We start from the raw sequence: 72,089 nt of genomic DNA, 5'->3' as shown, positions 1-72,089 counted from the left end.
CAGCCGAGATCTTGTAATGTGTTGACCACCGTGGAAAGATGAACTCGAAGAATCTGCGCCGACCGGGCATGGATAAGACTGAGATTCCCTGGACACGAAGATGGGCCGCCACGACTGCCAAAAGTTTTGTGAAGACTCTTGGTGCTGCCGACAATCCGAATGGAAGGGCTTGAAACTGGAAATGCTGGACAGTTGAACCCCGAGGAATCGCCACTCTCAGGAAACGTTGATGAGACGGATGGATGGGAACGTGGAAATATGCATCCTTTAGGTCTAATGAAGCCATGAAGTCGTTGAGGCATAAGGTGTCGAGGGTGGATCTTACGGTTTCCATCCTGAACCTGATGAACTGGAGGTGACTGTTCAAAAAACGCAAGTCTATGATTAAGCGAAGACCACCCGGTCTCTTGGGGACCAGAAAAACCGGAGAATAAACCCCTTGGCCCAATTCTGGCCAGGGGACAGGAACCAGGACTCTGAGGCCTGACAACTGCTGAATGGTGGATAACAGGACCGACCGCCTTGCCTGGTCTGGAGGAAGGTGGGAGATCAAAAAACGGTCTGAAGGTCTGGTCCGGAATTGAAGTTGATAGCCGTGCGATACAATGGCTCTCACCCAGGGGTCTCGGGTGAGTGAGAACCAACTGTCGGTGAAAAAACGGAGCCTTCCTCCCACCGGAATGGAGGAGGCGTCATGCAGCGTTCTTGGGGTCTTGAAACGCTTTGGGGAAGGCGATCCTGTCAAATCTCCCCCTTCCACGAGGGAATCTGCCTCGAAAGTTTTGTTCTCTAGACGAGGGGTTGAATCTAGAACTATGGCCTCTAGATTGTCCCGGGAAAAAGGGCCGAAAGGACTGCCGTCTTTTCGAAGGAGGCTTTCGTTGAGGCATCCAATGCTTGTCCCCTGTGGTCTTCTCCAAAAGGGACTCCAGCTCTTCCCCAAATAAAGTCTTGCCCTTAAAAGGGATATTAAGAAGCTTGTTCTTAGAGGCATTATCCGCCGCCCAGGCCTTAAGCCACAAGGCTCTTCTAGCTGCCACCAAAAGCGCCGAAGCTCTGGCCGTCATTCTGATGTTTTCAATTGAGGCATCACAGAGAAAATCCACGGCCAATCTCACGGCAGCAACATTCTTGAGGATAGTCTCCCTGGAGGTTTTGGCAGCAATATCCTCCTCGATCTGGGAGAGCCAAATCTTGACAGCTCTGGAAACTGAGGCAGAAGCAATTCCAGGTTTAAAGGTCGAAGCTGAAGCCTCGAAAGATTTCTTAACTGCAGCTTCGGCTTTCTTTTCCATATGGTCAGAAAAATGAGAGCCATCCTCAACCGGCAGAGTAGTCTTCCTGGAGACCTTCATAACAGCAGTATCCACCAGCGGGGTAGCACAAAATCAGCAAAGTTCTCATCAAAGGGAAACATGCGTTTAACCCGTCTGGACAGGTTAACCCTCCTTTCCGGGTGGTTCCATTCCTGCTTGATAATGTCAGAAAGCGCAGGATGAACAGGAAACGAGGCAGACTGCTTGGAGAAGCTGGCACCAAAGAAAAAGTCATTTTTCTGGGTGACCTCACAGCAGAAATTAAAGTCTCAATTTCCTCCACCGGGAACAAAAAAGAACTTTCCTCCCGGATCTCTCCTTCCTCTGAGGAACCTTCCTCTACCTCAGGATAATCAAACTCAGAGTCTGAGAACAAAGGCTGACGCCCCAGGAGAGCAGGGTCTTGTACCGCGGGAAGGTGATGATAGGCAGAAACAGGAACCGTCTGACGGAAGGCAGAGAAGGTAGACTGCATCTCCTCTTTAAGCCAGATCAAAAATTCCCTACACCCAGACGGCTCAGAATCCGCTACAGATCTCAGGCAAGCGGAGCAGAGTTTCTTCCTTGAATCCTGCAAAGCCTTGTGACACCCGGAGCATTGGGCATGTTTAGACTTCATAACAGCTTTCTTAGGCTTGTCCTCAACAGAGGGCGGCTCAGAATTATCAGGGGCCGACATGATGAAAGATGCAACAGCACCTGACCAAAAGAAAACAGCAGGAACACACAAGGCATCCCAATCACTTACCTTCTATATATACAGTGAAAAGGAGCTGAAATTAGGCTGGAATCTGCAACAGCAGAGAGTTTGGCGCCAAAATTTTAAATTCTGACCAAAACGAGGCTTGGAACGCACAACCAGAAGTGCAGAAGCCCGAACCGGAAGACATCAGACGCCATATTGGCCGAAGCCAGTAAGCCGCAACAGCGGCATCTGGCCGCTGAATAGCCAGACCGGCAGGCGTCCCCGGCTATAGGAGGTGCCGGCAACCCGCCGGCATCTCCGTAAACACGGCCGGTGGAGCTGCCGCGCTAACCGCCAGGACGGCGGCCACGATCACCGCCGGGACGCCGGTGGCGGTGCAGCCAAAACCCGGCCGGGACGACGGTGCCACGGCGGCCGCGATCACCGTCAGGACGACGGTGCCGCCGCGATCACCGCCGGGACGACGGCGCCACCGCAGCCGCAAACACCGCCGCGACCGGGACAAGCGTTGGGCGACGCAGCACCAGCCATCAGGCTGAGGTGCAAGGTATCCCCCAGGAATGGGGGCTTAGCCCGGGGAAACGGCTCAACCTAGAGCCTAGAAAAATAATAAAAGGTAGACGAGTCCCCTACCTGGTAGGGCAGGAAAAAAACACTGGTGTTAGTAGGAGGGGAGGGCCCTTTTAAAGTTTTGAGTCCTGCCCTATCAGGTACGGAGGAGGAGTCTATCCTTAGTGTCACCTGGGATGGCAGGGAAAATGGTTTTGAAATAACAGCATAAAACATTGGGCATTTCTAAACTCAGGACAAATAGTAGAATTTTTTTTGCATTTTTTGTTTGTTAGCTTTTGCAGATGTTTTTCAAGTAAAAAAAAAAGTAGTCCTTTTTTTGCAATTTTTACCATATTTTATACTTTTTATGGTAAATTATGTGATACTATCAAACTAATGGTATCTACAGAAAACCCTTCTTGTCCTAAAATAAACAAAAAGCAATATATAACTTGTGAGGGTACAGGAAATGAGAAATTATAAAATTATAGCTTTATTTGAATTACATTTATTCTCATTGCCATGCATGTCTCAGTATGTTATTTGCATTGAAACACCTAAAATCAAATACACAAATAGTTAACCTGGAAGCAGATAAGGGAAGTGCAGTAGGTATCCAAAAACAGGAACTACTATTGTAAAGAGTATTGCATCCTAAAAGATTCTACCACCTATAAAGTACTCCCCAAAGAGCCACCATTGATTTTTCAATCCATTTTAGAGGATCTTTTAAAGGATGCACATAGGGAGGACATAATAAAGATGAGTTTTTCATACCTCACCAAAAGTCTCCATCATGTACCATCTTCCAAATGTTCATAAAAGTCTGATTGACCCCCCTAGGATGCCCAATAACATCAGGAATAGGTTCCCTGACCAGTAACCGCTCTGCATACATTGACGATTTTCTGCAACCTTTAATGGTAAGAGTGCCCTCATATATTAGGATACCATGCAAATTTTGCAGTCTTTTACTTGATAAGAAATGGGAAGAGGGATGTTGTGGTTGAGTTTAGATGCTGCGAACATCTATATGAACATTTATACGAACATCTGGCATGATTCTGGACTAGAATGAATTAAACGTTCATCTGGCAGTAGGACAACAGGATTTTATGTTAAGGAGCATCCAAGATGTTTGTCAGGACTCGGGTAATCAGGTCGGGTAGGAGCCCATGTGCAGGGGATACTTGAGGTTTGGTCTGTAACCCACGATGCATGATTATACAAACAAAGACACCACAAGCAGAAATCTAGGTAATGCAATGTATTGTATGTATATGACAGGACAAGCAAATAAGGGTTATACAGTCTGTAAGCAAGAAACCGGATGTACGGCAGGATAAATAAATACCAGTAATAAGTCTTTTGGCAGGGAGCCCACTCGGAGGGGCACAAAAGGGAGAGAGCCCACTCGGAAGGGCACGAAACCAACTTGATCAGGACACAAAGCAGGTAACCAGGAATGGTACAGGTACAGAGCCACGGCAGAAAGGTCTACAGACTTCAATACAAAGGCCCTGACTGAAGGGCAGAGCTAGATGAAGTAGCCAGTATTGAATCCTGGAAACAAGGCACAACTAGATGTATTGATTAGGGCTCAACTCAGGTAATAAGGTACACCTGATCCTGGTAATTGAGTTCTGAGTGCTCCAGAGGGTGGCCACTAGTGGTAGCAGATTTATGTATCACAGGTATGAAAAAGTCATGGTTCAGGCAGCGAAAAAGTGGACCCTGACAATGTTCTTGAACACAACTATTTCCTCTTTTGTGGTACGTTATCTATTATAACCAAATAAGAGGTTAAGTCATCAAATAAGCTGGTCAAGTCAATACATTTTATAAAAAGAAGACCCGCTGAGTACATCAACTGTATTTGCTGTGTATATATATATATATATAATATATATAGTGAGGCTGTAAACCCCAGTGAGATGATTCGTTAAGCAGTTGGGTACAGGTGCTATGCAGATCATAGATATGGGTCCCTGGGGTGGAGCAACTGGAGAGCAGGGTGGGCCAATGCTCCGTTCCCCCGTTCTGTGGAAAATCCATGCCGGCTTTTCCAAGAGGTTACAGGTCTGCAGGATTCGGTCGCATCAGATGCAGGTGCTGCACATTAAAAAAAAAAAACTGGAGCCTGATGATCAGAGAGACTGTTGGGGGAAGTGGAAACTCCCAGGGCAAGGAGAGGCCCTAAAAAAGAAACTTTAGAGGTTTCCAACTTTAGGAGATGATCCCAGCTTTTGCTAGACTTTCTTGGGCGCCCTGAAGCATTAAGTGGATATAGAGGCAAAAGGTGATAATTGTTGACCTTATTTGCATGTGCCTACCCGGAATCCCTTGTGGTTGTAGCAGCACCATGAGATTTCTTCTGGCTTGTCTGGTGTCTATAGATGAGTGTTTAATAATGCTTCTACATACCCCTAAATTTTAGTGGAAGGGTTTTCCATCATCTTTACCCACCATAATTTATGTAATGGTATTTCTTGGTTACCCCAAGCCTAAAGTATTAAGCCAGCATCACAACCTCATGCTCACAAGTCCCATTAAGGACGAAACAGCTGTCCATGAGTGATGATCTGGCTACTGTACCTCTTCCCGAGTTTGTCTAAAGGCTGTCCTGTACAGCGGGCAGTTACTTTCAAGGGATCCATGTATAAAGTGGATATAGAGGCAAAAGGTGATATTGTTCACCTTATTTGCATGTGCCTTCCCAGAATCCCTTGTGGTTGTGGCAGCACCATGAGAATTTTGAGGGAACAACAAGCCTTCTGGCTTGTCTGGTGTCTGTAGATGAGTGTTTGATAATGCTTCTGCATACCCCTAAATTTTTGTGGAAGGGTTTTCCATCACCTTTACCTAGCATAACTTATGTAATGGTATTTCTGAAGCATTCTTCACATCAATAGAGCCTCTCTCCTTGAAGTTCTTGATGAGCCGATAAATGATTGATTTAGGTGCAATCTTACTAGCAGCAATATCCTTGACTGTGAAGCCATTTTGTGCAAAGGAAGAAGAATAATTTCAAGCCCCACTCTGCTTTTAAAGCTTCCAGTCTGTTATTCTAACTCAATCAGCATAACAGAGTGATCGCCAGCCTTGTCCATGTCAACACTCTCCCCTGTGTTAACAAGAGAATCATTGACATGATGTCCTTTTGGGGCAGGGCTCAAATGCAGTGGAATTTTTTTGGGGGATAAAGTTCCTTTTCATGTGAGTTGTCATCTAAACTGAGGCAGCCGACTTTGTGAAAAATAATATTTGTGTCATTCTCAAAACTTTTGGCCACAACTGTGTATGTGTGTGTATATATATATATATATATATATATATATATACGCACACACAGAAACACGATGTAAAAAAACAGCATATTGCAGTATGTTGTGATACCTTTTTTTTATTGGACTAACATAATATTTAAAAGAAAAGCTTTTGAGAGTTATCCTTTCTTCATCAGATCTGAAGCAATACTAACCCCCGACAAAGCCCGTATATTAAGATGAATGTTCATATGAAGTTCTGGTAGTGTGTTAGGAAACCAGAACTCACATTATGTCCCTCTTTTATGGTTAAAATACATTATCATTTCCATCTCAAATGTTTTCCTTTCCGATGAGTCTTTAAAATTCCCTTTAAGTACTTTAATTTTCAGGTTTTGGATGGAGTGATTATTCTGGATAAAGTGATGTCCTACAGGGGTTTTGAGCTTTTGTGCAGGTTCATTCTGAGATGCAGCCCCAGCACATTCCTCAAGACTCCACCTTGACCATAGCCAGAGCAGGTCGAAACCCTGGTATCGGAGAAGACCCTTTCAGTGTCTGAAGGCAAAACCAACCAGTGGACCTAAACGTATTCTAACAAGACAGTTTAATGCAGTCATCCGTAACAGCAATAAAGGAAGACCATTTTTTTTAAGAAGAATTTAGCCCCCACTTCTCTATGCATGGCGGCGTCAAACCAATCCATATGAAAGGAAAGGGGGAACTTAGCCCAGGTTTTAAATAAGTTGTCAACTTGCTGGAGGAGTGGAGGGATGTTCAGCATTAAGAACCGCTGAAGCCTTGTGAAACAGAGTAAAAGTGTCCATAAGTGAAGGAATAGATTGTTTGGGATCGGAGAGAAAAAAAAAAAGATCATCAGCAAAAGCGACCACCTTCAACTCAGCCCCACCCACAGGGATACCCGTCAACCGACCAGAGCGAACAATCAAACGGAGCAACGGCTCTATAGCCAAGTTAAATAATAACGGGGACAACCCTGATGGGTGCCCCCCCCAACAGAAACCACAGCGAGTTCAACCCGTTAATTAAAAGTTAAGTCAAAAGGGAGCTGTACAATGCCTGAAATAAGTGAATAAAGCGGATGCCAAAGTGATGGAATTAAAAAAAGACATCAAATATTGCCATGAAATGCTTTGTCAGCATCACAATTGAGGATTATGGCAGATTTATTTTTGACCAATTTAGTGGAGAGAATGGCCGAGATCATGCTTCTAACATTCTGGGTAGAGTGTATTCCTCGAAGGAAACCTTCTGGGACGGCTCTATCAACTTTGCCAGGATAGGTTGAAGGCGTGAAGCCATCACCGCAGTCAGAATTTTAAAATGCTGATTAAGAAGGGAGATCGGACAATAGGAAGCCATCAATTCAGGGTCACGATTAGGTTTAGCAATAAGCACAGTCCTAGAGAGATTAAAGTCCCTCGGGGGGATCTCACCTGCCAGAAGATGATTATTATTATAATTCACGAAGATGAGACAACAGATGGGGTGCTAACATTTTATAATACTCCGCACTGAGGCCATCAGGACCCGGTGTCTTATGAGTCGGCAAGGATTTGATAATTGACCGAATCTCCTGCAAAGATATAGGCGCTTTTAGTAAATTTCTATCCTGCTGGGTGAGTTTAGGAATTTGTGCCTGGTGAAAGGTCTCAATCACTGCATCAATAGCAATAGGTTCAGTGGCATAGAAATTACAAAAGTAGTCCACAAATAATTGAGTTTGATTATCATCCTTCAAGTGGGTAATAGACTGCCACTTGTATTTACAAAGATTGACCAAATTAGCCAAGAGTTTCCCTGCTCTGTTTCCCCAAGTAAAATACCTATTCCGCAGATAATCACAGGAAATCTGTGGTTTCTCAGTGGCCCAAGCGTCATACAACGCCTTAGCCTCCTTATAGACTTTTGCAGACTCAGCACAATATGTGTGCAGAATAAGATCGCAAAAGATCCTGACCCAAGCGCAGGAGTCACTCCTCAGCTTCCCTCCTACGACCCACAACATAACTAATAATGTGCCCCGTAACACAGGTTTGGATGCTTCCCAGAAGTTAATATTGTCAACACGGGCTAGATAATCATCAACATAGTTAAGCCATTCCTGTTCAAGAAAAGACCGGAAATTGTTGGAGTGGAAGAGATTGGAAGGGAATCTCCAATTGTATGAAAAAGGGCGGGGGGTGGCAAGCATGAGGTCTAACCCTATCGGAGCATGATCAGCGATAGCGATATAGGGAGAATTTGCGTATTTTTGACCCTGTAAGAGGTTCTGGGAGAAAGAAATAATCCAGCCTAGAAAAGGAGTCACGAGGATGTGAGTAAAATGTAAATTGTCTGTCTACAGGATGGGCATGTAGTCAGACATCTACGAGATGAAAATTATCCAATAGGGGCACTGAAAGGAGTTGAGCAGGGTGAGAGCCCAGGCGCGAGGTGAGGTGTCTAGACCTGAGTCAGCTGTAATGTTAAAGTCTCCCCTATTTGCCATTCCTTTTAACCCCCTATATGCCACTCTGCCTCCCTGATATTCCTTTTAACCCCCTATATGCCACTGCCTCCCTGATATTCCTTTTAACCCCCTATATGCCACTCTGCCTCCCTGCTATTCCTTTTAACCCCCTATATGCCACTCTGCCTCCAGAAAGCTCTTATACCCCCCATATGCAACTCTTACCCTCCCCCAACTTACCAGTGCTTCCCTAGACTTCCCCCCGTGCTTCAGATTCCTTGATGTCTAGCGGGGCAGCCGGTGAAGGTCTGCGCGATGCACGCAGACAACCTCCGCCAGGACTTCTATGGTGGAGCACCGGAAGGTTACGTGACGCCGGTGCTCCATCCGAAGAGGATCCAGGTCCCCTGCAGCGCTATGGGGGATGTGGATCTTAGTCTTGTAGTTAGACCTCTATTTGAGGTCTGATTAGAACCTTGTTAAGCTTGTTAAGCTGATAAGACAGCTTGTTAAAGTTCAAACCGAGCATCAGAATGGGGAAGAAACGGGATTTAAGTGACTTTGAATGTGGCATGGTTGTTGGTGCCAGATGGGCTGGTCTTAGTATTTCAGAAACTGCTGATCAACTGGGATTTTCATGCACAACCACCTCTAGGGTTTACAGAGAATGGTCTGAAAAAGAGAAAATGAGCGGCAGATGTGTGAATGAAAATGCCTTGTTGATGTCAGAGGTCAGAGGAGAATGGGCAGATGACAGAAAGGCAACAGTAACTTAAAAAACTACTCGTTACAACCAAGGTATGCACAACACATGTCGAACCTTAAAGCAGATGGGCGACAACAGCAGAAGACCACACCAGGTCCCTCTCCTGTCAACTAAGAACAGGAAACTGAGGCTACAATTTGCACAGGCTCAGAAAAGTTGGACAATGGAAGACTGGAAGAACGTTGCTTGGTCTGATGAGACTCCATTTCAGCTGCGAGATTCAGATGGCAAGGTCCGACTTTGGTGTAAACATGAAAGCATGGATCTATCCTGCCTTGTATCAATGGTCCAGGCTGGTGGTGGTGGTGTAATGGTGTGGGAGACCTTTTCTTGGCACACTTTGGGCCCCTTAGTACTAATTGAGCATCATTTAAACGTGACAGCCTACCTGAGTATTGTTGCTGACCATGTCCATCCCTTTATGACCACAGTGTACCCATCTTCTGATGGCTACTTCCAGCAGGAAAATGCACCATGTCACAAAGCTCACATCATCCCAAACTGGTTTCCTAAACATGACAATTTGTTCACTGTCCTCGAATGGCCTCTACAGTCACCAGAACTCAATCCAATAGAGCACCTTTGGGATGTGGTGGAACGGGAGATTCGCATGATGGATGTGCAGCCGACAAACCTGCAGCAAGCGCGTGATGCCCTCACGTCCACATGGACCAAATCACCATGTAGAAAGTATTCCATGAAGAATGAAGGCAGTTCTGAAGGCAAAAGGGGGTTCAACCTGGTACTAGCAGGGTGTACTTAATAAAGTGGCCAGTGAATGTATATTTGTGTCCGCATGGATGTGTAAGTGGGTGTTTGGTGTGTGAGAATGAATATGTACGTGTGTTAGTAAGTGTGTGTAATTTGCATACCTAGGAACTCTCCAGGTGTGCACTACTCCTCCGGTTCTCCGAGTCAAGACCCGAATCCTCCGGGTCGTGGGGTCTTGACACGCCCCGCCCCTGCCCATTTTTCCATTAAATGGGGGTGTTTCCCGCTGCTGTCAGCGGAAACTCCCCCGACGTCAGCGGGACCCCCTACCAACTTCAGCTGATGTCAGTGTGCAGTCCTGGCCGTGTCCCGCAAGGGAAGGCTCCGGGTATCAGGAGCCGAGAAGTTTGCAGGTATGGTAATTTGTATAAGTGTGTTTACATATGTGTGCCAGTGTATGTTGGAAGGGATGGGTCAAACAAGGCACAGACAAGTTGTGAAGTTGGGAGGCCGAGGGCAATTTTCACACAAGGGCCCTGTGGCTTCTAGTTACACCCCTGTCAGTTACTCAGGTCTGTCTTACTATATATTTTATCCCAATTACCAACAAAAGAATATTCAAAGAATATTAAAACACAATTTTTATTTTGTCCTTATAAAAAATATTGGCCAACATAGACTAAAGAAGCTAAAATATTGAACTGTGGATAAGGAGCATCAAAATGTGACCAATGAGGCTTCTATTCAAAGAAAAGTCACCCATCGGAGCCAGCCTAAAACTAAAAATGTAACTTGGGCAATACTTACTGCCATATACCCAAGCGTGAAGCACTATGAAGAAGTAATAAGGAAATATGGAAGAAAAAAATTGCGCAACACATATATACCGGCATTTCCCTTATATACCTCACACCACAGACCTCGGTACACAGCAAAACCGCCAACTAACACCCAGTCACACGGCGGTCGTATGGCTCTTAGGCGCCGCCTCGTCTATGGAGCCAAATACCCATAGCAACAAAACGCTCAGTCATGTGATCGATCTCTCGCGAGAGTTCTGCAAATCCCGGTTCTGGGAATGTTGCTTCGGAGGGTTTTGTGTAAAGTGACAGCGCGGCGGGCAGCAAGGAAGGAAATGATGTGATCGTTGAACGAGGTCTTGTAGTCTGGACACGGTAACTGTCTCTTTTCTCTCCCGAATATGACATGTGTAAACGACAGACTGAGAATAACCTGTGTATGTGTAAATATATGAGGACCCCTATCTCTAGTTACACTTTGAGTCTCTAATGTTCCCTATGTGAAAGTATGTATGTGACTTATCCGTATAATATAAGGGACCGGGCGTGCTGTGTGTGTGTCGGGAACTGCCTCATTTCCGTGCAGTGTATGATTTATCTTCGGGTGTTAGAGCAGCACCTCTGCCTGGACAGGACATCGCGTTCCTCAGTGCAGTATATGGTGGTTCTCTTCGCTTTGGTGAGTGCTAAGGTAGGAGAGGTTACCCCTCTAGTTGTGGTTGAGTTAGACACTGCATTAAATAACGATAACAAGTTGCATAGGTTGTCCGGTGTCAAATGGGACCTGGTCTCCGGTCTCAAAATCAGGGCATGGTTCCCTACCTCCTTGTCTGGGACATTAACATGGAATGTATTCTGCTTGCACTTCTTTACATCCCTCTTACCTCTCTGTAGGCCCTGTCCTGTTTGTATTCTTTGCCCCCTGCATACAGTATGTTTGACTTTCCACTTGGCATATACTCATCAATTCTCTCTGTAGGATAGACCCTTTCTTTAAGGGGCTTGAGCAGCAAAATCAGAGTTTGCCAGAGCTGTTGCCATTCCTGGTGATTTTTATTGTTACAATAATTATTGATTTTCTTATTCTGTTATAAGTTGTCCTGTTCTAATATATACAGTATTTTTTTAGGGTGATATATTTGGTGCATAATTAACATCTTAAAGCACCAAATTTTTTGAACAAAGATTTATTACACAAACATAATGTCGTTGTGTTATTGACCGCACTGGGTACGTTATTGGGGACATGGAAACAATGCTAAAATATAACAAAGTTTATTTGTAAATATTTAATTGTAAATAGAAATTCAGATGCAGCCACTATAGGCAGTACTTGTATGATCCTGCTGATTGCTTCACTTTAAAGACTTTGCACGTTTTATCAAACTTGGCTTTTATACCCAGCTTATACAACGTTTTGAAAGCTTAATTTGTTTAAATAATTGTCAACCACATCTTTAAATCTCAGTAACGCAGTAAAGGTTTCCCATAAAAAGTTACAAACTTACTAGGCTGTATCTAAAATACTTGTTTATTATTTATTTGTTTATGCCTGTTAGATTTTCATGTAAGTTTTTATGTGAGTAGAACAGTTCATGCTATTTATACTATTTTTAGTGAATGGGTGTTGATGCTTAAGTGGAGATAGCATAATAAAATCTATTGACATAAACCTTAACGATCTAAAAATCTTATTTTTGTTCAGATGGCCGTGAAGCTACTGGTTGTAATTTCCACTAAACGGCAAGAAACTGTATATACATGGCAACCACAGGATAAAGAAAAAATGCTGTCTGCTTTAAAAAAAAAATAATAATAAATTAAAAGGGATTTTGGTTAATCCCTTGACATACTTCAATACGTATATGTTCATATATATATATATATATATATATATACTGTATTTGCTCGATTATAAGACAAGGTTTTTTTCAGAGCAAATGCTCTGAAAAACACCCCTCGTTTTATAATCGAGGTCGTATTCTAATCTCAAAAAAATGTCCGCTGGGGCCATGCTGCTTACCGGTGCTTTGGTCGCGAGCAGCGTCTCTTCTACTAGCAGCAGGAGAACAGGAAGCTAGCAGAGTGTCACATAACTCTGCCTCCCCCTCCTTCCTCTGGGGGCGGGGCCAGAGAAGTTGCTCGCACAGCCGGGCCTCTGCAGAAGTCTTCGAGTGAGAGATCTGCAGTTCAGGTAAGGGGATGGGGGAGGGTTTTTGAGCAAGTATGTGTGATTAATGGAATGAATGAGTATTTAAATGTTTGTGAATTAGTGTGTGTGTGTGAGTGATAGCATGGGTGTGTAAGGGGGGTGGTGGTGGTAGCATGGCATAGGGAGGCTGTACTCACACTCCTATCATCCCCAGATTCCAGCATGTACTGGCTGCCTTGGCTTAATAGGAGTGTGATTGCTGTTAGCAGTTATATATATATATAGCATCCAAAAATAGTTACCGGCACTCCAGGGACTGCAGTTTTCTAATCAACGTTTCAGTCTATTTATTAGACTTTCATCTGGAGTGATTATTTAAAGAAGTCCCTGGAGTGCCGGTAACTATTTTTGGATGTTTTATGATTTGCTGTTGCAGCTACTTGGCACCGGGCTAAAAAGGTGTTGATTGGTGTGCAATTGTTAATTTTGGACATTATATATATATATATATATATATATATATATATATATATATATATATATACCGCCAGAAATGCCTTTTAACCCCCTATATGCCACTCTGCCCCATGATATGCCTTTTAACCCCTATATGCCAGGGGGTATAAGGCATTTCTGGGGGCAGAGTGGCAACCCTCGGGAAGATGTGCATAACTGGGGGGGCAGGTTGGCAAATAAAAGGAAATAAAAATATATATATTTTTCTCAATCATAGCTTTTATTAAATATGAAATTTTTTTTACATGAATTAATATTTACTAGTAAAACTTTTTTTTCCTATAGGGTAGGCTTATATTCAGGCTTTTTGTTTTTTTCCTAAATTAATGTTTAGATTTTGGGGGGTCGTCTTATAATCGAGCAAATACGGTGTGTGTGTGTGTGTGTGTGTGTGTGTATATATATATATATATATATATATATATATATATATAATGTGTAATATACAAAAAAATATATATTAGTAATATGTATGACATTCTCTCAGCAAATGAAGTATATGCCTGGTTGTCTTAAGGCACATGATTTAATCAAACACAAAGGAAAAGAAAAACAGGGATCTTTAAATCCATTAAGAACCTTTTTTTAATATTGATCAATGTTTCTGTTCAGTTTACTGACATTTTTTAAGATCTTGATATACATTAACCAATATATAGATATCAGAATAGGTGATCTACCTACACACTACATACGATATTTTTTAAATGCTTCTGATTCATTGTCTGACTGTTTTGGGAATATGATCACGTTGGTATATATACTTTGCACACAACCTATATCATTTGAGTTTTCACAGTGACTGCAGCCTCTGTTCTGAGTTCCAAAAGTCATGACAAAAAAAAAGTAACATTGCTTAGTCAGAAGTGATCCTTTTGATGATTATCTTTGGAAGCTATTAGTAATCCATGCAACTTGAAGTGTTATTTAGCACCAAAAAAAGTAATACCTTCCTAATGTTAAGATTAGCAGTAATGAAGGGCTTAGCTGCCACACTGTAAGGCATCGATGGCTATGTGCTCTTTTTACATAGGGTTTAGCTTTATAACAAAGAGTAATTCATAGTTATCAAAACAACACTATTCAATGATGGAAATGCAGTTCCTCTTTAGTCACATTCCAGATCAACGTGACCTTAAAACACAGTCATATGGCTAATAGGGAAGTCCTTACTAATGCTACCTTGACTAAAAGTTTTAAAAGATTATTGGCAATATACCCTTCATAAATGTGTTTTTCTTAGATAACAAGTAAGCTGCTCTGCAGCTTATGATGCTTTCCTTTTTAAAATGAAAACATATACTTAGTACTGCATCTCACCTCCCTGGCTGGCATCCATGTGGTTAGTTATACATGCAAACATGGAGTTATGAAGGATATAACGACTAAGGATAGGTTACCGCCGGCACTTAAGTGTCATATAAATCTTCTAAACTGGCTGAGGTTAAAGGGAGTTGTAGTCCATGGCAGCAAGATTGCTAGGGTTTGCTTTTCTTTGCAAGCAAAACAGGAAGAAAAACAACAAAAAAACGAGCGTCACATGCTATTAAAATGTAAAGATACTTTCATCAATATAAGATGATTTACTATCCTGTCAGCATATTGCCTACCACAAGCGACGTTTGCATCTACATACTTTAATCTTGAAGTGCGCTAAGGTGGACTTATCATAAATGTAGTTAGAAAGTGCAAATAATGTGTTCTTGGATAGCATATAATTGCCTAGAAAATCTTTATTGTTAATATGAAAATACAGCTACTAAGTTGTGAGCCCAATAGGACAGTGACCTCCCCTGCATGTCTTTAAATCATTTTTATTTATAAATCACATACATATGGAATAGTAAAAATGTAAACGCATGTTTTATGTTATCGCTCCATAACTCCTCATTGGTATGCCCTTTATTTTGCTTCAGTCTTGCATTGCTGACCTTAATTAATCGTTAATTTACAAAAAAAAATGGTTACTGTAAAAAAAAAATAAAAAAAAAAATTGGATATTGTTAATTGTATAGCTTGTGTGCTAGTGATTGGACTTAAAAGGTTAGATTGTAGGTTGCAAAACACCACTGTAAGGATACAATGCACTTTCCCTACATGTAAACATCATACAAATATATAAAAACCTAAGGGATATTTATTGAAATATTTTAAGATTAAGTAACATTTCCCAAATAGCACTTGGGTACCTAACGTGTTTTCTAATGACTCCTGACATCAACGCTATGTTTAGAATGGCTGTCCGAAAGCTCGTGCCCTTGGTAGGGCATGTTTCTTATGTTTCCTTGAAAAAGCAAGATACTTTAAATACAGAGGTGATTTCTTTTAAGACTACTTACATTTAAAACATCTTGATATATAACCTTTTGTATGAGATGCTTTAGACTGTTCTGTTGCACATAGTGATGCTATTTATTTGAATTAAAAATGTTGCATTAGCATTTATGAACTCTTTATTTTTACTATGGTTACAAAAATGCCTATTGCCTTGAATTATTCATATCTCTGTTCGTGACAGCAGGTACAATACTGCTTTGAGAAGGGTGGAGCTCCTTTTTTTTTTTTAATCAAAACATCGTTAATGGAGCAACATATACACGTCAAAGAGGTGTTTGCTACACAGTGTCAGTGTTTTCCAGGTGATTGTCTGGCATGACACGTTCACTGCAAAATCAAATTAGTGAGTAAATCTGTCATTACTGATAACATCAGACGCCTTAACATGTTTCTCTTAAGAGGCACCTTCAACATATAAAGACTGGGGTTGGAACCTTAGTGCCATCGTTAAGACAAGTAGGAGAATTATCAAATAAGGAACTTCTCGGAAAATACTTTTTAGCATCAAATAAACAGTTCTTTTACAAAATATCAGTCAGCTTTCTATAGAATATCTAAGTTTAGACTTATTTTTTTTTTTATTAGTGACGTGAAGACAAAAGCAGGATGGAAGCAGACATCAAGGCTCAGCTGGTTATTGTCCTGGTGGAGGGAATGACTTGCAATTCTTGCGTTCAAACAATTGAGCAAAAAATCAGAGCATTTAATGGAGTTCACAGTATTCAGGTGCGTGATGACATATGAGGGAAAATATCGTTGAGTAAACATTCAGTGGGTAATTATAATTATTTATGTGGATTTGAAAAGGGAAAAAATATTTAAATAAAAACCTGTACAATGTTTTATTTATCTGCTAGATGTTCTGGTTTGAACTGAACCTGTTTCACAAATGTATCCTCTTAATACACAATACTAGGAATACCCTAAAATAAATATATAACTACCTTAATGAGTAAAGTAAATTTTATTAACCCCCTGCTACTGTATATATATATCGGTTTATTGATGCATTTTTAGTATGTCGATACCCCTATCTATCACGGCACACCCAACCTCTCTTTTTAGTGTACATAACCATGCATTCATTGTAGAGATCTATCACCATGGAGTTTGCTGAAATGTATAGACTGTGTATGAATTTAGTTGTTATATGCATCTGTCATTGTCCCGTTGAATGGCAAAATCAGTGCTTTTCCAATGTCAGGTGATCTAAATTTTTATTGAAGGTATGTTTCCTCTTGACATAAGAGGGGAAAACAGACTTCAGTACAAAGCCCATCTCAGTTAAAAAATGCTAATTATGTTGTGGTAATGGGGCTTAAGCAAGTATTTCCCATGTGTGTATCCTCCATGCAGTGTGCTCAAAAACACAAATGAGACAGTTCCCCTGATGCTTGAGAACCATCTCATTACACATCTTCCTCATAGTGGGATTACATATTATTATAATGGCACAGTAGTTATATCACTGGGTTCAAAGTAGATCCACCCAAGATTATTACAAACACTTTAAGCTTGTTCTTGCATCCTTGTGTGACTCTTAACTAATTCTTGCCGACAAAAGCTGTTACAGAAAATTATTGCTCAGTCCTGTCAAGTTAAGACCCATGTAGGAATGTAGCTGGTGTTGGACTAGAGTTGAACGCTGATGGAGGATTAATGAGATACAGTCCTGCACCATCTTAAAGGCTGCATTCAATGCATTGTGGGGAAATCTTGAGTAATTGTTTCGACAGCCTATCGCTAGTAAAAGAAACACCCTGAAGAAAAATATTGTTGTATAACTACAGTCTATTCATTGTCCAGATCACTTTTTTAAAATGCTCAACTAGTCCTCTTGCAGTACTAACAGCTCTCTGAATTCCAGAGTGCTTTTATGAAGCATTGATCACCAGCTGTAATGTGTGGCCAGTGCAGCGGATACTGGCCCACCCATGCTTGTCCTCTAGGATGTTTACAGCAGCCACAATATTTGCACCACTGTCATGTACAATGGCAATTATTTTTTTATCTGGAATCTCAAACTTTGCGGCGACCTCCTCTATCCATTCTGCGATGTTTGCGGCTGTATGTCTGTCTTCCGGAGGCATTGTAGTGAGACAGAGAGAAGACCGCTTCCAGTCATCCCCTATGTAGTGGCATGTAATGCCAAGGTAAGCCTCAGTAGCTACACTTGTCCATATGTCTGTTGTAAAAGCAATTCTGCAGTCATTAGCGCTGATGTCATGCTTCACATTCTGAAATGCCTCTTTGTACTTCCTCTCCACTAGTTTGGTGAAATGAGTTCTTGAGGGAAGAGTATATCCGGGGTTTAGTACACTGACCATGCTTTTGAATCCTTGGTTTTCAACCATGGATAGCGGCCGCATGTCAGTGACCAGCATTTTCAGAATGGAATCAGTTATAAGCGTTGCTTGCTGTGGAGTGCACTGGGGATTTCGCTGCACAAATTCTGTCATGGTACGCTGTTTCTTCCTGAAAGTAAAAAAAAAATATATATATATTAATAGACTTGCAGATTATGATTTAGGGCTGCAACTAACGATTATTTTAATAATCGATTAGTTGACCGATTATTTTTCGATTAATCGATTGGATTTTTAAATTTAAAATAATTTAATAAAAAAACGTACAATTTACACTTTCATCTCTTTATCGCAATGGCATCTCTCTATTCACCTTCTTATTTTACTGACATAATAATAAAAGCTGCAAGAACCCAAACAGTGTTTCTCAAACTAGGTTTTAACCCCTTAACGTCCATTGCCGGACACGTCATCAGACTTAAACAAGCTTAGAAAGTGATCAATGATCACTTTCTAAGCTCAAACGATGTCGAGGCATTCAGCAACACCGAGATCGGCATGATGGGCCATGTCTGGCCCCTCCCCGGGGCGTCAACAGCCGCCATACATTGTACGCCCGTTTTAAAAGCGTTTAGGAGGCGATCAACGATCACCTCCTAAACTTCAATGGTGTCGCTGGAATGCCTCGATCAGGAGGCATCCAGCGACACCAAACACTTACCTCTTGATGGACTCCGGAGAGCGGTCACAGCCGCAGCTGCACGCAGCCTTCACCATCCGCAAGATGGCGGCGGCCCGGGAAAAAAAATAATAAAGTTGAAAAAGTTCGCTAGACGGTCTCCTGACCTTCTAGAGAACTCTGGCTCCACTTGCTGGTTGAATACAGGTACTGCATTCAACCATACAAGTCAATGGAGGCCAGCTTTCTAATCACTATGTGATTAGTAAAATATTTAAAAAAAAAAAAAAAAAGAAAAAGCTTAAAAAAAACATGGTAACATTTAAAAATTATTATGCTTTAGAGGAACTATCCAGTTCCAGCAAAATGTAAAAAAAAAGTCCAAAAAGAGTAAAATAAATAAAATAAAAAAATAAAGTTTATTATTATGAGCAAGTGCTAAAATTAGCGCTGTATCTTCCCAAAAATCCTGACGTGGAAAAATTTAAATAAAAGCATTTCAAATACCCAAGGGGTGTCTAATTTAAAAAAATGAATGGTTTGATGGGGTAAATTGGAGTGGCCGGGCTCAAAGATAGGGCATAGGCACAGACTGACCGAAATGGGGAAAAAAAAAAGCGCACTTCCAAAATGTGGCATTTTAACCTCAAACACCAGACAAACCCATACATGTGGGGTATGAATGAACTCGGGAGATGTTCCTGAACACATATTAGGGTGTTGTTTGATAGTGACGTATACCTGGAGCTATAAATTTATACCCAAAGTACAATTTGTGTGAAAAAAAAAATAAAAAATAAATACTACCACAAAGTGTGGCAAAGGCTGGTGGTAGAATCTGATGCATGGAAAGGGTTAAATACTACCATTTTAAGTACCTTGGGGTGTCTAGTTTTCAAAAACATATGGTTTTATGAGGTAAATTGTAGTGGCCAGGCTCAAAGATAGGGCATAGGCACAGACTGACCAAAATAGGGGAAAAAAAGCGCACTTCCCAAATGTGGCCTTTTAACCCCAAACAGCAGTCAAACCCATGCATGGGTGGTATCACTGTACTCGAGAGATGTTATTGAACACATATTAGGGTGTTGTTTGATAGTGACGTATACCTGGAGCTATAAATGTATACCCAAAGTACAATTTGTGTAAAAAAAAAATACCAAAAAAATACTAACACAAAGTGTGGCAAAGGCTGGTGGTAGAATCTCATGCATGGAAAGGGTTAAAATACTAGCATTTGAAATACCTTGGGGTGTCTAGTTTTCAAAAATATATGATTTGATGGGGTAAATTGCATTGCCGGCTTCAAAGATACCCGAAATGGCACATGGGGGGAAGAATTACCAGATTTGGAAAAAATGGTTTTGAAATAGCAAAACGCTACCTGTACTTAATGCTCCATAACGTGCAGAAAAAAGCAAAAAAACATAAAAACATTGGGTATTTCTAAACTCAGGACAAATAGTAGAATATATTTAGTAGGTTTTTTCATTAGCTTTTTTGGATGAGTAAAAGATTTTTGGGGTAAAAGTCAGAAAATGTGTTTTTTTTTTTTACATTTTTCATCATATTTTTTTTTATGGGAAATTAGATAATATGATTAAAACAATGGTATCTGAAGAAAGCCCTTCTTGTCCTGAAAAAAACAACATATAATTTGTGTGGGTTCACTAAATGAGTGAAGAGAAAATTACATCTAAACACGAACACCGCAAAAGTATTAAAACAGCCTCGGTCCCAATGGTACAATAGGTAAAACACAGCCTGGTCCTTAAGGGGTTAATACAAAGTTATTAGTAAATATTAATTCATGTTAACTATTTTTCATATTTAACCCCTTAACGACAATTGCCGGTCCTGGCACGACACAGAAAAGCATGTGCTTTACGACAATTGACGTGCCAGGACCGGCACGTCTTTAAACGGGTGCAGAAAGCGATCTGTTTTCGCTTTCTGCACCCAAAAAACGTTGCTGAATGCCTCGACCTCGAGGCATTCAGCAACACCGCTATCGGAACGAAGGGGCCATCTCTGGCCCCTCCACGGGGCGTCAACATCCGCCATACTTTGTATGGCGGCGGACGCCCGTATTAAAAGCGTTTAAACTTAAATGGTGTCGCTGGAATGCCTCGATCAGGAGGCATCCAGCGACACCAAACACTTACCTTTCGATGGGCTGTGACCGCTCCGGAGAGCGGTCACAGCCGCAGCTGCCGATGATCTTCGCCATCAAGCAAGATGGCCGCTGCCCTGTAACAGGAACAAACAAATTTTAAAAGTTCGCTAGACGGTCCAGACCATCTAGAGAACTTTGGCTCCACTTGCAGGTTGAATACAGGTACTGCATTCACCATGCAAGTCAATGGAAGCCAGCTTTCTAATCACAGTGTGATTAGTAAAAATAAATTAAAAAATAAAATAAAATTTATAATAATTAGAAAAAAAATAGTAAAAAACTAGTAAAATGTAAAAATCATTTCCCACTGATGTCACTATCAGGGGAACCTCCAAGTTGAAAAAAAATGTTAAAATTTTTTTTTTAAAAAGACAAAAAAAAAATATATATATATAAAAAATATATTTTTGTGAGCAAGTCCTAAAATTAGCATATTAGCTTAAAACAATTCTCGCATGGAAAGAGTTAAAATACTGGCATATTAAATGCCCGTGGGGTGTCTACTTTTAAAAAAGGTATGATTTGATGGGGTAAATTGAATTGGCCAGGTTCAACAACGTCCCAATTAACACCGGGGGAAGGATGGCCACACACCTAATTTCCAATTAGAAAAATGCACACGTACCAAATGTGGCCTTTTAGTTCCCACAAAAATGACACACCCATGCATGTGGGATATCACTGCACTCAGGAGATGTTGCTGAACACATTATGGGGTGTCGTGTGACAGCGGCATATACCAGGAGCTGTAAATTCATACATAAAGTAGGTGTGTGTGGGAAAAATACACACACAAAAATACTACTGCAAACTTTGAAAACATGCTGGTGGTAAAATGTGTGCATGCAAAGAGTTAAAATACCAGCATTTAAAATACCCTGTGGTGTCTAGTTTTGAAAAATATATGGTTTTGTTGGGCACACTGAAATGGCCCGGCTCAAAGATGTACCAAATAGGGCATGGGCAGTGGATCCCCAAATGCCAAAGTTCAACATTGAAAAATGCGCATGCCCCAAATGTGGCCCTTTTGCCCCCAAACAGCCAGGCAAAATCATTCATGTGAGGTATCGCTGTACTCAGGAGATGTTGCTGAACACATATTGGGGTGTTTTGTGAACCTTTTAATTCATACCTGAAGTAAAATGTGTGTGACAAAACAAATGCAAAAAAATGACTACCACAAAGTTTGACAAAAACTGGTGGTAGATATGGTGCATGGAAAGAGTTAAAATACTAGCATTTGGAATACCCTGGACTGTCTAGTTTTCAAAAATATATGATTTGATGGGGTAAATTGCATTGGCCGGGTTCAAAGATACCCGAAATGGCACATGAGGGGAAGAATTACCAGATTTGGAAAAAATGGCTTTGAAATAGCAAAACGCTACCTGTACTTATTGCCCCATAATGGGTAGAAAAAAGCAAAAAAACATAAAAACATTGGGTATTTCTAAACTCAGGACAAATAGTAGAATCCATTTAGCAGGTTTTTTCATTACCTTTTATAGATGAGTAAAAGATTTTTCAACTAAAAGTTAGAAACAGTCATTTTTTTCTAAATTTTTCACCATATTTTATACTTTTTTTAGTAGTAAATAATATGATACAATCAAAACAATGTCATCTAAAGAAAGCCCTTCTTGTCCTGAAAAAAACAATATCTAATGTGTGTGGGTTCAGTAAACGGGAAAGAATAAAATTACAACTAAACACGAGCAGCGCAGAAATGTTAAAACGGCCATTGTCACGAAGGGTACAAAAAGTAAAATCAGCCTTTGTCACGAAGGGGTTAATAAAAACTATAAGAAAAAAGCCTTGTTTATATTTTCTTTTATTTACCAAACTGCCCCCAGTTATGCACATCTGACCCCCAGCTTGCCGCTCTGCCTTATACCTCCTATATGCCAGAGATTCCACTGTGCCCCCTGATATGCCACTGTGCCCTTAATATGCCTTATACTCCTTATATGCCAGTGATATGCAACTGAGCCCCCTGATATACCTTTTACCCCCAGATATGTCTTATGCCCCCCTGATATGCCTAATATCGATATGCCTTGTGCCCCCTGATATGCCTTATAACTTCCAATATGCCACTCGCCCTAATTTATGCCTTATACCTCCCTATATGCCACTTTGTACCCTGATATGCCACTCTGCCCCCATAAATGCCCTGCACCACCCTGAAATGCATTATACCCCGATTCACCACTCTGCCTCCCCCAGATATGCCACTCTGAAATTCATTATACCCCCATACACCACTCTAACTCCCCCAGATATGCCATTCTGCCTCCCTGAAATTCATTACACCCCCATACACCACTCTGCTACCCTGAAATTCATTATACCCCCCCATACACCACTATAACTCACCCATACACCGCTCTGGCTCCTCCCCCTCCCATACACCACTCTGGCTCCTCCCCTCCCATACACCACTTTGCCTCCTCCCCCCTCCCATACACCACTCTGCCCCCTGTCAGCAACGGAGGTTCACAAGACACCAGGGAGCCGGGTAGAGAGGCAGAGTGGTGTATGGGAGGGTGGCTCCCATACACCCCTCTGACTCCTCCCATACGCCTGGTGTTTTGTGAACCTCCGTTGCTGACAGGCACTTTTACTGCAGCTCCATAGAAGCCTCAGCGTAAGTGAACGGAGGCTGTCTGTGCGCATCGCGCAAACCCCCACCAGCTGACAGAGAGGATGATCCTCTGCAGGAGACCTCGATTCTCTGTCAGCCAGTGGGGGTCTGCACGATGTGCACAGACAGCCTCCGTTACTCACCTTCACTTACGCTGGGGCTTCTACATCATGTGATGCTGCCACTGCATCGTAGGAGCGGAAGTGGAGGGGAGAGGCAGTAGTTGTCTGTGCGCATCGCACAGACACCCACCGGCTGACAGTGAGGGGAATCCAGGTCCCCTGCAGCGTTGCGGGGGATCTGGATTCTAGTGTTATAATCCGATTTCTGTTTGAGGTCGGATTATATAAGGAGAGGAGTTTTTCAGAGCATTTGCTCTGGAAAAAAAACTCTTTTTATAATCGATAAAAATCGATTCGACTAATCGATATTGAAAATCGATGTCAACGATTGTTATTAACGATTTTATTGATTAGTTGTTTCAGCCCTAGTTTACAGTGGTACAAACTCCTACACTATATACTGAGCCAAACATTAACAGTAGTACAGCGTAATTCCTATCACTACATAGCGAGCCAGGTCAATGTCTGGCTCAGTGTATAGTCATAGGCGTTATGTTGTACCACCGTTAATGTCTGGCTCAGTATATAGTGATAGGTATTATGCTGTACCATACCTGTTCAGTAAATTTATAAGTCAGTTATTTATTTTATTCAGATTTCATTCACCGTTTACAAATCTGTGCAACACATCTTGTTACCAACATTATTTTTTGTGGGTCTCTTTACATTTTAAAGTGGAGTAGGGGTGCCACATACAGGATCCGCCTGGGGTGCCAAATACTCTAGGTATGACCCTGATTGGAGGTAATGGAGAAGGCCTAGTAGTGTGGAAGGCCTAACTGTGCATGAGTCTGTTGCTAGCCTGGAGCAGGAACTATTAAGGACTTTTGCTGTCTGTCAGACCTTAGTGATATTTTGTAGTCCTGTATAATGCTGTAATCAATTTCACCTTGTTACTGGTGGTGTAGGTTTAATGTGTTTGTCCAGATGGATTAATAAATGTTGGTGTTTTCCTACGGTCTGGTTTTATTGCTGATTAAAGTTCTTGATTTGGCCTTAATTGACTAAATGTCAGCCTTCCGAGCAATGCATTTCCAATAATGACAGTAAAATTCAGAGCTCTAGGCTATTTAGGAAGCATGACGTGGGCAAATGGAACCATTTGTTGTCTAAATTAGGTTTATCAAGATGTTAACTTGTACAGACAATTAAATGTTCTGTTTTGTTCTAAAGCATAGAAAACATGCCCTTAGGGCAGTACATAATGCATAGTAACCCAGTTCAAACCTTTATCCAACTGTAAAGCAGAATTATTGCTTTGAATTTATACTTTAATTGCAATGTTAATTTTGTAGATTTTGAGTAAAATTGATAGTTGCATTTGAAAACTAAATTAAGGTATAATTTTAAATCTGATTTTAATTATGAATATAATTTGAGGGTACATATAATGGTGCAAGGATAGTTTTTAAACCATTGTACTGATTCACATAGTTTAAAATAAAAAAAGTACAGAAGGGCACAGGCAGTGGCGGAACTACCGGGGTCGCAGGGGTCGCGACTGCGACCGGGCCACGGCGGCAGGGGGGCCCGAGCCAAGGGGCCGCCCGAAATCTTTTTTACGTTTTTTGTTTTTTTTTAAATAAGCCTGCAGGGGCGTCCAACATGCGGCCCGCGGGCCAATTGCGGCCCGCGAGACCTCGAGGTGCGGCCCGCGTAAGATCGGCAGCCAGGGCAACCGATCTTACACGAGCCGCACCTCAAGCCCTGCTACTTACTTGTGGGAGGGTCTTCTGGACAGCACAGAGGAAGCGGAGTTCACGTGACATCCTACTTCCTCTGTGCTTTAGCAGAGAAGGCAGAGGGAGGCCACGCCCCCTGCTGAAGTCTGTGAGCGGCATCGAGGAGCTGCAGTGCAGGTAAGGGGGTGGGGAGGGTGTTTGAATGAGTGTGTGTGATTGAGGGAATGAATCTGTGAATGAATGATTATATGAATAAATGAGTGTGTGTGTGTGTGTGTGTGTGTGTGTGTGTGTGTGATAGCATGGATGTGTAAGTGCTGGAACCTAGGCATGATGGGACTGTGATTGCTCTTAGCAATCACACTCCTATCATGCCAAGTCAGCCAGTACATGCTGAAACCTGGCCAGCTGCCCCCCTGGTGTAGTGATGCTGCCAGCAGTATGGGGTCTACACTTACAGCCACCCTGTACCAGCATGTACTGGCTGACTTGGCATGATAGGAGTGTGATTGCTAACAGCAATCACAACGAGCACAGTCCCATCATGCCTAGGTACCAGCATTTACTGGATGGATGTGTAAGTGCTGGAACCTAGGCATGATGGGACTGTGATTGCTGTTAGCAATCACACTCCTATCATGCCAAGTCAGCCAGTACATGCTGAAACCTGGCTAGCTGCCCCCCTTGTGTATTGATGCTGCCAGCAGTATGGGGTCTGCACATCACTTACAGCCACCCTGTACCAGCGTGTATTGGCTGACTTGGCATGATAGGAGTGTGATTGCTAACAGCAATCACAGTCCCATCATGCCTAGGTTCCAGCATTTACTGGATGGATGTGTAAGTGCTGGAACCTAGGCATGATGGGACTGTGACTACTGTTAGCAATCACACTCCTATCATGCAAAGTCAGCCAGTACATGCTGAAACCTAGCTAGCTGCCCCCCTTGTGTAGTGATGCTGCCAGCAGTATGGGGTCTGCACATCACTTACAGCCACCCTGTACCAGCATGTACTGGCTGACTTGGCATGATAGGATTGTGATTGCTAACAGCAATCACAGCGAGCACAGTCCCATCATGCCTAGGTACCAGCATTTACTGGTTGCCTGGGTATGATAGGAGTGTGATTGCTGTTAGCAATCACACTCCTATCATGCCAAGTCATATTTCTAATTTTGTCCAATTGTGTGTTACCTACTTTTATTAAACATGTGAGTTTTTATTATTATTTTTAAAGGTGGGGGTCATTTTCGGTTTTGGCTAAGTGAACCCTGAATGTTTTGGACCAGAATTTTCATTTTAGTTCATCCCTAGAATAAATCTAGGGAATCCTGAATTTGTAGTCGCAAAACTTTCAAGGCCCAGAAATCAGTGAGAGGAAGAGTAAAGGTTTTGTGTTATTTACTTTATTTTAATCTGCATATTTTATTAAAGGCCATATTTTTTGTCACAGTGAAAAATTAGTGCGGCCCTCGCACGGATACAATTCTGATGAAGTGGCCCACTGCAGAAAAAACTTGGACACCCCTGGATTATGCCCTTTGTACATGTGCCCCTTTTTCTTTGATTTTTTTACAGATATGATTCAATATGTAAATTGAATTTGTTGAATTAGTTGAAAAAAAAATTGTTGGGTAAAAATCATGTTTTTGGGGGGGGGGGGGGGGGGGGGGGGCCCTTAACAGATTCTCGCACCCGGGCCCTGAGGCGTCTAGTTACGCCCCTGGGCACAGGCTCTTGCAGCCACTTTTATTAGTGGCTGCAAGAGTTATACAATCAGGAACGGGTTGACAAATTTTGGTTCATATCTAGGGGCCAGCCAAAAATGTAACAACAACCCCCCCTTTAATAACACACATAGTCACACAGACACACACAGTAACATACTAACAAACATTTACACACGTGCACTTTTTGTACCTCTGTATTTGGTGGCTCTTGACGGTGCTTCTGATGCATGCTCCTTTACGGTCCTCACACTATGGCTAGTGTCTAAGCACTGGGAAATTACGTCATCTCTCCACACTCAGCGTGAATGCTGAGGGAGGGTTGAGTGTTGGCTATTTTGGGCAGGGGGCCTCCATTACGCAAAGTACAGTGTTACCTGCAGAACTCTAGACACCAGGAAGCAATTCATGGCGACCTGGTGCCTTGGCTTTGTCGAGCCCTGATCAGAAACGTTCAGGTTTTGCCAACATCCACCTTGGATTTGGCAAAGTGTTTCCTGACATAACTTTTATAACATATAAAAAAATATGTTAAATGTTATAACACAAGCTAAATTATATGAAGTCTAAAAAGAATATAGTGGTTTGAATAGAGTTAACGTTAAATTATCCTTGTGGCCCATCTCGAAAATGGGGCCCTCCAGATCAATATTGTAAAATTGCAGATTAAGTCCAAGTCATCATTGGCATTAGATTAGTAGGTATGCTTTTTCTTCTTTGCACATATTTTAGGTTGTTGGCTCCTCATTAGTCTGGTTGCAGCTTGCTGTCCAGGGGTTAATAGGGAGGAGGTTTAATTGCACCTCCCCCAACACATTAATAAGGTTTTGGTAGCCGTATAAACTGCTTTGTGTGCCCACTATGTAGGAGGTGAGAGTAGGTTCTCACCCTATTGAGAGTGTGCCTTGACGTGGCGGGTGAGCTTAATTATGCTTTGGCCAATTCATATAACCAAAACCTCTCATTTATATTATGTTCCATTTTTATGCCCATAGTTAGGTGGGATGTCTGACAAGCACACATAGGTGTGGTGTCATTTGTCCTCATACTTTTGGTCATATAGTATATTTCCTTTAAACCTCAAAAACACACTGTATTTGTTTATTTGTGTAGTATACCTCTAAGATTTTACTTCCTGATCAGCTTGACAGAAGAACAGTACACAGAGCTGGCACACATGGTCCTGGAAACCTTTTAAATTTACATTTAAAGTTTGGATTGGTATGACATTTCCTGTGTTAGTTCTGGCTTCACTGTATCAAATCTGTTTGTTTTGCAGGTATCATTGCAAGAAAGAAATGCTTCCATTATTTATGACCCCAAGTCACAGACGCCTGAAGCATTGCGGGAAGCTATTGAGGATATGGGATTTGATGCGTCCTTGACTAACACAAACCCACAAACTATACCTACAGACAACATCTTTCTCCAGTTACCAGAAGAGCAATCTGCTGAACAAATCCGCAACAGTCTTCTACAGCTAAAGGGAGTTGTGGATGTGAAGACCTCCCTTGAGGGGAAAGTGGCCAGTGTAACTTTTATACCTACTGCTATAAGCACTGACCTGATGATTCAAAACATCCCAGGGCTGAGTGTAGACACAATGACCACAAAGGTGAAGTCTTCAGGGTCTAATGAAAGTAGACTGTCTCAGGGTGGTGACATTCTGGTGAAAATGAAAATAGAAGGAATGACTTGTCATTCTTGTACCAGTACTATTGAAGGCAAAATTGGCAAATTGAAAGGAATCCAGCGCATTAAAGGTAATATTGCACATGCTATCTATATGCTGTCTCCTTGTGTGTGTGTTTATACACGTGTCTCACATATATTTTTCTTAATACCTCATATGTGATGTATGATCTTGGGGTCCAAGATGTATCATGATGTATAACCGTATGCACTATTTCTGTGAAAAATAGAGGCTTTCTGCTTGTGTAGTCCGGAATCAAGCATGCACAATTTACTTCCATTTTTTTATATTTATGTTGTCCACAAAGAACAACTTTATAGTGCTATAATGTTTGGTGAGCTGATGGGAGCTTATCAACATTTTCAGAGCTTGGATGACACTAAAATCCATCTGTGCATTGTACTAGGTAGCTTTCACATTTATGCATTTATTTGCCTTTTAGTGCTCCATTCTTAGGAATCAAAGCAGTTTATGTCCCAAAGCTATATAAATAAAATATGTAATAATAAATCCTACAGTTCACTGCTCGGCGCTATATACACCCTTATCAAACAGACGTGTTACTTTTAAACTTAATACAGGGCTCGACAAATCCCAGGCGCCAGGTCGCCATGGCGACTCAGAATTTCGTCCTGGCGCCTAGGTGTTTGTCAGCCTGTGTGCACAGCCATTCAGGGCCTGCCCCCGAGCCTGAGATCACTCCCACGGAGTGATTCTGTAGGCTGAAACCGCGATTGCATGAAAAACTTGCAATGGCGTTTTCAGCTGCCACAGGCAGCTTCAGGAAAGGGGGTTGAGTGTTGATTGCCAAGTGTGGGGACCTGACACAACATCCCCATGCTGCCTGATCGCTCCCTGAGACAGTGCAGCTTTAAGCCCTTCAATGCTGCGATCGCGGCATTTAGGGGTTAATTCCCGTTTTGTAAGGGGCTCTGCTGCTGGTGGTCTTCCAGGCAGACCAGCAACAGCAAAAACAAGCCCCCACAAGCCCTTTGATGATTCCTGTAGGCATGGAAGCCTACAGCAGTCATCAGAGACTCCCCCTTGCAATGGCTGGTCTATAGACCAGCAATTGCATCCCGACTGCCAGAGGCAGCTTCAGGGACAGGGGAGAGGGTTCTTTGGTCTCCACATGAGTGTGGAGACCAGCCCCAACACCCCGCTGCTGCCTGATCGCTCGCTGAGAGCGACAGTGCAGCTTTAACCCCTTCAATGTCGCGGCATTTAGGGGTTAATCGCTTCTCGGCCTTTTGGCTAAGATCAAGTGTAGTACCCCTTTTGCCTGGGGGGGGGGGGCACTGATCCTCTGGCCTTAGGGCCGGGAAAGCATGGAGCCCGAGGTGCTTAAATGCCCTGGCAGAGATGCCGGAGTCACCGTGCGCAGTATTGCACGGTGACCGCACGTTCTGCACTGGCACTGACCTGAAAGTCCAGGTTGCTTCCAGGTCAAATGCTGTGAGTTTAGTAAGTAGGCTTCTGATGATGATCAGATCACTCCTAACCAACTGTTAGTTTAAAAGAAAATCCTGGCTCCTAACTTTTTTAGCTGGCGCCTAGATTCACAACAAATTTGTCAAGCCCCGACTTAATATATCCCAAAACTAATATACAGATTGAAACAAATGCAATCTATTGTAGTTTTGATAAAAGTTATAAACATGCAGTTTGGCTGCACTATTTTATATTTGTTTTAGCAAACTTTAGTGGGAATATTATGTAATAGATCCCTATGTTTATCATACATTTCTAAAGATATAAAGCTCAATAAAAAGTTTGTTTACCAAATTAGAAAATATAATCTTATTTCACATAAAACAGTAACTGTTCAATAAAACGTCTACCTCGGAAGCTGGAGCATCGATCTTCTGGCTTTGCCTTATTAAATTAGGATTCAGAAGCCATCTATGATTATATTTTCCATACAGTGTAATATGCGTTGCTTTTTTAGCTTATTGCGAATGTGCCTTGTATGCCTGGATAATAATTTATTCATCTGAGTTCACATCTTGCCTTCTAATTGTTTCTCCAAAACATTTCATGATTTAAAAGTGTTGAAATACATTTATTGTGCAAATATAGTCCATATAGACACTTTTAAACAGATTAACTCTTTAGGGGATGCTTTTGAATATGCCCATTTTTTAAACAAAGCAAATTGAACTCATGGAATTAGACTTCGATTCAGGTGACATAATGAGGCAATTCAGAAGAAAAACTTTTGTATGTAAGTGAAAATTTTGAAAAACTAAGTAATATTTAATCATGCAAAATAAAAAAGGCTTTGGCAAAACAAGTATTAATCATCCCGGTTTCTCTGAATATGATGACTGGGGCTTGGGTGGACCAGAAAACCTGGTTGCTATGATCATATTTCTCCTTGTAAATGAAAGTCTTTTGAATTATTCCTAATTTAGTGCATTTTTCATGTTTTTCTCTTTTACCAGTGTCCCTTGATAATCAAGAAGCCCATATCGTATATAATCCTCACCTCATTACAGCAGGCGAAATCAGGACCCAAATCGAAGAAGCTGGTTTTACAGCATTTATTAAAAACAAACCACCTCCAAAACTGGGTGCCATAGATGTAGGACGTTTGACTAGTCTACAAGCTAATGGCAGTGGGGGCCTTCTGCAAAACGTACACGTGCCTCATAGTGACCTTAAAAGAGCTGTTTTCCAGGTAGACGGCATGCACTGCAAATCTTGTGTTGTCAACATCGAGAGTAATATGAGTACTCACACTGGTGTGTCAAGTGTCAAAGTTTCATTAGAAAAAAAATTAGCCAAAATAAATTATAATCCTAGTCTCTCAAATCCTGAGGTACTTAGCCGAGCAATAGAAACTTTGTCACCTGGTGTGTTTAAAGTGAGTCTTTGCAACGATGAAGACCCTCCCCGTGTTCAGAATTCGCTTGCACCTCCATCTGCAGATCATGTTCCTTTTCACAGGATAAGCCGTGAACTTGCTACTAAAGTGACTGTTATAAACATTGAAGGGATGACATGCAATTCATGTGTGCAGTCAATTGAAGGACTCATTTCCCAGAAACCGGGTGTAAAGTCAATACAAGTCTCCCTGGACAATCATAATGGCACTGTGGAATATGACCCAGCTATAACAAGTCCAGAAACTATAAAAGAATCCATTGAAGATATGGGATTTGATGCATCTCTCCCTGGTAAGTATTGGGCAGTTATGCTCACAATCTGTTAATCAACTCAGCATTGACAAGCAAGATACTAAATAGCAGCTTTCATTTTGGGCTGAACAATACTATTACCCTTAATATATGTATAATATCCTGATCTTATCGAGGGGTTAAAATATTTTTATCAGCTGTAACTAACGATGGCATGTATAATCAATATGAACACGTCCTTTTTTTGGCTTTAATTAGCAAGGAGGTTTGTTATGTAAAGTTTGGCTGCTGAAACGATTATCCATTAAAAATACTTGCAAACCCAGATTACCTTCAGCCATTACCTTCTGTATACCTTCTGTATCTGTCATAAAATTTTCTACACAGTTTTGATTTAAACATTTCATCTATTTTTTTTTTCTCCTTTTTTATTTAATCATTGCGATCATAAAACAGCTGTTTTGGTTATTAAATACTGATTGTTTAAGTCTCAAAAACTATGGAAAACTGTGTTAAACCTAAAAAAAAATAAAAAGTTCTCCAAATCATGTAATCAGTACCTAATACAATGCCAGTGTCAAGGATGAAATTTTACTATTTTCTGCCATTTAAAAAAAAATATGGGCATTCATGCAATTGTAATCCTTGATCCCTTTTTCTTGAAACAGTAATAAAACAAGTTAGATGGATTTTATAACATAAGAATTCTTCAACCAGTCAGGTGAAGGAATTGAGCTTTATTCTGGGAAATAGGGTGGTGTTAGTTGAAAAGCCATCTAAAACCATGCACACAACACATAAATCATGTTTACCAACTGTGTGTGTGTGTATGTATATAAATGTATTTTGAAAGGGTTTTTACAGTTTTAATTTCATCAGACCTTCTCCTTTTTGAGCACTTGCAAATGTTAATAGTTCTTATTTATGTAGCGTTGCTTAGTGTTCATTCTCACAAGTGACATTTATGTTTTAAAATTGTTGGTATGTATGAAGTTTGATCAAGATAAGAAATATAGGTATGGAGCGATATTAAAAAAAGGTTATTAAAAAAACAATGCCAATGATTAAATAGTCTGCTAAAATGTGCTTTGGAAATATACATCATATACAAAATCTGATGGTAGGCAGGCGTTTTAAGAAAGTAAACAATTTCTTTTTCTTTTCATTAAAACCAGGAACAATATCTTTATTGGGAAGTTCTCCAAGACCTGACCTGAAATCTCTGCATCCTAATGACATTAGCAGCAAGGAAAAACCCATTCTCAGCAAACAGGAAAACAGGACAACAAATAAGTGTTTCATTCAGGTTACTGGCATGACCTGCGCCTCTTGTGTGGCAAATATAGAACGGAATCTTCGCAGAGAAGATGGTTAGATTTGTTCTGTGTTTTTTGGATAAGGAAAATGAATATAGCAATATTAACGCAAGAGAGAATATAGTCTTTAATTGAATTTGATACTTTTATTATACTTGATACTTTTTATTAGGCCACCGTAGAAAGAGATATTCAGTTACATAAGCTTTCAGACTTTTTCTCTGTTGGTACATTAAAGTGTATCAACTATCTAAAGCAGACCTGGGCAAAGCACGGCCCGCGGGCCACATCCGGCCCGCTGAATAGCTCGGACCGGCCCGCAAAGTGTGTCCTGGTGACTCACCAATGAGTCCGGTGTCCCCCCCCGCCCCGGTCACTTACCTTAAACTCCTGTGTTGGAAGCGTTTGTCTCGGGTGCCGGCGCTTTACGCTGGGCGCCGGCATATGACGTCAGACGCCGGCGATCAGCAGTGAAGCGCCGGCACCCGAGACAAACGCCTCACGCTTCCAACACAGGAGTTTAAGGTAAGTGACCGGGGCGGGGGGGGAGATCCTGAGAAGGGGGGGTTAGGGAGTTAGAGGGGAGATACTGAGAAGGGGGGGTTAGGGAGTTAGAGGGGAGATACTGAGAAGGGGGGTTAGGGAGGGAGGTCTTACTGTGTGTGTGTATCTTACTGTGTCTGTGTGTGTCTCACTGTGTCTGTGTGTGTCTTACTGTGTCTGTGTGTGTCTTACTGTGTCTGTGTGTGTCTCACTGTGTCTGTGTGTGTCTTACTGTGTCTGTGTGTGTCTCACTGTGTCTGTGTGTGTCTTACTGTGTCTGTGTGTGTCTTACTGTGTCTGTGTGTGTCTTACTGTGTCTGTGTGTGTCTTACTGTGTCTGTGTGTGTCTCACTGTGTCTGTGTGTGTCTTACTGTGTCTGTGTGTATCTTACTGTGTCTGTGTGTGTCTCACTGTGTCTGTGTGTGTCTCACTGTGTCTGTGTGTGTCTTACTGTGTCTGTGTGTGTCTTACTGCGTGTGTCTTACTGTGTTCATAGCTTATTCAGTTATTGTAATAAATATTTTAGCCCATTTTTTAGCTCAAAATATTTTTTCCTTTTTTTTCTCCTCTAAAATCTAGGTGCGTCTTATCAGCAGGTGCGTCTTATAGAGCGAAAAATACGGTATGCACTCCGAAGCCTTGTTCATTTTGTTCACTTCTGTGCTGTGCTAATAGTTATTCAGGCCTTACTTATTCAAGCACCTCTACCAATGACGTAGGCTTGAATAACTTTATTAAACAGCACATAAGTTAACAAAATGGACAAGGCTTCGGAGTTTGTAGTTTGTAGAGGTCTGGCCCTCTAAAACCATTCCAATTTCTCATGTGGCCCCATGGGAAAATTAATTGCCCACCCCTGATCTAAAGGCTGTGATTTTGAGCAATGTGTTACTGATATTGATTTGACACTGCTGGCGTAAATGAGATGTACAGTAGGTATTTGTGTGTCTTTTTATTGTGTATGCTTTAAATTGTGTGTTCATTTTTATTTTAAGGTATATATTCTGTGCTGGTAGCACTGATGGCTGGAAAAGCAGAAGTGAGATATAACCCTGTCATTATACAGCCTTCTGGTATTGCCGAACTTATTCAGGAACTCGGGTTTGGAGCCACAGTGCTGGAGAATTATGATGAAGGAGATGGTGTTTTAGAACTGGTGGTAAGCACAATCCCAACATGAAAATATAAAAAATATATTCTAAAATGGGATGACATGAAGTGATAGTGTAACACAATTCCTCAAATGTTCTATTTTGCCACGTTTTGAGAAAGCTGTCACTACCTTGTGTTAGTGTTTGTACCTTTTCATCTAATATGTGACTATAGATATTTTCGGAGAATCTTTATTCATATAGAAAAGAGTATTCAAATACTTTTGGTAGTAGGACATCTACCTCCTGCTGTAGTGGCGATTTTGGGTAGCTTAGAGGGTATATTAATTTCTACATTGTGACTAATGCCATTTTTAGTAATCCAATCCTAAAACCAAACCATGTGTCTGATGCAAACGCTGATATAACCATGTGATCATTGCAGGTTAATAGATATGCTTCATTTTTATATTGATAGGTTAGGGGAATGACCTGTGCTTCCTGCGTACATAAAATAGAGTCCCACCTGATGAAAACTAAAGGTGTACTGTATAGCTCAGTTGCACTTGCGACAAACAAAGCTCATGTTAAATATGACCCTGAGATTATTGGCCCAAGGGATCTCATGAAAATTATAAATGTGAGTATGTTTACATGAATTGGTATTTATAATGTGTGCATAGGTTTGGTGAATAGTGTTTAATAACTAGGCTTGCAACAAATACAAGTTTATTACGCTTTAAATGTATCAATGCATATTTTAGTTCATGACAAAAAAGCCAATGAAATTGAATGTTGTTGTCTATACGTGTTGTTAAATGTGTTTTGGCTTAGAACTTTTCTTTACCCGTTGAATTTGAGAGCGTTTGATTGTAGGGTGTACAGAGTGTAGCAGAACACTATAACAATGTTATCTGTACCTTACTTATCAGAATGAATTTGACGCTCCCTAGAATAAATAACAAGCAAGAAATCTGTCCCATTGCCCAGCATACTTCTATTTGTGTTACTGCTAACAAAGATTAATAAGTGAAATATTACTTTAACTTTCGTATTGGTAGTTCTATAAGTAATTTTAAAACAAATGTGTTTTATACACAGAATTTAGGTTTCAGCACATCCCTGGTTAAAAAAGACAGATCAGCAAGTCACTTGGATCACAAAACTGAAATACAACGGTATGTGATAAAATGTTTAAATGTTTGATCGTCAGAGCCCTGGTGAAGACTTCTTTTTAAGAGACTCCTTCATTTGTCACACAAATGGGTATGGGGGCCATTCAAGGGACTGATGTGTAACAGGCCCTCTTGACCTGCTACACAGGACATAACTTATGTTTTGGACCTTGTGGGCTTCGTGGACTGCTGGCCCTTTCTTGAGTTTGGCCAATGGTGGGATTAACATGAAGTGGAATGGGGCGACCAGGCCACAGTCTTTAAGTTGAGTGAGCTGCAGTTACCCATCCCCCACCTCTGTTGCACTATAGGTACAGGCTTAATAGGCAAATATGAAAACAATTCTTTTAAGTTGATATGTCTTCCATTAGAAAAATAAATGTCTTGGGCCATAAACATAATTAGTTTCAGAGAGCAGTAAGTCCACAACCTTGCTATGGGTTTGTTGCGGATGCATTACTATACAAAATGTTTGGTGAATATAACAATCGCTTTAGACATAGTGTACAAAAAAAGCCAAGGATCAGATTCAAAGCATGTCTGTAAATCCTGCACTCTTTCATCAACCCAAGTTTGATTGGCAGTACATAAAAGGAAAATGTGAAGTTTTGCATTTAAATTTGGATTAGTCTTGCAGTTGTCCATAATATTTATTTTTAGTGCACGGCACTGATGTTGCCAGATTTCAAGAGACGTTTATTTGCAAAGGGGTCATTCACTCACATGCGATACACCTCACTGTCAAAACAGTGACGAGTCTTTTAAGGTAGTAATTTACATGATTTTGATTCCAATATTTCAGCACTCTTGGAAATCTTGAGCAAGGTTATGTTGGATCTAAGAATCTGAAGAGTCTGTTCATCAAGGATAAGCTCCTACTTTTATATTCTCCCTTGTGCTCGATCAAAATATTGTCAAAAATCTCAGCACAGTAGATGTGCTAATAAATAAAATTATATAAAATTAGTCAGTCATTAGAACTTTTTAGATTTACACACCTGGTAAGGAACTTAATTATAACTCATTCTTAATCCCAGTGTTGGAATGTCCCCAAGTTGAATTAATAAGTGGCACATGCGGAAATACCAGTTTTGGGAGCTGGCAGACTAATGCTTTAAACACACTCTTTTATTTCCTTTTGTGAAGGTGGAAACGTTCCTTCCTGATCAGCTTAATTTTCTGCATTCCTGTAATGGGGTTAATGATACACATGATGTTTATGGATAGCCATCAGCCAATGTTTCACCATCACAATATGACGATGCATGACATTGCTATGCACCACCCTACAATGGTCCTGGAATATCAGATCCTTCCAGGTTTATCCATCATGAATTTGTTGTCTCTCTTGTTGTGTATACCTGTGCAGGTAAGTGAAAACCATCTTTGCTGTCACTGTAGGTGCAAAAAAAAAAGTATACAATGTGCGTCACATGGATATGCAAAGTGCTGGTACCCAGATATGGGTGTCCACAACAATGCTTGTGGAGGTCATTATTGCCTGTAATGTTACATTTTTTTATTTATTTATTTATTTATTTTTTAACATCCTCCAGAAAGCCTGTTTGTCGTCTGCCCCTAGTACTATAACTAGCCAAAACAAGAATCCTAACTGTTAAAAGGAAACTTTTTTTAATTATATAATCCTAAGAAACAAAATCTAATGTTGGCTGAATCCTGAGCAGTCCCTAACTAAACTCGGACGTAATAGACATTCTGCATAGGTTCTGGCTCACCTGTTCCTACTCTTACAGTCCTGTAGCTGGAAGAACACACACAGTTTCTTACCGTTAAGTAAAACCGATAAAACACATATAGTGTAGTATTTTTTAGAAATAGAATAGTGTATTTATGAATAAAACCAGTAGATGGGCCCCTTACTTTGATAGAGCAGTTTCTGGGCACAGACAACCCCTTGACACTGATCCAACAGTAGAAAGTCAACCCTCCAGGAAGGAATTACAAATTGGATCTCAGAAGAAAATGAAGGGGATGGAGACATAAGTTAAGATGATAAACTTTATATAATTATTACAAAAATGTAGAATCTTACAATTTAAATCGTTCTAAAGTGGGCTGAGTTCATCTGTGGAGGACGCCGTGGGACCTACCCAAGTCCATAATTCAATGTAACTGCTGGCGCAGCGGTACAGCCAGTACCTCCTCTTCTAGTGACATCAGCTCACAATAAGTGTTTTGCCAAACAGCTTCTTCGAGTTGCTTAGCAAAACTCCCTCCCTTTCTTTTTATTATGAGAGACTAGCAACTTGAAACATCTGCTAGTGCACAGCTTCACAACACCTCCATGTAGGCTACCTTGTTTGTGGATTGGCGTTAAACCTGAAGATATTTATCACTGTGGAAGGTGTAAAGCCTGTCAGTACACTCATGGGTTTCTAGATTCTTTGGACAATATAACATTAAGGACTCAATCATTCATCAACTGTCACATTATGGGGGTAATGTAGATAAGACTTTTAAGACATGGAGTATTCAGAATGAGGATCCTGGAACATGTCAACAGTTTGCTGTATCACTAGGAATACCCCTGTCTCCCACAATGTACAGCACCAACATGAAGGTAGACCTTTGTGTTTTAAGCTCATTGCCATTGAAAAAGGTCAAACAGTCCCAAGAAAGGGAAACTCAATATAAAGTGACTGCATAGAGAATGCTACTGGATTATACCGGTTACAGACCTTTTCCATGAAGAGTTATGCTTTTTTGCCACACAACTTATAGTGGGTATTGTTTTTTTGTGATACCATCTTCCCAAATTATTGCCTTTTAAAAGAAAATTAATTATTTGGGTGACAATTGATTCTGACCTTGATGGACCTTAAAGTTGACAGTTCCTTTTGTTCATTAACCTTAACAGCTAGAGCCTTTTTGTGTTCCAGCTAAACAATTCACTTGCATCTTTACCATTCACAGTAACTAAACACAGGTTCCCAATATTGACAATAACGGTATGATTCTTGTCGTACGATCCTGTATGAATAGCATGATGATAGGTGGCACTGAGGTATATGCCGTAGTTGTTTATTATTAAACTGAAGGGTTGTTCTTTCTGCATGGGTTAACCTGCCTATCTCCTGTGAGACTGTACTAACCATAAGCCCTAGGATAGGATAGCCACAGCACTTTAATATCCAGGAGTGTGCACCCGTAGCCGTAGGCATGGTTCAGTGTCTTGTGAAACACATGTTTTATGAAGGGTGCTTAGTGTGTTCCACTACTTCACCACTGTATTGGTTTGCCTTTCTGGATGGGCTCTAACGCAGTACCAATTATGAACAGGGGCTCTGATCTGTTAGGTGTTCGTAGAATTCAATAATCAGGACTGGGCGTACGATATGAACACTGTGGCATGTGTGGTAGTTATGGGGTGCCATTGGCTGGTGGATACAATGTTGTAATTTGTAATAACTATTTGTCTCTTTGCGGTGTCTGGCTATGGGAACGCTTTGAAACAATGTAACCCACTAATGTATAGTCCGACAGCTCCGATATCCAATACCTCCTGTTAGGCAGCTCTTTCTTTAGCTCCATCTAGTGGGGACTAACTGTAATATCTGCTGCAGTTACTAATTGGAATCTTTATTCAAGTTTTATTTTGTACAATTTTTAGTCTAGTAGTTAACATGCTACGCACCTTATTTTACTCTATGCGCAGTAGCCTGTATATACTTAACCTAGGGTTGGTACCTTCACTTTTTTCCTCCTCTGGTGCTGGGTTAAACCCGTTAAAAACTGGGGGTATGGTGGTGCCTCCAATCATGCCACAGTACTTTTAAAATTTTCCCATGATTCTTTGTGCTGTAAGTATGATCCCTTAAAGAGACCGTAGTAATTGTTACAGGGAAACACCTGTAGTGCACATTTTGACTGCAGCCCCAGTGTACTTTCTATAGACTAGACAAAGTTATGATGAGACAGATATATCAACCCTGTACCCCAAGTATGATATATAGGAATTCTAATAAGGGATCCACTTGCTGGTCTTCCAGATGAGCTAGAACCTTTGCACAGTGTCTTTTACACCTGGGTTTAGTGAGGGACTTCTCAGGATTCAGCCAACATTTCTTTTTAGGATTATAAAATTAAAGGTTAATTTTACCTAGCTCAAGTAGAGTTTTATTACCACATGAAATCCTTTCGCCGTTTTATTCCTGATACTGTAAACATGAGATCTGCTGGTTATTTCATTTACTGTATGAATACATATCATTCTGCAAAATATTTCTTTTTTTACTGTGTAACCAATCTTGAGTACCTCTTGCTAGAAGGCTAGGCCATTTCATCAAGATCACTAGCTTAACCCGTTACCCCTCTCTTGACATAGTGGTCTTTACTCGAGGGCAGCAGTGTCTTATATTGCATAAATCAGGGGTGTCCAACCTGCGGCCCTCCAGCTGCTGTAGGACTACATCCCCCATACTCCTCAGCCAGCCCCTTAGCTGAAAGACCATTATGGGAGATGTAGTCCTGCAGCAGCTGGAGGGCCGGAGGTTGGACACCCCTGGCATAAACCATACAACTGTGGAATAAGTTCTGCATTAATTTAATCGTATAGAACTGTATGTGCCCTGCTTTCATTGTATAACTGTATGACGGAGTAATCTGTTACCACAACGAAGGGGAGCAGAGTTTTGCTAATGGTGGATTTTACATACTTCTTATTGTGTGCTGGTGTCCTTGTCGTATACCAGTAGAAATTATCTTCATAAAAATTCCCTGTAAACCAAAAACGACTTTTGCATAATGATTACCTTGTAGGTAAGTGTTGTGGTTGTGTCAGTTTTTAGGTGGTTGGTACTTCTATATTCAAGCGTACAAAGCTCTGAAACACAGAACAGCCAACATGGATGTACTGATTGTCCTAGCTACCTCCATTGCGTTCATCTACTCCTTGGTGATCCTTATTGTCGCAATGTATGAAAAAGCAACAGTGAACCCTATTACATTCTTTGACACCCCACCCATGCTCTTTGTCTTCATTGCCCTGGGCCGGTGGTTAGAGCATGTTGCAAAGGTAAGACACTCTGTTTAACTGTATTGAACAGACTTTTCCTTACAAAATATTCCATTTTGTTTGGCACACATCATAAAACCAGCTTGTTGTTCCCCGACGCTACCTTATGAATCATGCATAATAAGCAATTTAGATTTCCTATGCATACTTGTTATTAGTTAGCATGGAGCTATATCTCGCTGCATTTCATGTGTAAGTTGACAATTAAACCCTTTACATGTCACTCCAGCAATCATTATGCACTTTAATGCATGTGAGAGCTGAGAGGTCTGCAAGCCAAAGAGATTTGGGTCTGGGAAAGTGGGCTGATGCATAGAAGGGATTCTACTGATTGTGCCCATGCATTTTATTATATGCTCTAAAAGGCACTGCAGGTTCCCCAGGGGCGTTTGTACCAGACAAATTACACTGACATCTCTCCAAGTACATGTTGTCCTTATGTGTTTACACAGTTGAGTCATACGTTAAACAAATGTTTTAAAACTCACAAATAGCACAATGTGTTAATTCAAATACTTGCATCAAAGCTATAGCTTTATGTAATGTGATTTCGCTATAATTTTATAATATAGAACCACATATGTGTATATAGATTTATTTCCAGAATGAAAATGTTTAGCAACCACTATTTTATTGTAAGGGCAAATTATGGTCCATGTTTTACATTCGCATCCTGCATATCATGTTTTCACACAGCTGCATATTAATCATTTTTGTGTGTCTAGCACAAATACCCTGACTCCTTACCATGCTGTCTTGAGGTAAACAAAACATTTGCTCAATTTTAATAATTCAGCTGAATACTACAACTAATGGAAGTCTTAGGAGGAAGAGAATTGAATGTCATTGCCATAAATAACTAGCTCAGTGTGGTGTTTGAGTCGGGAAAGTCACCTAAAATATCACACAGTAATAGCAGCCTCCAAGTCTAACAGAAGGTTATTGGAGGGGGGGGGGGGGATAAGGGTTAATTTAAAAAAAAAAAAAGTTAAGTGTCCTAAAAACACTGCTATAAAACAATGCAAATATAATATAGTCTTAATGTTTACTATCCATTGCAGAGCAAGACTTCAGAAGCACTTTCCCGGTTAATCTCGCTGCAAGCGACTGAAGCAACAATTGTAACACTGGGAACTGACAACTCTGTTATAAGGTAACAATCTCTATATGCTATCCTTTTTTTTTTCTTCTTCATTACAGAAAACCATACCAGTGACCATATAACAAGCAATCTGCGTCCATTTGCCATATCCATGCTTCAATGTTATAAAACTGTAAAGTATACAAAATGTATGATTGCACATGCACTAAAATAAAAAATGCATTTCAAGTGGATTAAAAGTATAAAACCTAAAAGGTGCTATTGGTGCCAGATGTAAAATTCAAAATATCTTGTTTTGCCCAAGGATCATAGAATGGCTCGAACGGTGCAGTCTTAAAAATGTGCACTAAGAACAGAAAAACTGTTTAATCTCCCTACTAATATAAATAAATTCCAGTGCATTTCTAAATAGGTGATCATCAAAAATTCAAGAAATGTAAATATATTGTTTCATTTCAAAACTCAGTTATGGTATTGTCTCCAATGTGGCAGTTCACCTTCAATGTCTGAGCCAAAATGTTTGAGTAATAATGTACCAGAGATCAGTGTGCTGATGTTGACACTCTGAAACTGAAAATTTGGTCATATGTTTCCTTATTTACCAGCCAAAATTGCTGATATTGGCATTTGAAAGGTTATCTGACAGTCCACAGTGAAACTTTGTACCACTCCACGCTCATTTTTACAAATTTCCATATTTACTCTACAATGTTCACCCCATTATCCGCCCTGGCAGGAAATGTATTAATATTCTTGGTGGAAATCGCTATGAAGTAATATGACTTGCCACAATTAAATTCTTGTTTTCCCTGTTGTACAGGGAGTTGGTTTATAAGGATGTGGATCTGTTTGTGTAACACCTATAAAAATTATTAAAAAATTGACTTCCTCAGTGTCATATGTCAGTTATGAAACTTGCAGTCAGCATATATGCTTCTATTTCTCATTTGTATGGCTATGAGTAATACATTGTAAGTTCTGTGTACAAAAAAATATATCACATGAAAGTTTTACACGTAATTACTCGTATTTGTTTTGAAAATCCTTGTGCTGTTTTCTTACTTTTTAAAACGTTGTAGGTTTTTTGTGTTAATATAATGTTTTCAGACAGCTGTTTATTATCCGCTCTGTTGTCTTGGTCCAGTCTGCTAGACAAATAAACTGAGTCCTTATAAAACTGTCTGTGGTAAACAATAGAATGGCTTGGTCTTAATAACCCAGCCATACACTCTAATGAATGTCAGTGGTTGAATAGACTTCAATAGCATTGCCATAAAGAATCGGCAAGGTGGAAAAGTACCCCAAAATATCACAACTGACAACAATAGCTTAGATTGTAACGAGACAGGCAGTAGGGAAATTGGTATGATTGTCTCTTTAAAGCTTGCAATAGTATTTAAGAGGTGGCAGCGCTGCCATATTGCATACAGTCATCCTAAATTCTAAAGCCTGGTTTGATTTGAAGAAAATGTGTGCTTCTTCTTGTAACCATATTTTTAATTACCTTTCTTGTTTCTCTGGCGCAGTGAAGAGCAGGTGGATGTGGAGTTGGTACAACGAGGTGACATTGTGAAGGTGACACCAGGAGGAAAGTTTCCTGTAGATGGGAGAGTGCTTGAAGGACACTCCATGGTGGATGAGTCTCTAATTACAGGTAATCTGAAAACATGCTTCTAATAGTGCAACATTAGCATGTTAAGTATGCATAAGTGAAAATAATGAGCATTACTAAAATAAAATAAAAACCCTAAGTTATTTTATATTGGAAACAACAAATGTGTGTTACTGCTAAGACAGTCCTTGCCTTGCTCTTTGTAGTTACTGAGAAACTCTGTAACATTTTTTGCTTCAAACTTATCTTGTTTTTTCCCCCCTAAATTCTGTGGAAATTTAAATTTGTAGCTATTTATCTGTGTCCTTTGATGCTATTCCTCAGGTGAAGCCATGCCAGTAACTAAGAAACCAGGCAGCAGTGTAATTGCTGGCTCCATTAACCAAAATGGCTCCCTGCTAATTACAGCTACCCATGTTGGTTCAGACACTACATTGTCACAAATTGTTAAACTTGTGGAAGAGGCACAAACATCAAAGGTAATACTTCCATTCCATGGAATAAATTATTAGCTTGTATTTTTTGCGGTGTGTGTGTGTGTATAATATATAATATAATTTTTTTATTTTTTTTTTACCTCAATGAGAGTAGGCTTTTATCCAGCTGTCTATATAGCTTATCATAAAGACATCTGTTTGGAGGTTGAGAGGGAATGAGAGAGATGAGGGACTCCATGGGCAAGGGTGATGTGATCGTAGCAAGGGTGGTATGGAGAAGTAAGTTACCTGCAGATCTTCAGAATGCATATTGTGTTTAAGAGGATAGATGGTATTCTTCCTTGAATATGTGATCTTAAAGTGGATGTTTTAAAGTTCAAATAAGAAGTGCAGAGATAATTCTGGAAGAACAGTTGTATAAAGCAAGCCATTGGCAGAGTGAAGAGGGCTACAAACGAAGAGAGTTGAGATAAGATAAGAAGACTGGTCTTGCAGAGGAATTGAGAATGGGTTGGTGAACGGCAGTAAGGGGGAGTAAAGCAAGTAAAAGTAATCTATATAGGATATGACAAGGGAATGTGTTAATATTGTAGGTGTCTTGTACAAGAAAATTAGGATTTTAAGATATATTTTGCACCTGAAGACTGCAAGATTTGGTAAGTGACTGAACGTAGGGATGAGGAAGAATGTGGAGTCAAGTGCAACACCAAAGCTGAAAACATGGGGTGTTGGGTAGATTGTGTAATTCTCAGTTTGATAAAGGTATCAGAAGTTGATGATGGAGGAGACAGGGGTGACCATTTCTGTTACATACCGTGTAGGGTAAATTTCTTGTAATTTTGAAGGTAAAATGTGTACCAGGTACATATTTGAGCTACAAGTCTTAAATGAGAAACGTTGCCACAAAAAAGTTCTGTGTATACTACTGTATTGAAAAATAGTTGCACATATTTTAACCTGTGACTTAACATTTATTACTTTTACTTTTCCGCATTTCTCTTAAGATACATATTAAATTAAGTTTTTATGTCATCTCTCGAGTAAAACAAAATATTTGCACATTCATGATCTGCAGTGAAAAAAGAATGCTACGTTTCCAGGGCAGCCTGAATAACATAAGAGTTATGTAAAACCTTTTATTCATTTTCTTCCATACATGCACAGACACAGATTAAATCAGGGCCGGCCCAAGGCAAAATGCCCCCCCTTGTACTTACCTTTCAGCAGTCCTGCGGCGAGTCTCCCTGTTCGGTCTCGGTGCCGGCTTGTAATGCTGAGCGCCGGAAATCTTCCGGCACTCAGCATTACAAGCCGGCACCGAGACCGAACAGGAAGACTCGCCGCAGAGGAGAGAGAGAGGGCCCCTTTCTCTCTCTTTCGCTTTAAAAAAAAAAGGGTCTTGGGGCGGCAAAGTGCTGCCCCTTCAAAAGTGCCGCCTGGAGCGGTTGCCCCACTCGGCTCCATTGTCGGGCTGGCCCTGGGGGCATTTGACGATATAATTAATGTACATTTATAAAGATATGTAACTTTGCAATAAACATTCTAAAATATGGTGATGTATTTTGTTTGTTTTTTACTTAGGCTCCTATCCAGCAATTTGCAGATAAACTTAGTGGCTACTTTGTTCCATTTATTGTAATTGTGTCTGTACTCACACTGGTCGTTTGGATTATTATTGGTTACCGAGATTTTGAGATTGTGGAAAGATATTTTCCGGTAAGTGATTTGAAGAACAACAAACAAACAAACAAAAAAAACCTGAATTATGATAAAATTTATTTCATGTTCTGAATTCTGATGAAATTAATTTCATTAAGATTTGTTTCTGGCCTGTGCTAGTGTGAAGAGTAGACTACAACGACTTTACTTTTACAAAGAAATACAACTGCACACTTTTTAAATGTATACATAATTTACTGACTTTATACTTGCTTGTTTTTGCAGTTGCTTCTTGCAATACAAATATATGGTGTTATTTAGTAAAGCCAATGTTTGCAGGATAGGGAATAAACTTCCAGGTTTGAGGCTGGTGGTGGCTTTTTGGAACATATTATGATTATTTTTCCTTCTTGCTCCCTTAAGGGGTACAACAAGAGCATTTCAAAAGGAGAAGTGATTGTCCGCTTTGCTTTCCAAGCAGCTATTACAGTCTTGTGCATTGCCTGCCCCTGCTCACTGGGACTGGCTACCCCAACTGCCGTCATGGTCGGCACTGGAGTCGGCGCTCAGAATGGGATATTAATTAAAGGTGGAGAGCCCTTGGAAATGGCACACAAGGTGAGTGCAATTGCACATAGGGCATAAAATACATAAAACTAATATGCATAGAGATTTAATTTGTAATGAGCAATATTGTTAAAAAGGGGCGTGTCACCTATGAGATATCAGGGATATATTTTGTTAGTTTTCCAAGTATATTAAAATTATAGCATGGCATATGGCTAATGGTAAAGTACAAAGTAAAAATCTCTGCAAGCATTTATTACATGGCTAACTTATTTTAGGATGTTTTATTTAACAAATTAATGATTTTATTTATATAGTACCAGCAGGTACAACAGCAGTAAAAATGCCATACAGTGGACAACAGAGTAACTACAATAAGTGCTTATGCATTAAAACGGGGAGTACAATAATGTACATACAATAGGAGTCGAGGTCCCCCTGCTCTGTTAAAACAAATTAAAACTGAGCAGTGTGTATTTTGTTTTCAAGGGTGAAAGTTTGACACAATATCCAAGGTGGTTAAAATATAAAGCGATGACAGTGATTAATAGCTGTGTAATTCTTATTAATCAAATCTTAAAATGTATTCATAGACTTCTAGTAAGATCACTGAGTATTTTTAATAATAAACTAGATTTAAAACTTGTATTTCTTTCAGGTGAAGACAGTTGTTTTTGATAAAACTGGAACCATTACACATGGGTCTCCGGTAGTAATGCAAGTGAAGGTTTTGGTGGAAAATAACAGGATGCCTTCCCGCAAGCTTCTGGCAATAGTGGGCACAGCGGAGAGTAACAGTGAGCACCCTCTGGGCGCAGCCGTCACCAAGTACTGTAAAGAGGTACAACATTGTGTAATAGTCATACACTGTATTTATACTGAAATTTCAAGTGTAGGAGAGTGCATGCAAGTTTAAAAAAGCAGGCAAGTTGTCTACAATTTAAAACGCAGGCTGGAACCTTAGGTTCAAATTACAATTTTTCTCCTTGCAACCTCAGAGGGTTGCAAAGTGATTTGCCAGTTGGCCACTTGCTACAGTGAAGATTAAAATAAATGAAAAATGAGCTATTAAGCTATGAGGGTGAGACAATTTCCCCCCAATAAACCAAAGGGGATATATGCAAGGGATGTGAGGGGTAAAAAATATATTTTGAAAAGCATTATGGGAGGCAGGGACCCCCAGCCAATTCCCATTTGGATGAGGATGTATATAATACTTTTTTAGAAGAGGCACGGGCCCATCTGGTGCTCCCCTATCCATCCTTGTCCTGTAGAATTTGGGGGGGGGACTAACTTCAGTAAAAAAAACACCTATCCCTAAGACTCCCTGGTATGGTCCCATAGGGTGGGCTCCTAAAGGGTGCCACCTGTAAAGAAAAGGCCTGTTGGGGGGGGCACAAAATGAGAACAATTAATCTTCTAAAATGGCTGCTGGCATCACAGGAACATTCTTGTATACCAATATACCACATGTGAGTTCATATTGCACTTGCATGCAAAATTTAAAGTCAAATTTAAAGGGACTCAAGTACCCTCACAAGCAACTTGCATATGACTGAAGTAGACTTAACTTCTATGGTAACAGTAACAAACATTATGGTGGATGTTCTGTTCTTGAAGGGTTTTGTTGTCTTTGTTGTTAATTTCTGTGCTGGGCAAAGCTGTATAGTTTGAACAAAAAAGGTAATTTTCAGCTCTGACACTTAACAGTCACATAGTACTTGCCTATTCTTAATGTTTCTCTCCCAATTATTCCACTGAATGTAATGAAATGCAGAATTCAAAACATTACTTCCCAGTTTTGTTGACTGCCCGACCCTTTCCTGGAGATAATTATTCAATCATAAAAAATTCTACATTGTTCATAAATTTTTTCCTCTGTTGGTCTATTTTGTTAAGAACACGCTGTTAGAGTTGTAAAGATGCTGTAGTCAATTTCCAATTTGATCCTGTACGTTTACCATATATCCATTGTGCATCAAACACACAATATAAAACTCTGCTTATGTTCTGTTCCACTACAGTTATTAAGTATTCAAGATGATTTCTTTTTTTACCAGGAATTAAACGCTGAGATGTTGGGCACCTGCTCTGATTTCCAGGCTGTTCCTGGATGTGGAATAAGCTGCAAAGTCAGCAACATAGAACAGTTTCTCTACAGCACTGAGCAGAAGACCAGCACAAAAAACAGCAGGAATACTCTTTTGGTTCAGATAGATGGACAACATGAGGAATCCATACTTCAGCCCTTCATAGAAGCCCCTGATCCAAGTAAGCACACACACTTTGTCTTGTTCAACATATTTAGTCCCATAGGCTTTTTTGGTATCTTACTGTATGCCCTGTTTGCCATGTGATCGTTCAATCATTATTTCCCTTTCCGGGAAGAGAACTCATTGTTTAGCTGTATGTCCTGATTTCAGAAATACCTCACGGACATATGTTTCTTTGGTTTTCTGGACACTGCAAGACACAAGTTGAAACATTCCGGTATACTGAAGCACAGGGTGCTATCCATGAAGCAGCTTAGCGGTCCCCCCAGGAGAACATGTTCCCATAAAAGTATACATTTTTCTAAAGCAGACAACCCAGAGTATTAAAGCCACATCTCAAGATTATGGAAATACCCCCCCATGCATAGGTTTTTTTAAAAATTTATTTATTTGTAGGGTAAAAACATATGGATTTGCATGGAGCCCCTGACCGAGGGAGATTGACAGTTGTTTTGTGTTTCTTCGACTTGCAAATAATCACACTAACTGTTGTCACCTTCTCACCAAGCTGCTTGGCAATGGTCTTGTAGCCCATTCCAGCCTTGTGTAGGTCTACAATTCTGTCCCTGGCATCCTTGGACAGGAATGAAATGGAAAAGGGTATTAGATGTATATAAGATGGAGGAGAGAGACAGAACATCTCCTGTAATAGACATGTGATCACTGTGGTTGGTGATCACATGACCGTACTTCTCGAATCTGAGGCAGTCCTCGTGAATGAGAACTTGAGAGATGTGGCTTACACGGGAGTGTCCCTCTGTAATTTGCATGGGACAATACTTTTTCTGGATGTACATGTACATCCATAGGGTACTGAAGAAGTTTACATTTGTGACCTTTTTTTTTTTTTTTTTTTTTTCTTCTAGCTTCTTTACCGTCTCAGACGTACTCGGTTTTAATAGGGAACCGTGAGTGGATGAACAGAAACTTTCTTTCTTTGAAGAATGAAACCGACGTTCTTATGGCAGAACATGAGAAGAAAGGCCGCACTGCTGTCCTGGTCTCAGTAGATGGTAACTGAACTGTTTTGTTTGACAGACTTTCTTGATAAATAGTCCTGATATGTATATGTATCCCCTTTTAGTTCCAATAGCAAAACTGTCACCAATAGAGATGTTATTGACTTACGCCATGAAATTGACCAAGTCACTTAATATGTATGGTGATTATGCTTCTCACCAAACTTAGGGCAGTTTTCCTGTGTTTTATTTCCTTTAGGGGTGCTGTGTGGTTTGATAGCTATTGCTGACACTGTGAAGCCTGAAGCGGCATTAGCCGTTCATACGTTGCGTTCAATGGGCCTTGATGTGGTTCTGATGACCGGCGATAACAGCAAGACGGCCAAGACTATTGCTGCCCAGGTAATCTTGTGTCATGTTCCCAGGTTATTCCATGGTGTTAATTTACTTTTGGTCTACATTTAAATGGTCATGCTCATCAATCCGCAAATAAGGGACCATGTTGTCATTACATTTCTTCAAAAACCAATAAAACCTATTCATGTGGTAAATTACTGTACTTGGATTATTTAAAAAAAAATTACAAGGGGAAAAACAAGTACAATATTTTTAAAAATTTTTTACACAACATCGAAAACACAATCAAAATACTTTAAGTTTTTAAGTATACAAATCTTCGTTCTTAAGGGTTTAATAAAGTTGATGGACTTAGTGTCAAAATTTGTTAAAAGGCTTATGAAAGCTTAATAGTGTTGAAAATGTAAAAGAGAGGCTAATATTAAGTTGTATAATAGAATGATTTTCTAATTTCTTCCTCTAGGTTGGAATAACCAAGGTGTTTGCTGAAGTTCTCCCATCCCATAAAGTTGCTAAGGTTAAGCAATTGCAAGACCAAGGTGTGCGTGTGGCAATGGTAGGAGATGGAATCAACGACTCACCAGCTCTTGCTATGGCCAACGTGGGCATTGCTATCGGAACAGGGACTGATGTCGCCATAGAAGCTGCTGATGTGGTTCTCATACGGGTAAGGTCGAGTTCTATGATGAACATGTCAACATAGTAACAGACTTGTTTGCTAATTGCTCAGGGTAGATGCAAAATCCAGCCAAATATACTCTCCCATATTACTTACTTCAGAGATGCTAACAGACATTGGTCAGTCTGAGCATAACTATACTAGCACTTGTCCATACTAGTTATTAAGGATGTCATATCTGATGTCATTAGCAAAAGCACACATGGGGAGCGAAATTAATTTCAAAGAACTTTATTTTTTATTTTCTGGCTTTTTTACGTTTACGCAGGAAATTAGGCTTGGCGTTAACAATGTTTTTTAGATTAAATTTCCTGTTTTTTAATGTATCAATAGACTTGACTTATAAGTATGAAACTTAGCTTATCCCCCACCTGCCCTTTGACACTCCATATATGCCCTAACCCATAACTGCCCTTTCAACCTCTTCAGCCACCTCAGCCCCTCAACTGCTTTCATCAGACAACTTGCCCTCAAAACTGCCCTCTTCAGTGACCTACTTTCTTACTTCCCCATTTTCACTCTTTAGCCCCACATCTTCACCCACCTACTCACTTCAGCCTCCATCTGCCCACTGACATCCTGGGCATTTGGCCATACTCGGCTATATCCCCCTAAATCCCTCTGCAAACGTCTCAGCCCTGAACTGCCCTCTTCATCCACCTTTTAGCCTTCCTTATTTTATCAGTTCACAGTTTATTAAAAGACATCATCTCTTTGTCATGGCAGGGACGGAGGCTGTCTGTGCGATGCAGACCCCCACCAGCTGACAGAGAGGCTGATCCTCGATTCTCTGTCAGCCGGTGGGGGTCTGCACGATGCGCACAGACAGCCTCCATTACTCACCTTCACTTACGCTGAGGCTTCTATGAAGCTGCAGTAAAAGTGCCTGTCAGCAACGGAGGTTCACAAAACACCAGGGAGTCGGGAGAGAGGCAGAGCGGTGTATTGGAGGGGGGAGAGAGACGGAAGTGAGAGACCGGCCGACAGTGAGGGGAATCCAGGTCTCCTGCAGCGTTGCGGGGGATCTGGATTCTAGTATTATAATCCGATCTCTGTTTGAGGTTGGATTATATAAGGAGAGGAGTTTTTCAGAGCGTTTGCTCTGAAAAAAACCTTTTTATAATCGATAAAAATCCATTCGACTAATCGATAATGAAAATCGTTGACAACGATTTTCATTATCGATTTTGTCGATTAGTTGTTTCAGCCCTACATGAAATACATACATGGTAATGCAGAGATACACTGATAGCATGTCCGTCTGCACAAGGTACATAATTCAGATACAGAGATACATGACAAAGTATGCAATGTTTTACAAGCCTGCCTGCGGACCGTAAAGTGAAAGAAATCAAAAAGTAATCGTAACACAGAGATGATACAGAATTACATGACCAATTAGTATGACTGCTTATACAGGATGGATAGAACCAGGGTACAGAATGACTAATGTTAGCGTCACTGGGCAGAGTGATGCCAGAGGAGTTTGAGTACACAGCGGCAGTAGTAAAAACCGTGAATATTCAATACAAACAGTAAATAAAAAAACGGAGAAACTCAAATAAGTGGGACCACAAGTCCCATCTGGTGGACAAGAGAGTTGTCACAGGGAATAATAGGCGAATTTAGGGGGTCGGGCGTTTTGATACGTTCAGACAGCTGGATTGTTAGAGATAAGCGAGTGGAATGACGGGGACCCTGAAATGCCCACCATCTGCCCTTTGACGCCCCATATGCCCGCTCAAACCCTCATGCCCTACCTCCCTCTCATCTCCCCATTGCCCCCTTCAGTGACCTCTTTGAAGATTTATTAACCCATGCAATACCAGAAAGCTATAATTACTGCTCTGGCATGACAGGGTTTTTTTTACCTAGTTTTTCTGACCTAGTGGGCAGACTCCCTCGATCTCATAGCGCCATATTAAAAAAATGTAAGGCATTTGATTGGGATTGCTATTCTAATCCGGAATCCAAAATTTCAGACAATTTGCTGCAGTCAAGAGTTAAGGGTGAAGCTAAAATTAAGTAATCAATAAATCTACAGTGCTTTAATAATTCTTACATGCATTATTACATTTTGAGTAATTTTTGTCAACTAATTTTAGTGACAATTTACATAGTAAAAAACTTTTTTTTTCTCAATTTTTAGAATGATCATACAAAATGTTTTATTTTAAATATATTAATGCTAAAGAAAGTTGTACACTATAATTATGTGGATAAACTAAACATAAAATTAAATCAATTCATAAATATATGTACAAAATAGCAAAAAACTTTTGTCTTTAGGGTGTCAAACTCCTGTGGCATCAGAGGATTAAAGATCTTATTGATTTGCTTCTTTTTTTTTTTTACTTCCGTCAAGAGCTATGACACATAGTAGCCTGATAAAATATATCCACACACACAATTAAATAATACTTTCTGCTTACAGAATGATCTTCTAGATGTAGTGGCCAGCATAGATTTATCACGCAAGACAGTGAAGAGAATCCGAATAAATTTTGTCTTTGCTCTGGTCTACAACCTTGTTGGCATCCCTATAGCTGCAGGTAAGAGATAAAACACTCAAAATTCTATAATTCCTTGAGCACTGTGTCAAAAATAAATGTATGTGGAAATTGAAATTCTCAATCCTTCTAAGTGTATGTGGCAAATATATCGCTTATAAAAAATCAAAGTCGACTCTGCAGTTTTATATACCTTATGTGTAAATAAATATAAAAAAACATCACCTTAAATCTTTCACATACTCCAAGTATAAAGATGAAAAAAAAAAAAACACCCTTGGGGTGACTGTTTCTTCATTCAAGAACCAGGTTGACGGAAGAAACCTGTAAATTCGGGATTGCCACTAGAGGAAGCCCAACAAATGGTTTAATGGGGGTAAATAGATTTGGTTGGCTTTAAAGATGTCCCAGGTAGGACATGGGTGCAGGATGACCAGATTTGAAAAAAATGGTTTTAAAATAACAATTTTCTACTTGTACTTATTGCCCTATAACTTGCAAAAAGCATTAAAACATTGAGTATTTCTAAACTCAGGACACATATTATACTCTATGTAGCAGTTTTTTTTTAATTTGCTTTTATAGATAAGAGATCTGTTCATTTTCACTACATTTTATTATTTATTTTCGTAAATATATATATATATATAGAGTGAGAGACACAGATACAAATCTATATATATAGATATATATCTATTTTTTATATAGATGTTAGATATTTAGGAAAATGTTACACTTGAATCTGATTTGTAAAGTTTCTAACACTATAATATTTTCCATTTGATAAAGGTGTCTTTATGCCAGTTGGTCTGATTTTGCAGCCATGGATGGGTTCAGCAGCAATGGCTGCCTCTTCTGTTTCAGTAGTTTTTTCTTCTTTGTTGCTTAAACTGTAAGTAAAGTCGGTGCAGTGCTATTAAAACATTCTTATGCATTCTTATTTTTTATGAAAATTGAAGTCCAATGCATTAACTGCAGGCAGATCAGTTCAAATTATTCTATAGTTATTGTAGTTATTAAAACGGCACTTTTGTATCTAATTCCTCCTCCCTTTGACTGTCTCTACTAAAAACAGGAAGTATACTTAAGTACTTTTCCTGCACATGTGCTATAGCTTCCCTATTGAAAACTGGGTGTCAACCTTCTATTGAAATAGGAGTACTAGCAGGCCAGTGTTCAGCTAACATGCTTGTAATTGGATGCCACTATCTCCATTGATGTTTGCAATAGCATTACAGTGCATGTGCAGGAAGTATACCCAAGTACACTTCCTGGTTTCTGAGGAAGAAAATGAGACATACATATACATAACATTCCAATATGAAAGTTAAGCGCATGTATGGATAAATGCTGTGGTGTTGCTACACGGTTCATTTCAGTCTAAAATATTTTACAGAGTTGTAGTTATTTGTAAACATTGTCTTTAGACATGCAATACTTTGAGGATGGCTGTTTCAATTTGCAAAATTACTGTCCATTCTTATGAAGTCTTGTGATTTTTCTTGTTTCAAAAGTCTGTTAGCTTACAGCTATTAGCTTGTTTAGTGTCACTCTAAGAACACAGTAGATCCAAAGTATCTCCAGAAGGGTTAACTGACAAATGAACATGGCATGTGGTAAAATTGTGTCATGTGGCTGGACAATGGTAGCCAACCTGGCAACTGTAGAATTTAAACATCTGATTCTGGAAGGCAACATGAACTTTCAGAAATGATATGGCTAAGCAACAGTCGAAGTATGGAATTAATCACTGGACATGAGTAAGGTCTTTCCTTACTCATGTCCAGTGATTAATTCCATACTTTGACTGATCCAGCCACAGGATCGAGTTTTGGAAAACAAGACAAGAGTTACAAGGAATAACGTAGTTTCAGAACAGATAGAAGCCTAAAAGAGATTGTGCAGACGGCTGCCTTTAGTGGTCTGCAAACAAACTGTATGGAGGTCTGAATCAATAGAATAGAAACAGGAAATACAAATCTTTAATCACTGCATAGAAATCTGTCCATGGAAGTGGTAGTGGAAAAAGGTGGTTGATTGCGTGTTGTATTTAATATATGTGTATTTTGTAATAGGTAGGGAACAAATAAGTAATGTAATGTGATTTCATTTGTGCAGCTACCGTAAACCAAGTAGAGAGAAGCTGGAACTCAAAGCACAAGGCCAAATGCACCAGAAGTCTCTTTCAGAAATTAGCGTTCACATAGGTATCACGGAAAACAGAAGAAATTCTCCCAAGCTTGGTATCTTGGATCGCATTGTTAATTACAGTCGAGCGTCCCTCAATTCCTTTCTCTCCGACAAGAATTCCCAACACAGCATCCCTCTGCATGAGCCAGACAAGCATTCACTCCTTGTTGGGGACTTAAGAGGGGAGGAAGACACCTTCTTGTAAACAGCTCATACAACATATTGTGGTTACATAAAAACAATGTCTGCTTTGTGATGCAAATTATGCTGAAGGTTCTGTGTGAAACAGTAGTTAGGACTCCTATTGCGTATCTAGATCAATAATCACATACAAAAGACGAAATACATCTGTACTAATAGGCGCAAAACACCTTGAGGGAAAAAAGTATTGTATGTCGACAAGAAAAAAAAATACCAATGAGCCTTTTGTAGCAAATTATGTAGCCGAATGCAGTAATAGCTGAACAGATGAATGAAGGTACTGAATGTCATTGATTTGCAAGTGAACGTGCCTTATTTCCTTTAAATTGTCTTTTTTATAGCACTGAATGTTGAAGGATTGAGAGATTAACTAAGAGTTTAAAATCAGTATACTGATTATATATGTGAAACAGGTTCTAGTTATTAGCATTTTATTTACATTCCCCATTAAATGGGGGTAAACATCTTTAAAACTTATGAAGTGGAACATTTCCGCTAGCTACACTCACCTCCACAAGATACACAAAATACAATCACATGCCTAGGAGCAAAGAGCTTCAACCCAAATACAAATGTCCAAAAAGAGAAGCGCACTCACTGGACTTGCTGAGAATAAAATATTCACCTTTTGATAGTAGGTCATAGATAATATATACATATATTTATACACACGTATCCATTTAATACAGGCTTGGAAAAATACATCCAAATGTACATCCATTAATATAATGTCATGCAAAGTGTTATGCAGTAAAAAGTAGTGCACCAAATTCCATTAATGGTTTTCTTTTTGTTTGTTTTTTTGCAATCATAAAACATCATGATAAATAGTTATATTTCATTTCCCATGTCACTAAACCATATTTATGATTGTATTATATGATTATTGAAATCCCTTTTATGCCTGAGTTATAACTACGTATAATTGCTTAGATGTCTCTGGAGAAAGTTTGACAGTTCTAGCATTTGGCACATTGCAATGTCTAGTGTGCCTAACTTTAAAGATATACTGATTAAACATAAGCTGATTTAAGATGTTGTTTTCTTTAAAAGAGAGTCTACCATGTAAAATACTTTAGGCAGTGTGTAAAAATGCTGCTGTATAGCATAGCGTAATGTAAATATATATTTTTGTGTATTATTTACATGGTAACTGTTTTACTTGCTTATTTAGTAAAATGAGACATGTTTGTTCTCTCTGATAAACAAATTCAGTTTAATGTTGCTTGTTCTACAAATGTTTCACACAGATGTCAGTGAGTCAGTTGGGGTCTCAGACCATATTGTATGTATTTAGAAATATTTTTTGCGATGCCAAGCTTTCTGTTTACATCAATTTTAATCAGGTAAAATAATTTGTGAACACAGTGCTTACATTTAGTTAAGTTATGAAGGTTTTTGGAAGTCCCAGTCTCTATAACTGATTTTTGTCTTTAAATCCTGCTGCAGTTTTTTGTTTTGCTGAAAATACACAGATGCATACCAAAGAGATTTTACTTCTACTCTCAACTATATAACTATATCCCATTTTATAAATGTTTAGTTATAAACCGTAATAAAACACTAAATGCAAAAATTAGGGTACTGATTGGAAGTTTTTACAAATCAGTGCTTACATTGATTTTGATAAAATATAATTTCCGTATATGCTTTTAACAATGGAAATGTTAACTTCTTCCATATTCTACATTCCCACATCTGAATTTCCTTTGATTTGTAGGATGTCGGTGTCACTTTAGCATTTGTCAATGCTTTTGCTGGAATTACTGCAGAAGCGGGTGAAAAGACTGCTTTTGTGGTAAGCATGAAGGGATTGTAGTACTCTAACTGCAGGAAGTTTATTACCCCTTATCTAGACAATTTGTGGTGTATTTCTCTAAACTATGAAAAATATGTAATCTGGAATAGGATAGGATGATATTATTTTCCGGATATAAGTGTGAAAGTATAAATGTGTGAAATTGTTGAAAGTGCCTAAAAGACACACAAACTTTTGATTCCAGAAGACCAACCTTCCAAGTATCTAACAGATTAATTCAAGATGATGCCCTAACACAGCACAGATTACCAAAGTTGTGGACTGATTAATGATTTAACTATTAAGTCACATGTTCTAGTATATAGGTATTTTTAATATACAGTTGTCCTCCCTACAATTAAATATTGGTAAAAACTAGTCTAAATCACGAGACTCCAATATTAAATAAGAAGCAATTATGCAAATATTTTATTTATGTGATGTGAATGTGAAGCAGTAGTGGCCAACCCAGAGGCCAAAACCTGGTTTTATTTGTGACAACAGTGTGTTGTAATATGTTGTCTTTAATACCAAATATATGTCACGTTTTGTGTTCTGTCATTCATTCAAGAGATTATTTTATTAAAACATTATTTACTATTATGTATGTTGTGTCTTCTAGATTTTTTATTATGTTAATGAAAAAGTCTTGGGTGTATGGGTTTTCACAGTAGAAATGGGTACTTTTTGTGCTTCTTTCCTCCATTAAAATTAACAGCAAACAAATTGCAATATTCAAGAAGCAGAAAACCAGAACATTATTTGCATTTTCTTGTAGCAGGCCTCAGAAAGGGGAGTTTAAGAAAGAGAAGGCACTTTTACTGTGAATAATTGTTATGATAAATTATTGATGAAGTGGATCAACCATGTGCATCATTCAGTGCATCTACTCCTGTCCCAGCCTATGTGGACACAATGAAAACCCTGATGCAAGCGCTATTAGGAGATCTCCCTGCTGAAATCAGGAGATACATGCAATAACTCACATTTGAACTGTGTCAAGATACAAAGGCACATAGGAGCCTTGAGCAATAACCCCTGAAATCATATTACATAGGTCTCATTGAATGCCTATAGAATTAATGAAGCATATCGTTAGTACCTTTCAAGTGGGTTACTATATTAAGAATGCTGGGGAATGTGGAAGATAAAATGTTTTAATTTTTTTCCCCAACATATACTATATGACCAAAAGAATGTGGATATCCCTCCTTATTGTTGAGTTTAGGTGTTTTCAGCCACACTGGTTTCTCGTGTATTAAATCAAGCACATAGGCATGCCCTCTCCATGGACAAACATTGGCAGTAAAAAAGGGTCATACTGGATAGCTCAGTGATTTTAAAAGTGGCACTTATGGGATGTCACCTTTGCCACATGTTGCTTGCTGAAATGTCTGACCTCACCACATGAGTGGTGGAGTGGCATAGAGGGGGTTAAAAGGAATATCAGAGAGGCAGAGTGGCAAATAGGCGGTAAAGAGGCGTATCTGGGAGGCAGAGTGGCATATAGGGGGGTATAAGGCATTTCTGGGGGCAGAGTAGCATATAAGGGGGTGTAAGGCATATCTGGGGGGCAGATGTGCATAACTGGGGGGCAGGTTGGCAAGTAAAAGGGAATAAAAACAAAAAATGCATTTTCTCAGTTTTTATTAGTAACACTTTTTTTTCTTATAGGGTAGTCTTATATTCAGGCTTTTTTTCCCCCCGTAAATTAATATTCAAATTTTGGGGGTCGTCTTATACGATTCATTATTTGAATCTTTGTATAAAAGCATAACATTGAAGGTTTGGATTAGGTATTTCTTTAAAAATGTTGCTAAATATAGATAAAAACATCTAACATACAAAAAGGTATCGACAGAAAGAAAGACATACAATATACACTGATCTGGCATTTCAAATGACTAACTTTTGAATATGAACTAGTTTAATAAGGTGGCAATATATGAATAATATTAGTAGAAGCTTTTCATTGGACAAAGATGCAAGAACTACAAACTTGACATAGCAAATCGCAATGGCCTCCAGAACACAGCCATAAAGTTAATTAAAAACACCCTATGTGTTTAAAAAATGAATGATAGCAATTTTGTGAACTATGATAATATTTCCTGTTCTCAGCACTAATAAAATAATTTACAAGCGGTTTTTTTTAAAAAAAAAATGGAAAAGGAGAACTGATCACATGTTGTGAAACATCACATTGTTAGACGAAGATATATGCAATCTGTATAGATTTATCTTAAAATCTTCTATATAATGTGTTATTAAATGCTAATTCAACATGTAGACATTTTCTCCCTACTAATTAATGATAATGTTTTGGATTCTTTGTTTCAGTGTCCACATTGAAGGTAACACAATCGTTAGAATCATTTCACAGTAGCTAACAGTGTGATCCTTTTTTAAATGCGTATAATGCATATATGATTGATACGTTAGGGCATCTTTTGTGCTAGTTTCAAACTCTCATTTATAACAAACAAATAAAATATGAATTTTGGTTAGGCATGTTATAATTTAAGTTAGATTTTATAAGCCATGAAACAAGAAATCTGTGCAAGTAGTTTAATAACTTTCACATAGTGGTAAGTCACCTGAGGTTTAATTCCAATATTTGTTTTTCTTAGTAATGTCAAACATATACATCTAAACAAGCTATTTCCAAAAACAATACTGAAAAAGTTACAGTTTGGTGAAATGTGATACAGCTGTATTATTTTTCAGTCTAGCACTTAAAATACATAGTTCATTTTGTAGACTATGTTGTTTGTACTGGCGTTGAACAAGTCCGGCTGGGAAACAGTGCCTCACTTGGGGTATTTGACAAACTGACACTCTGTCACACTGAGTGTCAAACTCAGCTTGTCAAATACACTCAGTGCCACACATAGATAACTTCCATATGTCCCTTGGTCCTAAGAGAAAGAACAAATATATGTATATGGTCCAGTCATCAGCCAATTGGTTATATTCATTGCAGATATTTGGTCTGTGCATTGATCGCTAGAGCACTAAATTATGTTTATTTTATCAATAATAACACAACTTTCTTAAAGACGTAAACAGGCAACTTATCCAAACCTTTATGACCGTTTGTCTCAGGTCTGTAATATTGATCCACTTTGACTTTGTTCAAAAAACTTGGAGTGTGGTAAACTCAGATGAAGGTAAGTGACCTTAAATGTTAGTAGGGTATACTTTCTAACGGCAGAATTTCACATACCACAGCAACTGAGACGGGTCAAGTTGGCCCTTCATAGTATATAAGAATTACTGGAAATAATCTGCATTTGACTCATAGGCTCCTGTACATCAGCAGATTGCACCAAAGATAATATTTTGATCACATACAATTTAATTTTACTCTTCCCATTCACCATCTGGTTCTGCTTACTCCCCATGCAGTTCCTCTTCATTAGAATCACCCACAACAATATACTGCATTTTTTTTTTTTAAAGAAAACTATTACGTTTTCATTACTTTTATTAGATTTTTCCTATCGCACCATAGCAAATTCAATTTGATGTCAGAAAGGAGAAAAGTTACGTGTTTTGAAATTCTGGAATGATCTAGAATACATTTAGCATACAATTTATGCATTTTTACATGTAAAATGAATATTTTTAAACTTGCACACATCGAACATCCATAGTGCTTCAGTCTCAAGAACCAAAAATAATTATGCAACCTGTTACAATATACATTTTAAAAGCACATAATGGTAGTTAAAATAAGGACACCAAATGAAAAGTTATTGTAAAGCAAAGTACTCATATTTAATCCCCATATCTACAACAAACTTTTTAATTTGCTGGCCCACAGTGATTTGTTTATTAACACATTGAGCAGCAGTGCATCAAGCAAGTTTTTTGGCATTGTCAACAATAATACATATACTAGTCATTCCTAGAAGTAATGAAAGTGTACAGATTCTATTTCTAGATTATGTGTAGTTAAATGGAAAAAACTGAAAGGGGACTTCTTGAGTTATTATGGTAGCAGAACAGATAAAGAATTGGGCATTGCATGTCTCAATATTTTGGGTTAAAACCCCAAAAACACAGGGCTGCCCTTAAAGGGAGCCTTGGAGTGTAGATGAATGGGATAGAAGGGAATCGTGTATGTCTGTGACAATGCAGATAAGTCAGCCCTCCCACTCCATGCCTTATATATTAAAATGGACTATATATTGAATTTACGTGGTAACAGCATAAAACCAAAAATCCCCTGATATTTATTCTGCAATATAAATTCACATAGTTATAGTGGCTAGTTAAGCCTTGAAGCTCTGCTAAATATAAATCCAGGAACAATGCTAAATTGACGGCCACAAAGTTCGTTCCTACAGGTCAAGAATGCATAGTAAAGTACTCTGTACTTACTTACATATGTTATACAAACAATACAAAATAGGACATAGAATAATTAGGGTACCATAATTAGTAGAAGACATTGAACATTAGACTCTTGGCTATAAGTCCAGCAGGTGCAAAAACAAGTAAGGAAATGTAATCTTTACTTACCTCAAGAACCAGAAACAGTCAACATTTTATTTTTCATAGTTGGGCCATAATGTGAACTCTAGAGAAAAAAAATACCCATATATACAAGTGGAGATAAAAGAAGAATCATGTCAGTTATACAATATATATGTTTAAAAGAGTATGCAAGTAGTGGACAAGTAGAAAAGTAAAGCATTAATAAATTATCAGTGAAGTGACACAGAGGAAGTATAGCTAAACGCAAAGAAGTTAAGGAACAGGAAAGTTATTTAAAATCTATGAATAGGCCATAGTGGCATTCTTCAGAACCAGAATGTCACCCAGGAGAACAGGTTCAGGATGCAGGAAATGCACTCTCCAGGTGAAAATGACGCAGCTCACTACTGTTGTGCACAGCACAAGTGTGCTTGTAGCGGCATGGCCTTTTAATAAGAAGGGTTCTGCAGTTCTTGAGGAGGAAGTTGACAATGGGGAAGATAAGTTTGAGGTTTGCCAGCAGGAAATATCTGGATGCAAAGTGACAAAATATCAAGTAAGTTGTGAAACATGCAAGCAAACTTACAGCTCTCCAAATTTCCCCCAACCAAGTTGATGAGGTGAAATAAGCCACAATGAGCTAAGACTATGCACAAGATGAGTATGGAAAGACAAAGTTTAGGCATTATATACATTTAAACTGTATCATCAGTTGCTAAGACTGATTTGGACTATGCCTAGGTCGACAATTCCTCTGTTGCATAACCTGGAGCAGATTACTGGGATGCTGCCCTGAGTTACACCTAGGGCAACACTCAGGTAACATAAGGAATATGAGATCATGGAAACTAAACAGTATAAACCAAACTGCAATGAAAATTAAACTCCAGGTTAATGTATATTTTTCTTTATTAATAATTGAGATAATGATCTACACCGGGTTAAGCTATAGGTAATGTTTTATATTTCTCATGTTTTATAATTCCATGGCCATAGTGCAGGAATACTTATAACATTGTATACAAACAATCCCTAATTCTGGATTTATGTATGTTTATGAATCACTTTGCCCAACTCTGCTTGTGCCCCCCCCCAAAAAAACATCAAACCACCTCAATCTAGATTTCTCATTCCAGCAATTGCATGACCTCCCCCCAGATTTGCCTTTCTTTTTCTTCCACCTAGATTACAAGAGCCAGCTCATGTGGGTCATGCTTTTGGCCCGTTTGGGTAGCTGAACACTTTATCTTCTAAAGATTTACCTTATTATAGGCGATGAAGTCATAATAAAGCAGCTTTATCCCTTGTTTTATCACACCTGACAATCGGACCTATATGAGCTTGTTGGACATCCTATTCTAAAACCACAGGCATTAATATGGAGTTACCCCCCCCATCCAATACACCTTTACTGCTATAACTGCCTCCACTATTCTGGGAAGGCTTTCCACAAGAGGTTGAGTGTTTAAGTGGGAATTTGTGCCAAAATAATATTTGTGGGGTCAGGCACTGATGCTGGAAGAGAGGGCCTGGTTCGCAATTGGCATTCCAGTTTATTTCAAGGGTGTTTAATGGAGCTAAGGTCACGGCTCTGGCATCAGTTCCTCTACATCAAACTTTTCAAACCATGTGTTTGTCCATCAGACCTTTACACCACTCCAGCCGATTCTTAGCATTGTGCAGAGTGATTTGGGCTTTTGTGCAGCTGCTTGGTCATAGAAACCCATTTCATGATGCTCTTGACGCGCAGTGACTTTTATGATGTTGCTTCCAGGGGCAGTTTGGAACTCTGTAGTGAGTGATGCTACATAGGACAGATAAATTATACATTCTACACACTTCGGCACTCAACAGTTCCCCTTTGTACATGGTCTCCAGCTTTGTGGCTGAGCAATTGTCACCCCTAGCTGCTTCCACTTCAAAATAATAGCACTTACAGTGGACTGGGGCAGACCTAGCAGAGCTGAAATTGCATTAACTCACTTGTGGCAGTATGACTCATTTAACTGCCAGTGTTTTTCTATGGAGATGGCATGCCTATGTGCTTGATTTTATACACCTGTTAGCAATCGGTGTGGCTGAATAACTTAATTATTAGGAAGGCTGTCCACACGCTTTTGGTCATATACTGTAGATCGATAATACTATACATAATATGTATACACACATTTAACTTCATGTTCTTTCCCAAGATGTTGCTGCTTGTTGTTCTTGCAGCCTTTGCAAGGTTTGGTTCAGGAGAAGGGAGAGAACTTCAGGAAATGAAACAAACTAATCCTGGCAATGACAGAGGCTGATCTAAGTTAACTTTTAGCAAAAACAAAATGATCATAGAAAATGTATTTAACAAAAACACTCCACACACCAACTGCTAATAGGTACATTAGTGTTACCAAATGTATTCACATATCCAACATGACTACAAATTTTTTTTGGAAAAAGTCGCTTCCTCAATGTGCCTGCCCAATCAAAATGGAACCATGCAGTGATGTCTTAAAGAGTAAAATTAACACTTACCCCTAAACAAGCAATCAAACAGGTGAATGTCAGAACTAGAAGTGATACAATCCTATAAGACCGTAAGTGATGTGTGTAATGTTCAATAACTAATTGGGTTATGGCATCTATTTGTTACACCAGATAGCTGTGCAAAAAGAAACATTAAAAAACATGATCCAATTTCAGTGTTCATAGGTGCCATAACGTGGTGAAAATGAAAAAAGGTGTTTGGGTGGTGTCCTTGAGTATTCCATTATAAACTAATCTTTGAGATTCCTAAATCTTTTATAGACCACAATTAGTTTACATATGCCAGGTATATATAGCAATTCTGAAATATTATATAACAAATCCTTTTCACGAAAGGAATATTAACTTGTTAATTTGCAATAATCATCCTCAATAATGTTTTTCTATCCAAAGATAGAACAAGATTTCTGACTTCAACCAATATGCAATTAGCAAATCCCTTCTTCTTAAATTTCTTAAATCATGCTGACACATTGTTCAATCTGTGATTTATCACTGACGATTTTCCTAACTCTTAATAACTGTCTATATGGAATGGCTTCTTTCCATTTAGGTGGATGAATGCTTCTTGCATTAAAAAGGCTTTTTGGCGTCAGTAGGCTTTTAATAAACGTCAGTGTCAAGAGTTTTGTTCATGAATTGTTGTTCGTATATACATTTACACCCAAAAAGATGGCATCATTAGTGTTAGCTGACACAGTAAAAAGTTCAATGTTTGTTCTAAAAGGGTTATTATTGTAAATAAATATCTCTTCAAAATATTCTTATGTATAACCTCCAAACCATCCCAATTGGTATGGATGTATATAGATTTGTACTATCCAGTGTATGGACAAAGATTAGAAATATAAGTGTGCTGAGCCCCACCATGGGTGGTATATTTGTGCAAAAGAGCACTCTGGTGGGGCCAGGGTATTTATATCTTGATGCCCCTGGCCCCACCAGAACGCTCTTTTGCATAAATATACCACCTGTGGTGGGGCTCAGAAGAGGGGTGGTTTGGAGAGGTAGCACCTTAGCGAAAACAACGATTTAGTTTTATATGGGCATTGCTGTGCTTGGTGGCCTGATTGTGGTGCCGAGCTGTCTGGGTAGGGTATTGTTTGTGGTGATGGTATTATCCTAATCTCATAGAGTTTGGATATAAGGCTGTGTGTTTTCACAATAAAGTGTTCTTTTTTTTCCACCCCAACATGAGTCCTGTCTGATGCTTGGGGTGGGCTGTTATCACTTACTGTCCTTGTCAGGACAATACATGCGCTGCATCAGCTAGGTTTCTGTCAGCTACAGCTCCAGCATGGCTCCATTCTGACAAAGTCCCGCTTCATCTCTCTACCGCTTGGTCTGTCTAGTACTGAGTGGGTTAATTGCCAAAGTCTCAGGAAGGAAGCAACGTTTGGCGGGTGTACCCAGTCGGGGTACAGGACCTCCCATCACACAACACCCAAGAAACTGTTTATGTGGAGTGTGAGTGCCACATCTTTATATCATTAAAACCTGGAACAGCATGCTACCTGAGAAGATTAAGCAAATAACTATTTATTGTACTGTAGAATTTATAATATAGCAACTGCAGGTGTTAAGACTGTCGTTAAGTATTTTAGAACAAAGTCACATTTATAACGTATAATATATATAGACACTCAGGAGAGCGTTCATAGATAGTTTGCTAAAATGGTCATGTTAAATGGTTATCATCCATCAAGTTTCAGGTTTCAATATGAATTCTTTATATGACATAATGATGTTGAAGTGTGTTTGAGTAAAAAAGATTATCTGACCAGATATGACAAACAGGCTGATTAGCAGATGTGATATTGTACTTACATTTTGCTTTATTCTATTAAGTCGGAGGCTCAGGAACATATGCAAAATGTAGTAACATTGTTGAAATAGTTATAGATTATTTTCAGAGAAAAACAATAAGAGAAGTAATGACCTCTTTGGTAAGACATGACAGTGGCACCAGAAATTACAAAACATACAGCAACATACAGTAAACACAAACTTTTTATTTTACAAACACCCCATTATGATTAAATATAAATTAGTTATTTTGTGTTTTGTTTTTAAGAAAATCATAAAGCATACAATCTTTAAGTCACATGTCTGTGACCTGTGAGCCTATGTTACAACCCAGTTGGTGGTAATACATAGTTAAGAACAGATGAGGTGAGTGAAGAAGTTACTATGGAATAGGCAGGGCCGGCCCAAGGCAAAATGCTGCCGGGGGCGAATTTTAAAATGCCGCCCCCCATTTTTTACCCTTCTTCTCCCTCCGTCCCTGCCGCCCCCCCCATTATCTACCCCCCCCATATTATCTACCCTTCCCCCCCCCCTTGTACTTACCTTTCAGCAGTCCTAAGGCGAATCTCCCTGTTCAGTCTCGGTACCGGCTTGTAATGCTGAGCGCCGGAAATCTTCTGGCACTCAGCATTACAAGCCAGCACCGAGACTGAACAGGAAGACTCGCCGCAGAGGAGAGAGAGAGGTGGCGCCGAGCGGGTACTGACAGCTTGGTAAGCGAAAACCACTCGGCGCCCCTTTCTCTCTCTTTCGCTTTAGAAAGAAAGAAAAAAAAAAGGGCTTGGGGCGGCGAAGTGCCGCCCCTTCAAAAGTGCCGCCTGGAGCGGCTGCCCCACTCGGCTCCATTGTCGGGCCGGCCCTGGGAATAGGCATATTTTTTAATAGGAAGACAGGATTACAGATCATTAAGAGCTTCATATTTTAATGTTTTTTTTGTGCAAGCAATTATATAAGCAATTATATAAACATAACAGGTTTACAGACTCTAAAAAGTGCTAGTATAAATGAACGGTGTTGGATTAAAAAAAACAAAACACATACCTAGAGTTTAATTACAAGATTGTACAGCCTAATTTGATGGTTTTACTAAGGGAGTTTCAAAGTGTATATATTGCCAACTTTAAGCAATTCTAATTTAAATCACACTCACTAAAAAAATACCTGTTCAGAGAAGCATAAAATCTACCTTCTTAATACACACAGCTTGCATTCTGGAAGACACCATCTGTTCCAATGTGCCAATGTTATTCTCCTGTGCATTTGGATTCATACAAACTTGTTTTCCCCAATGAAACCGATGGGGAAAAAAATTGCAAAATTGCCAACATTTTGTTAGGATTAGTCCATTTGTTGCCAGGTGTACCTGCTGCCATTACAAGCTGTTTTGGTGCTCCGTGATAAGTTAAAGTGGGAAGGGACTGTGTGTAGGAGGGCAAATATCAATGACCGAAGTTGCCAAAAAAAAGAGAGGTGGTCTCATTGATGGTTATGGCTGTGATTGATCATTCAAACAGTCTGGCCAATAAGCATTTACAAGGGGAATGGACAAACATTAGAAATATAAGTGTTCTGACACCATTTTAACTTGTCAGTAGCAGCAGTTACAGAATGATGAGAATTAAAGTGTGAGACAGTGACAGTTACCTTAACAGAGGTCGAGATTGAAGCTCGTTGCTCATTTACAATACTGCAAATTAATAGATTATTATTAGTGCAGAAAATTTACGATTGTAGGGTGGATTGGAGAAGCTGCAGTCTACTACTGTAGTGTATGTATTTAATTTATATATGCCACTTACTGAGACTGCATCAGACATTTTTTTACCAATTTACAGTCATGTGAAAAAGAAAGCATACTCTCTTCTATGGTTTTACATCAGGACATAATAACAATCATATGTTCCTTAGCATGTCTAAAAAGTAGGTGAAGAACAACACATGACATATCACACCGTGTCATGATTTATTCAACCAAAATGGAGAAGCCATGTGTGAAAAACTAAGTATACTTTATGATTCGATAGCTTGTAGAACCACCTTCAGCAGCAATAACTTGAAGTTTTCTGTACGACTTTATCAGTCTCTCACATTGTTTTGGAGTAATGTTGGACCACTCATTTTTACAACGTTGCTCAGTTCATTGAGGTTTGAGGGCATTTGTTTATGCACATCTCTCCTAAGGTCCGACCACATCATTTCAATGAGGTTGAGGTCTGGACTTTGACTGGGCCATTACAACACCTTAATTCTTTACTTTTTCAGCCATTCTGTTGTAGGTTTGCTGGTGTGCTTAGGATCGTTGTCCTGTTTCATGACCCAATTTTGACCAAGCTTTAGCTGTCAAACAGATGGCCTCACGTTTTACTCTAGAATACTTTGATGACTGGAATTTCCCCACCTTGTGTGACTCTAAAATAAGCTCAAATCATCACCCCTCCACCACCATGGTTCGCAGTTGGTATTAGGTGTTTGTGCTGATATGTGTTTTTGCCAAACGTAGCACTGTGTATTATGGCCAACCATCTCCAATTTGGCCTTGTCTGTCCAAAGGACATTGTTCCAGAATTCTTGTGGCTTGTTCAGATGCAATTTTTGCAAACCTAAGCCATGCTGCTGTGTTCTTTGTTAGAGAGAAGAGGCTTTCTCCTGGAAGCCCTTTCAAACAAACCATACTTGTTCAGTCTTTTCTAATTGTATTATCACAAACTTTAACATTTAACATGCTAGCTGAGATCTGTTGAATCTTAGATGTAACCCTTGGGTTTTTTACAATTTATCTGGGCAACGCACAGTCTGACTTTGGGGTGAATTTGCTGGGGCCTCCACTCATGGGAAGAATGGCAGCTCTCTTGAATTGTTTCCACTTTTGGATAATCTTTCTCACTATAATTGTTTGGAAATGTCCTTATAACCCTTCCCAGATTGATGGGCAACAACAATTACATCTCTAAGATCATTGCTGATGTCTTTTCTCTTTGGTATTGTGTTAACACATACCTAAATGCTCAAGACCAGCAAACTGGTCACACTTCCTGATGCTCAATTAATCAAGGACCTTTGATTAGCAGCACCTGCCTGCTACTTAGCATCTTAATTCCTATGGAAGCAGTAGGGGTGTACTTAGTTTTCCACACAAGGCTTCTCCATTTAAGCTTTATTTTTGTTGATGAACTCATGACATGGTGTAATGTCATGTGTTGCTGTTCACCTGAGGTTGTTTTACCTAATTTCTAGACCTGCTAAAGAACAGATGATCGTTATTATGTCCTGATATGTCAAATAACAGAATTCAAATGACATATATCACCAGAGTTGCAATGTAATTTCTTAATTAAATGTGGGTATGTGAGTATAGATATGAGTGACAAGCTAAATAACTTGCTGCATCCAGGTTTTAAATGTAACAGAAATCTAATCAGTATAAAATCAACAAATATATGTCAGCAGTTATAGGTTCATAAAAACACAGAGGAAAGCAGTTTGGTCCATGAAGTTGAATATAATTTCACTAGGCTGTCTGGTGGTGTTGTCACACCAATGTCCTAGGTTTGTATATGCGGAAAGTACAAAAATATAAACCTTGTTGGGAAAGACTAACAGTTTTCAGCAGCTTCTTCTTTATGTAACAGACAAATGAAAATATGTCTAAACTATATTATGTTCCCTTTTCCTTTGTATTCATAATTACATGAGAAATACTATAAACCAATTATGTGCAAATCAAATACCATTTTTAAAATCAAAATTAAAAACAATATTCCAGTATTTTGTTTAAACATACATTTTGTAAGGTTTTTAAGAAACATTCTACAAATCTAAAGTCATCAAATGCAGATCAATTTTATTTGAGTAGGGCCCGAATGCAATTTGCCATCCCTTTTTAAGTCCTACCACAGTACATTGGATGAATAATGTATGATAGCGTACGTATTAACGTATTAGCGTAAGTATTAACACTGTTGCATTAAGATGAAAAAGAACATTGCCCCATAGCAGCTGAATGGCCGCCAGCAACCTACTGAAAACCAGTTAAGGTTTGCAAGGTTTGTATCAGGCTCTTGAGTATTGACCGTTTCGCCAAGAGACCGCAGGTGAAGCAAGACTTCAGTGGGACCACCCAGTTACATTGGCAAGAGGGGCCAGAGAGGTCCCAGGTATGGTATTATCTAATGTCACCCCCTCGTATAAATACATACACACCTACTCATGTCTCCAAAAATTTGATTCATGCTTTACTTACTCTCTGGAATATCTTACTAGTTTGTAAGATCACTGAAAACCAAAATGTTGGAGGAAGCATACAATTTATCCTTTCCTTCTGTACCAGTATGTCTCAATGTGTGCTTGTGTGATTGTCAATATTTTATATATTGTTCATTTTATTGGTAACTTTGCATTCTTCCCATTTTGTTGATCTGGCTAATAATATTCTATGGGTATAAATTGTTAAACTTTGCTTTCAACAATGCATCATTTTTATTCAGTTTCTAAGAATGAATTTAGAGTTTTATTAGTCATGACAGAATCAGTGTGACAGGGAAAATAGTATTTGTGGTTTTTTTTTCATATGTTCTTATCTGGTCAACGTTGAAGGAAATGTCACAACATTTAGCTAATACTGTGAAGACTTTCCTTCTCTAGTCATTTAATGTTGTGCTTCCAATCAGTGTACCTGGACAGCTCTACTACAACATGATACAAATGCCAAGACGCATCACAAAGTAATTAATAAAGTCAGGGCCTAATGGTTTGGCTGAAAGCAAAGACAACGTATTCATGTTTTTTTTTTTTAATTCTTTCCAAAATTAAAGCTCCTGGATTCCAGCTGACCCAGGAAACTGTATTATGATTGATTTTGTCACAGTGGGCAAAAAAATCCCTAGGGAAACGTCTGTCTTTTAAATGCTCAGGGGTCCCTTAGACTATATTTACCAATGCATCGAGAGCTGCTAATTGTAAGCAAAAGGGTTAACAATATCTGTGGTGAAATGTCCAGCAACCAGAAGTTTCAAAATACTATTTGATTTCTTGTGTTTCCTCACTATGTACACATTCTCTGCATTCAGTTAACTGTTGTAAACACCACCTGAACAGTTCCTCTTTGTAGAAATGTGAAATCTGGTATCCGGAAAACCCTCAGATTGCAGATGACTGCATGCCTTTCTCAAACTCAAAAAACACAGTTTCCAATTAATTTTACAGATAGATTGCTAAATTTAAACCATAGGTCCATAGAAATTGTTGACTGACTCCCCTGTTTGTGGAAGGTTTAAGGGATCTCTTCATCTTAGCTACCACACTAATTAACTCAGGGGAAACTATCTTGTTATAGACTACTTGTTATGTCGGCTTTGCTCGGCTCTTTTTCTCTGTTGCCAGGGATCAGCTGTGCACGTCCCTGGTGACATCTCAGCACAATGCCCAGGAACATTTAAAAGTCACCTGTCTCCTCTACTCATTGCTTGGCCTATTTTGTTGTTAACCTTGAATTGCCTCATTGCAGCTTCTGGCCAGTTGCTCCTGACCACTGGACTGCCTTACTATATTCCTCTCGCCAGGTCCCCTGAGCTTGGATTGTTTTACCGTTTGCTGCTTTTCTAGTGCCCCCTGTTATCTTGTGCTAGTTATCTCTTTTTCTGTTTGATGTTTCCAGTTTCTTTCAGTGCATTCCCTGCTAAGGTGTATGTATCATATCCTGCATACTGGACTCATTACCTGATACAATCCTCATAGTGGCCTTGGTCCCAATCGGCTTTGGTTCAGGAGCTATCACACAATGTGGTAGCCCACTCTTCAGCGGAGTCAGCCACCATTGTGAGTGAGGAGGTTAAAAGGTTGTCTGATTTTGCCAGAGGGAAGGCATATGGATGAAAAAAGGAGTGTTTTGGCAATTCAATGACACCCAATTCCTTTGGGGTACTGACTGCAAGTATCGTCATGAAGTCAAAATAATCAGAAGCATATGTAATATGCAAATATACAGTATCTTTTATTTGGATGC

At 39.5% G+C, this 72,089-nt stretch overlaps 1 protein-coding gene across 3 annotated transcripts; it reads left to right on the top strand.

Annotated features, from left to right (window-relative positions):
* The first annotated feature begins 16,201 nt into the window (after window positions 1-16,201).
* On the top strand, window positions 16,202-55,477 carry LOC149287481 (copper-transporting ATPase 1-like). Of its 3 annotated transcripts, none has more exons than XM_089492859.1 (22): window positions 16,202-16,321; window positions 28,213-28,696; window positions 31,071-31,805; window positions 32,909-33,136; window positions 34,622-34,785; window positions 35,196-35,357; window positions 35,819-35,895; window positions 37,039-37,261; window positions 40,694-40,927; window positions 41,989-42,080; window positions 43,556-43,683; window positions 43,966-44,120; window positions 45,660-45,794; window positions 46,161-46,355; window positions 46,963-47,145; window positions 48,365-48,575; window positions 49,444-49,590; window positions 49,796-49,938; window positions 50,357-50,560; window positions 53,007-53,124; window positions 53,872-53,974; window positions 55,201-55,477. In XM_089492859.1, exons 1-22 carry the CDS (start codon window positions 16,202-16,204, stop codon window positions 55,475-55,477), a joined length of 4,518 nt encoding a protein of 1,505 aa, XP_089348985.1. The 3 variants fall into 3 exon arrangements, with proteins under 3 accessions (XP_089348985.1, XP_089348986.1, XP_089348987.1); XM_089492860.1 differs by having other exon boundaries at window positions 31,071-31,809; window positions 32,964-33,136; XM_089492861.1 differs by lacking the exon at window positions 40,694-40,927.
* The last annotated feature ends 16,612 nt before the right edge of the window (window positions 55,478-72,089 follow it).

The sequence above is a fragment of the Sceloporus occidentalis genome, unplaced genomic scaffold (assembly GCF_023333645.1).
Source record: "Sceloporus occidentalis isolate IW3139 unplaced genomic scaffold, rSceOcc1.0.p SCAF_60, whole genome shotgun sequence".
Taxonomy (NCBI): domain Eukaryota; kingdom Metazoa; phylum Chordata; class Lepidosauria; order Squamata; family Phrynosomatidae; genus Sceloporus; species Sceloporus occidentalis.
This window is presented reverse-complemented; position numbering and strand designations above follow the sequence as displayed.

Excerpts from the sequence above, each read along its gene's own strand:
- LOC149287481 (XM_089492859.1), top strand. The coding sequence starts at position 16,202 with ATGGAAGCAGACATCAAGGCTCAGCTGGTTATTGTCCTGGTGGAGGGA. Across the intron at positions 43,684-43,965 it reads GGATGAGTCTCTAATTACAG|GTGAAGCCATGCCAGTAACT; the intron begins GTAATCTGAAAA and ends GCTATTCCTCAG. Across the intron at positions 53,125-53,871 it reads TGGCATCCCTATAGCTGCAG|GTGTCTTTATGCCAGTTGGT; the intron begins GTAAGAGATAAA and ends CATTTGATAAAG.